At 39.0% G+C, this 71,212-nt stretch overlaps 5 protein-coding genes, 2 long non-coding RNA genes and 1 other non-coding gene across 11 annotated transcripts in view; 4 read left to right on the plus strand and 4 right to left on the minus strand.

The window, feature by feature from the left end:
* The window catches only part of LOC121804625, a 6,002-nt gene extending 4,608 nt beyond the window's left edge, over positions 1 to 1,394 (minus strand). Inside the window, exon 1 of the mRNA XM_042204233.1 lies at positions 438 to 1,394. Coding sequence (XP_042060167.1) covers positions 438 to 800 — 363 coding nt within the window. The 5' untranslated portion in view covers positions 801 to 1,394. The remainder of the gene's footprint in view (positions 1 to 437) is intronic.
* Positions 1,395 to 4,671: 3,277 nt separating this feature from the next.
* LOC121802376 lies at positions 4,672 to 6,737 on the minus strand. Of its 3 annotated transcripts, XR_006050770.1 has the most exons (5): positions 6,591 to 6,737; positions 6,382 to 6,503; positions 5,306 to 5,625; positions 5,135 to 5,233; positions 4,672 to 4,915 (listed from the first exon to the last, which is right to left on the minus strand). It is a non-coding gene; the product is annotated as an uncharacterized LOC121802376 (long non-coding RNA). The 3 variants fall into 3 exon arrangements; XR_006050771.1 differs by having other exon boundaries at positions 5,135 to 5,209; positions 5,306 to 6,503; XR_006050769.1 differs by having other exon boundaries at positions 5,306 to 6,503.
* A 9,286-nt stretch (positions 6,738 to 16,023) lies between these two features.
* On the plus strand, positions 16,024 to 18,655 carry LOC121802434 (probable tetraacyldisaccharide 4'-kinase, mitochondrial). Its single transcript, XM_042202109.1, has 8 exons — positions 16,024 to 16,240; positions 16,411 to 16,534; positions 16,630 to 16,857; positions 17,222 to 17,371; positions 17,460 to 17,669; positions 17,813 to 17,872; positions 18,187 to 18,267; positions 18,374 to 18,655. Exons 1-8 carry the CDS (start codon positions 16,068 to 16,070, stop codon positions 18,518 to 18,520), a joined length of 1,173 nt encoding a protein of 390 aa, XP_042058043.1. The 5' UTR covers positions 16,024 to 16,067; the 3' UTR covers positions 18,521 to 18,655.
* Positions 18,656 to 18,782: 127 nt separating this feature from the next.
* Positions 18,783 to 18,855, minus strand: TRNAF-GAA. Its single transcript has one exon. It is a non-coding gene; the product is annotated as a tRNA-Phe (tRNA).
* Positions 18,856 to 21,917: 3,062 nt separating this feature from the next.
* On the plus strand, positions 21,918 to 29,345 carry LOC121805957 (rab3 GTPase-activating protein catalytic subunit). Of its 2 annotated transcripts, XM_042206010.1 has the most exons (14): positions 21,918 to 22,147; positions 22,279 to 22,343; positions 22,900 to 23,100; positions 23,454 to 23,545; positions 23,848 to 24,041; positions 24,172 to 24,350; positions 25,305 to 25,643; positions 25,715 to 25,779; positions 26,285 to 26,333; positions 26,467 to 26,617; positions 28,223 to 28,307; positions 28,389 to 28,458; positions 28,644 to 28,784; positions 28,869 to 29,345. In XM_042206010.1, the coding sequence occupies exons 1-14, from the start codon at positions 22,039 to 22,041 to the stop codon at positions 29,100 to 29,102; spliced, it is 1,974 nt and encodes a 657-aa protein (XP_042061944.1). In that variant the 5' UTR covers positions 21,918 to 22,038; the 3' UTR covers positions 29,103 to 29,345. The 2 variants fall into 2 exon arrangements, with proteins under 2 accessions (XP_042061944.1, XP_042061945.1); XM_042206011.1 differs by lacking the exons at positions 21,918 to 22,147; positions 22,279 to 22,343 and adding an exon at positions 22,521 to 22,649.
* A 2,911-nt stretch (positions 29,346 to 32,256) lies between these two features.
* LOC121803796 (mitogen-activated protein kinase kinase kinase 18-like) lies at positions 32,257 to 33,780 on the minus strand. Its single transcript, XM_042203400.1, has 2 exons — positions 32,579 to 33,780; positions 32,257 to 32,295 (listed from the first exon to the last, which is right to left on the minus strand). Exons 1-2 carry the CDS (start codon positions 33,749 to 33,751, stop codon positions 32,257 to 32,259), a joined length of 1,212 nt encoding a protein of 403 aa, XP_042059334.1. The 5' UTR covers positions 33,752 to 33,780.
* Positions 33,781 to 61,597: 27,817 nt separating this feature from the next.
* On the plus strand, positions 61,598 to 62,329 carry LOC121803798. Its single transcript, XM_042203401.1, has one exon. It carries the CDS (start codon positions 61,598 to 61,600, stop codon positions 62,327 to 62,329), a length of 732 nt encoding a protein of 243 aa, XP_042059335.1.
* A 1,530-nt stretch (positions 62,330 to 63,859) lies between these two features.
* LOC121802612 lies at positions 63,860 to 70,009 on the plus strand. Its single transcript, XR_006050820.1, has 3 exons — positions 63,860 to 67,636; positions 69,161 to 69,428; positions 69,711 to 70,009. It is a non-coding gene; the product is annotated as an uncharacterized LOC121802612 (long non-coding RNA).
* Positions 70,010 to 71,212: the final 1,203 nt, after the last annotated feature.

The raw sequence follows: 71,212 nt of genomic DNA on the forward strand, positions 1-71,212 counted from the left end.
CCTCGAAAGTCGGCGTGCCTATCAGAAAACGAAGGCAGACAACATGCGTGACTAAGTGGGAACATGAGTGTGCGTACAACACAACACAATACAATACATTCTGCCTAGAGATAGAGAGAGGAGAGAGAAAGGGAGAGATCAGATTCTGTGGGGGTTAGATTTTTGACAGTTGACCCGACCGTTACATATACATATACATACACATACATCAACACAAACAACATCCCACCCGCCTATACATACAACAGAATCCCCTTCCTGCCCAATTAGAAAAATCTGAGCTGGATTCCCTCAACAATTAATAAATTAATAAATGCATCTATAAATGAATCCAATTCCGCTTCATTTGAATCCCCAATAACTTCGCCTACTCAAAATTTGCCATATTTCGCCCCACTTCACTTCCAGATCGAAACAATTATAAACTCATAAATCACCTCTTCTTCGTCTTCATCATCATATTCATTTCTGTCATCCACATCCTCGTCTATTTCTTCGCCGATTTTCCGCTTCTTCGACGGCTCCTCGTCGGAGGAGCACGACGCCTGCTGCACGCGCCGATTAGTCGGCTCCGGCTCTCCGCCACTTTGGAGCTTGAGCAGGTGCTTCAGCTTCTTCTCCCTCCGCCGCTGGTCCTCTTCGTCCGCGAACACTTCGTCCTCGTCGAAGTAGTCGTCTAGGTCGAAGACGTACTTCACACTGCGGCGGCGGTGGCTCCGGCGCAGGTCGCGTTCCGTCTGTTTGGGATCTGCCTTCGCCGGTCTCCCTTTCTTCTTCTTCTTCTTCACGACCGGCCCCATCTTTCCCGAGATTCCTTCAAGCTCCAGCTGTTTCTCTCTCTAGAGAAAAAAGACAATCACACACTCTCTATTTGTAAAATTATTTTGTTTACGGTCTTTCTCTCTCCTCCTTTATTTCAATATTAGGTTTTTGGTATTTTGGCTTTGGTGTCAGGCAGGCTCAGCTGTGTTTCTTTTTCAAAATATTGGTGGTATCCGAACCAAGCTGGCTCGGAGCTATTGGCGACAACTTGAACGAGACGGCGTTAGTGGCTTAGAATGACGGCGTTAGGGACTGCCCGCGTGGTGCGTGGGCGTGGCGCTGCCCGTGATTTAATTAATGGTCCCTGACTTTTTACTCAGCCCGTAAATCTTTTGTCGAATAGCCACGCGCGCGTCCACATCGTCTCTCTAGCGCGTCGTTTGCACTCGCGATTGTCCAGTCACTGTCGGGTGGGGACCACATTATTCATTACTCAAACTAGAATTGGTGTCTGTTCCCTGCTCCACTTTTGACATTTGTATCGAATTCTAATCTTTTTTTTAACCTTTCTTAAAACTTGTGCATGAATAGAACTCCTAATGGGGATGGGGGATTATTCGTAGTATTTGTATTTGTAAACTGATGGTGTATAGCAATTATTATCGTCATATAACTACAATAAAATTTTTTTTCTAACAACCTTTTATGAATGTAATCAATTTAAATTTATCTTTTTAGATTTAAAATTTTCAACATTCATTAATTAAATAAACATGTCATTGAATTTAATTAGTTAATGTATCTACCATGAGTACAGTCTGAAATTCTTATTTAATACTACTTTTTCCGTCCCAACTTAAGAGTCCGGTTTTATCATTTTCATTCATATCCAACTTAAGAGTCCTATTTGTCCAAAGCCATTGTCCTAGAGACAATGAGCTTAGACATTTTTGTAAGAGGTGCCGAGTTCGAGCTCTCTACACATCAGTTGTAATTTCCTCCTTTCTATAAGAGTTTATTTTAAAAAAAAAACTTAAGAGTCATATTTCACTTTTACCATGAATGGTAAGTACACCTCACGTTCCACCAACTTATCTTACTCACATTTTATTATAAGAGTGAACTACGCAAATTGTTCCTAAACTATACCTTTTGCACGCCAATGGTCCTTGAACTTTAAAAATATTGTGGATAGTCCATGTACTAAGGGATAATCACATTTTTTATACTTTTCCCTTTTCAGTCTAATTTTACACTAAAAATACCCTGAAAGCTTGGAGGGCGTTTTGTCCATACAAAAAAATATCGGTCATTATCACACTTTTGCTTTCCAGAATATGCATGTGGATATGATTGGGAGATACACTTATATATTTTTTGTCCAATTGTATATAGGAATGAAACAAATATGTAATGCTCCATATACCAAATTATATACTATAATATTTAGTGGTGAAATATTTTCAAAACTCACAAAACCCCTTTTGACTTCTGCACGCCAATTTCTAAAATGGACTTCTCTCTCATCTCACCTAACCTCTCGTCTCTCTTTCTCTATGAAATTCACCTCTCGTCCCTCCATTCCCACTCCCCTTCTTCCTCCTGAAACCAGCGGCCACTCTCCCTCACAAACGAAGTATAGCATTCCGTTTTATTCCTTTCTTGCATCGACAACGATTTTCAGAATCGTTCTTTCGCGACACCAACAAATATCGTATTGAAATCGAAGCCACCTACAATCATTTTGGAAAAAAAAAACATGAAGAGGGAAGAAGAAGAAGAAGAAGAAGAAGAAGAAGAAGAAGAAGAAGAAGAAGAAGAAGAAGAAGAAGAGGAATAAGAGGAATTGGGTATTTTGCCCGCACGGGCTTAACTCAGTTGGTTCCTGGGTGGTAGATTGTCCCTAAGCAGACAGGATCGAATGCTGGCAGCCGCAGTGTGGGAGTTTCACCACTGTGGTGGCTCCTTGTGTGCTGGTTACCAGTGTAAGTTCCTCCCACCTAATGGGCCGCTGAGGTACCGTGTTTGAACCCCTCCATAGCGATGTCGGGCCGGGTTATGGGGGCGCCTGGGGTGAGCGAATCACCTTTTGTCCCTAAGAGATAGAGGGAAGAGAGAGAAAGAGTACTTGGAATGGAAAAGTAAACATATTATGGGAAGCAAAAATGTGACGTTGACTGATTTTTTTTGTATGGACAAAAATGTCCTCCAAGCTTTGGGGATATTTTAGGTGTAAAATTAGACTGAAAAGTGAAAAAGTATAAAAAATGTGATTATTCCTTAAACGTGATTATTCCTTAGTTCAGAGTCTATCCACGATATTTTAAAAGTTTAGGGACTATTGGCGTGCAAAAGTCATAGTTTAGAGAGCATTTGCGTAGTTCACTCTTATTATAAAAATAATATAAAGTCACTACTAGAAAATTGGCATATCTTGACACTTGAAAATGTCAGCAGGAGATAGTTTACATTGCACTTTCTCTATAATGACATTTAAAGCAAGTGTGAGGTTAAAAAATGTGATAAGAGAGGAGACAATTCTACTTTTGTTATAGAGAATTAATGGAATTCCATTTTAATGAAGGAGATTAGATTTATTCCGGATGGGGGAGTGACGCACAAGGGTTATGCGTCGTTATTATTGAACGACGCACAACCCTTATGCGTCGTTGGTTAACGACGCATAATCGTTATGCGTCGTTTAAAGACGCATAAGTATTATGCGTCTTACCCTAATGACGCATAACCTTTATGCGTCACACTGGTAAGCATTCCCGCCTATCACCCGGGTGACCCGGGTTCGATCCCCGGCAACGGCGCATTTTTACTATTATTATTACTATTGCAGCAAGGACTTTTGGAAATTATTTTATAATAAGCATTATTTTATTTTCTTATAACATAAAGACTTGGATTATGTAATTAATAGTATATAATATTATGCCCATGTATTCTATATAAGCGTAATCTATAAGTGAATAAAGTTTTGATTTTTATATTATTATACAATTAACGGCATAAACAATAGTAATTTTTAAGATATTCGAAAATAAACTTAATATATAAAATAAAATAAACAGCGGTCATAGATAATAGAAGTATAAATTAATTTGTCAATGTACATCTATTCGTTTTGGGGGACCAATTAGATTGGGCATTTATTCTTAACTTCTTTAATTAAGTCTTTTATAAGAGTAATATCTATTTGCCAAAAACAAATGTTTAGAATAACTCATTTTTATCAAATACTTATCACTTAAAAAAATGCGTCGTTGCCGGGGATCGAACCCGGGTCACCCAGGTGATAGGCGGGAATGCTTACCAGTGTGACGCATAAGGGTTATGCGTCATTAGGGTAAGACGCATAATGCTTATGCGTCTTTAAACGACGCATAACGATTATGCGTCGTTAACCAACGACGCATAAGGGTTGTGCGTCGTTCAATAATAACGACGCATAACCCTTGTGCGTCACTCCCCCATCCGGAATAAATCTAATCTCCTTCATTAAAATGGAATTCCATTAGTTCTCTATAACAAAAATAGAATTGTTCCGATAAGAGAGTATGTGTGAGCATATATGCTTTATTTCCACACTCAAAAGTGTCATGAAGGAGGACGTGTAATGTCAGTAGAAGGTGCCACAAAACGGTTTCTTAGTCTACATTTCGTAATTTTGAACGAATATTTACAAATCACACACCCACAAATATTTAATATTACAATTTCATCCTGCATTTTATATAATTTACATTTTTCACCTAAAACTTTCTATGATTTATATTTTCAACTTTCAAATATACATAAATGTATGCAATCATTATAACACTTAAAATTTAAATCTTTCCTTTAATATAAAACCACATTTTCACTCATAGTTTACAAAATTATTAGTAATAATCCAACAAATTTCATTAAAAACTCATCAAATAAAATGCCAAAATTTGGCTAATAGATATCCAGTATCTAATGATTTTACATAAAACAATCTTATGTGTTTTGAACACATATAATAGTAATAGTAATAAAAATAGTAAAGTCCTAATCCCATATAGAAGTGTAAAACAAATTTCTAGTGCAAAACAAATTTATAGCTGCATTGCTTTTCTCTTTAGATATGCATCCAAAGGGCAAAGTCCCTATACAATGTGACCTGAAACATTAAAAGGAAAAAAATGAGTTTCTACTATCAGAGAAGAAAGATAAACCCGAAAAGTCATCAGCTATCAGAGAATAAAACTGAATATAAAGTAAATAACAACTGAAATATTAAAGTATATAACTGAAATTCACATGCTATTTTATACCACGATATAGAAAACAACAAAATAGGAAGATGCACACACAAATTAGAAATTTAATATCTAATTACCTTATCAATGCAAGGTTCATATTGACTTATAGTGTCTATCAATGGCAACATGAGTTATGTGAAGCACATCGAGAACTGCTACAACATAATATATTTGATCTGTAATATGTTGCTATAGTCATAAGATGCATGTAGTGGACAAAAATAATAGTAGCAAAGTGAAGATATTACCTTATTTGAGTTGTCAAGGATTATGTTGGACATGAAAGGTATAAATATTCACAATCGAAGTTCATAGCAAAATCACTTTCCCTTCTGAGCTGCCCTCTCCAAATGTGCATAGCCTCATACAAACATATTGCTATGTCAAGTAGAGCAATCACCTCGCCTTTTTCAACCGCGGGTAAAGTAAATATAATGAAGATCTAAACACTAACAAACAGGTAGGTGGAGCCAATATAAGCAATGAAACACCAAATATCGAATCAAACAATAAAACATACCCAAATGACCATTGAAACCAGTATCAACAAGTGAAGTGATCAGATAACCTGCAAGAGTAGAGCTTCAGGAAGTGTTATAATGTCGAAACTTCAAAATTATGATTGAAAGCTGTAAAAGATAAAATAGTTTTTGGACACTAACAGAGTACATATCAAATGAAGGAAAACTACCTTGTCACTGATGCTATTCATACCATTTGAATTACTGCACTTTAATAATGGAATCTTATCGAAGGACAGCTGGATTTTTTTCGTGTTCTTTTTCTTTCTATGATCAGAGATGGTTATAGCTAACAACAAGAGACTTTGGTCCAACAACAATTAATGCAACATAAGATTTCACATACTGATTGTCCAGTGCCAAATATCATCCAAAAAATCCTAAGTATTAGTCAATAGACTCAATACCTTTGTTTATATGTATGCAAAAGACACCCACAAGCAATTGTAATGATTTGGCATCTAAAAACATCCTACGGAGTAGAGTCAAGGACTTTGTTTATATATATTTACAAATTACAATAGACTACTGCTAGCAATCTTAGCACCAACAAAAGACACCACAATTACTTGCAATGTTGCATATCACAGGAGCTCGGTAATAAGATGTATTGGCATAATACTCAGATAAGTATCACAAACCTGAAGGAGTAATCACTACTCAAGATCCAAAAGGAAAACACGACACACAATTTTCAGTTTATGACAAATTTGACATATAAGATCTTTGGCCACATTAAATAAATCTCTACACACAAAACAATACACAAGCAAAGAAAATTCGACAACACATAATCATAATACCATTCGAACGTATGGACTGTCACCTAGGCAGGATTCACACATAATTGAAAAATCCCCCCACCACCTTCTGCGTCCCTCATCAGCCTGTGACTCATTCTCTCACGAACATGAAATTATTCATCCTGAACAGAAGCAATAGAAAATAAAATCAGTTAGAACCCTAATTACAAAATCAAATGGTGCACATGAAAGAATCAATCTCGACAAACCACAAAAACGCTAAAATTGGAGTTGGGTAGGGGAGAGTGATAGAGAGTGGAGGAGATTGTGCGGTTTCATCACACCCATGTTTGGCGCAGATTTTTAATATTTTTGCCGCTTATCCCTAAGATTCTAATTAATGGAGCTTATTTCTTTTCTTTTTGCCGCTGATTTTTCGCCAATTATTTCCTAATACTATAACCAATCCTTTTAACTTTAAAATACTACTACTGTGATAAAATATTGAAAATATATTGTATGTTTATTGCTATATTTTCTAGTAAAATCAAATCATCAAGCTGTATTGCCAAAATCTCATCGTTTATTTTATATAAGTAAATATCAATTTAAAAATAGTGATTTTGATTACTTTCTTAATTAATTCAACTTAATTACTAATGATTTTTAGAAAGATAAATTTAAACTTTTATATTTATTACTAATATATAGGAGTATATCACTATATTTATATATTAATTTTATATTTTTGGTTTGCATGTAAATGACACTAAATAAAAATGTCAAGCAACTAGTCATATTACTGCATTCATTTTAAAGCGTGGTATTAGGATTTGATATAAACGTGGTATAAGGTTGGTATATTGACTGAGGGACTATATTCACACTTTTTATGAAGTGCCATAAAGTAAATGTCATTTAACGTCAATTTTCTAGTAGTGAGTATAAGTGAGACTCATATTTCACCAACGTATTCAATCCACTTTTGTTTACATTTTTTAAAATTCGTGCCCTAACTAATTAGGACTTTTAAGTTGGGACACAGAGTTAGGACTCTTAAGTTGGGACGAAAATGGAGTGTATTGAAATAAATTTTAACTAATCAAATTTACATTATAATAACAGAAATTTCTCGGATAACTTATTGTTTCATGTTATCAATATGGCTCTTGACATGATAACATTGGCAACAGTAGAGTAGTTTCATTGACACTAACTTGTATGTTAATCATTAATACTCAAGATATCATACTTAGTTTTTAGGGTCTGGTACAAATGAAATCAATACAATATGCATAGTGAAGTACAGATATTGCGAAATAATAATCATTTAGTTTTGATTTGTCGTTTAAAATCTAATAAGAAATATGTTTTTTATTGTGAATTTTTTCAATCACCAACCAAAATGCGTAATTTTTTTACCCACTGCAAATGTTAATATAATGGAATGTCAATTGCCTGGTTGTGTTATTAAACTTTACTAGTATTTACACCTGTGCTATGCACGGGACATATAATTTTAAAATAATGAATATAAATTTTAATGAAATATAGAAACTAAGAATTAAAAACAATATAAAGATTTACAAAAACATAAATGTGATTATACATAAAATTGGATCATAACAAATCATTTTATCTTACTTAACCATTTTGATTTAAGCCCAGAAATAATTAAATTCGAAATCGGGCCCTCACATTCACCATGCACTGCAACCCCAATTTATTTAGAAGTAGTTGGGCTCGCATTTATATTTGCATAGCTCAAATAATTAAATCATGAGTCCAAATAAAGAAACCCACGTTCAAATACCCTAGGTCTTCTTCTTCCTCCCTCATTCACCAAAAAAAAAATGACTCTCCCTTCCTCCCTGCCTTGTCGCCGCCGTCCCACCGCTCTACCAGCACCGCCGTCTCCGGCAGGGTCCCCTTTCCCCACTCGTCTCTCTCTCCCTCCCTTCTCCGCCGCCCCCTCTTTCTCTCCCGATCTGCCGCCGCCGCCACTGTGTATGCACAGGCGGCGGCTTCGTTGTCCTCCTCCCGGCAGTCCGGCCGTATTCGGACAGCAGCAGTCTGCACTCTCTCTCTCTCGGTCGGTTTCTCTCCCCCTTCACCGTACCGCCGATGCCGCTGCGGATCCGCCTCCGCCGCCGATCTTTCCCCGCCGCCCAGCTTCCACTCCATCACCTCATTCCTCTCCCACTCCTTCTTTCTCTCCCTCGGCTCTGCCGCCGCCGCCACTGTGCATGCATAGGCGGCGGCCTCGGCCTCCTCCGCGCCTCGCACCGTCGGCCGCCGCCACTGCCGACATCCCTCCCCCACCGTACGTCGTTTTTCCGATAGGTATGTTGAGCAAATTTTATTTTTCCACTCTTCTCTTTGTTTTATTTTCTAAAGATTTAATCATTGATTTCAAGGTTTGGTGTTTAAAAGTGTTTCAAATCTTCTTCAAGAAGTTTGCATTTTGATGGACTATTTGAGAAGCCACTATTGCTCTATAGGGCTGCTTTTTTTCTATCCAATAGTTGTCATTTCTCAAAATGACCAAAAAGGCAAACAAAATAGCTTCATAATTTCCCGCTAAAAAGGGTAAATAAGTCTTTTCATTAAACTGACATTTTAGATTACGATAGATTCAGTTAAACTCAAGAATAATTAAAACTTTCGGTCATTCAATTGAATCGAATATAAAAGAATGTCTTTATTTTTATGAGGATGAAATATTAAATATTTTAATTAAATAAATATAGCATGAAAATTAAATTATATATTTGTGTTGCCATTTAGTTTATAGATTAATTCAGAGAAGAAATTATTACAATGATGAATAAAATTTTAATTTAAACCCAAATAGAAGGCAAATTAAACTATTTAGCACAATTCCAATTTTAAACTCTTTAGCACAATTCCAATTTTAACTCAAATAAAAGGCAAAATAACAATACATAAACTTAATTACAAAGATGAATTTAAATTAAAAAATATTTATACAAATAAATTAATAGTTCAAAATTAAAACCTAATTTTTAAAACATAAAAAATATAATGGTATATACGTAACACCCAATTTAAAACTATATTTTTATAATTTTTTTCAAAATCATAAAATCCAATACAAATAAAGCCCAAATAATACATTCCTTAGACTAAAATTTCAACACAAATAAACATAAATAACAGTATACTCCCAGCCAAACCTAATTAATTGGTGAGGAGGCCCAATTTATACTCTCTACTGTACGCGACTTCTCTTTCACTCTCATTCTTTTTGTTTCTTTTTTTTTATTAAAACTTCCCCAAATCGAAACCCTATTCTAAGAAATCAGCGGCACCTCTTCTTTTTCTTCGCTCACCCTCTCTTCTCTCTCGGCGAGTCGTCGTTCGCCTGGCTCGCCGGAGATTCACCAGCTCCGTCTCCCTCCATTTCCTCCGATCCTTCTTTCTCTCTTTCACAAAACCAAATTTCCCAGTCGAGCCCTCGATTGAGAGAGGACAGCAGCAGCGACTTCTCTCTCAAATTCGCCCGCCGTCGTTCCTCGCTTCCCCGATGAGTTCGCCGAAGTCGGCTTCTCCTATCTCCGTCGATTTCTCCGTCTTTATCCTATCTTTCCAAATTTTTTTGCCTGAACTCCCCAGATCGGAGAGCTGAGGTAACACTCACCGTGGCATTAATACGGTGTTTCTGTCAGCGCCGCACCTCACCGGAGCTTGGCGGATTCGCACCGTCGGAATAGAGGGGCGTCGCCTTCCTCATGGCTGCCTGCGCTTCCCCCGGCTCTCTTCATCACGTGAGGAGTCTACACCGCTAGTCTCAGCGAGCAGAGCGGCTGCTTGCTCCGCCTCCGTCTCGTCAATGCCCGCTGCCTGGTGGGCTAGCCGTTACATGCCTTGCGGGGTTCGTGTGGCGATCTTCGGGGCACCCTCGCTGCCTAAGCTAAGTCACACTCCCCTTTCCCGCTGTCTCATTGTCGTTGTTACTTGGTTACTATACTTCTCTTATTGTGAGCTGGGCAGTAACTATGTGAAGTTGAGATTTTTGGTGTTTGAATTCGATCACTGCAGTCGCCGCCTTCCCGCCACTGCCCCGCCTCCATCAGCCTTGCCGACGTCGCTGCTGCTCCAGGTCGAGACCGCCACTGACCTCTCGGCTCCCTCTTTCTTCTTCTCACCTTTCTCTATCTATGTTGAACCTTGCAGACTCAATGGTGCACTGCTTTATAATTATTTCAAAACTTACTTTGGAAGCTATCATTTCATTCGACCAACATTCCTCCAATTAAGCTCCGTTTGACAGCTTTGTAAAAATGCACATGCCTCTAGCCAGTCAGATATCTCTCACGTAATATATCTCATTTTCCCTCCAAAAATATGAAGAAAATATAATTGAATACATTTAGCCGAACCTACTATCCAATGGTTAGTCATTTCTCAAAATGACCAAAAGGGCAAACAAAACAGCTTTAAATTTTCCCGCCAAAAAGGGCAAAATTGACTTTTCATCAAACTGTCACTTTAGATTAGTATAGATTAACGTATCCCCGTAAAGTCCAATTAATGATCCTTTAATGACATAATCACTATTTCCCACTATACAAACTAGTTAGACAATTTGTTCGATAAACTCTTATGGACCAAATGTTTATTTGCACAATTATACCGATGATTCTCATGAGATTTCAAGTTGACAGAACACATTTGCTTTCGGTTGAAAACGTGTTTTCAATGCTAAACCTATTAATCTCACACTTTAATACTCAAAATATGCTTTCGAATATATTGTTAGAACTAACGTAGACGTAATAACTGCTAAGAGTGTCCACCATGGTGGCCCTTGAAGGCCACCAAAGTTGACCCGGCCACGAAACGTGGCTCTCCATGACCCTCCGCAATGGTAAATAAACAAAAACAACAAGGGCCACGAAATGTGGTCCTCTCCAAAAAAAAATTAATTTGTTTACTTTTTTTTTAAATTTAACTACAACAAATTTAATTAGCCTACTAATTTGGAAAATAAACATAATTTAATAAAAAAGCGAATTACAAACAAATTTTCGTCGTATTATAGATAGAGGAAAATTATACAACGAAATTTTTTAAAAAACACTACACAAAAAGACGCCACCCTTCCTACTCGGTGGCGTCATCGGAATCCGGCACGTCTTCATCACCACCCCCACTGCCCCCACTGCCGCTAGCTCCGCCCGTCTCCAACCCATCGCCCCCCACCGCCGCCGGTTCGGCCACCCCCGGTGGAGGCCTCCACCTCCACACTACCGGATGTCGGGGTCTCCGGTGTACCCATCAACTGTTCCCATGTGAATCTATCAGATTCAGACAAAGGAGACTGGGTGTATTGGAATTGGGAGGATTGGAAGTGCTGAGACGGGTTGTTGATCGCGTCCATATTCGGCCGGTAGTCACCGAACCCCATATGGTTGGCGAACCACGTTCCTCTACTGATGGGAGGACGACTGAACCCGGTATTGCAGAGATTGTGGACTCCACATCTGATTTGGGAAGTTGCCGTATCCCGAGTCTCCATACCCCCGGGAATCACCATCTCCACCTTGCATCTTTGGTAGGATTTTAATTGGGATTTTGTGGTGTTGAAGTGTAAAATGGAGTGGAAAAAATGGAAATGGAAATGGTAGTATTTATAAAAGAGTTTTCGAAAATTAAAAAAAAAAAATCACGGCCCATCCGCGTTTTGTGGCCCGCTGCAGTGGAGGGCCGCGGCTCCCTCGTGGCTCTCGGCCCTCAGCCGCGAATCGTGGCTCTCTGCAGTGGGGGCCGCGCACCCGAGCCACGGGCCGCGGCTCCCCCACTGTGGACACTCTAATACACTGTAATTTATATTTCATCCGTGCCACTTTAGTTTGAAGTATTTATTTTGACACATAAACTAAAATATGAGTATTTAGGGATTAAGTGAAGAAATAATAAGTAAAATGAAGTAGTAAAAGAGAACAGAGTAAGAGCATCACCAAAAAAATAGATAAATAAAAAGATATATTATCATTTGTTTACCTTAGAGCATCCACAGTGGGACGGATGTCCCGGCGCACATCCCGACGGACTTCCCAAAAACACCTCCTGCCACGTCATAATGACATCCCACTGCACTGTCACGTCATAAGGACATCCCACTGCACAATGGCGGACATCCCGACTGACTTCCCACAATAATAAAAATTCACAAATTCATCAAATTAAACAAGTTACGAAATTAAAATTTCGACACGAATACGGAGAAAATGCAACCACTTTATTTAAAACAAAAAACATACATAATTATTATAAAAAATACATAGTTAAAAAAAACAACCTACAACTTCGACAAATGCGGCCCCCGTCTCACTCCTCGTCGTCCCCCTCGCCAGTCCCGTCATAATTCTCGGGCAGGGGTGGCATCCCCAAATCGCACCGCATACTGTCGATGACATCCTTCTTGTATAAGGGATCAATCGCTGAAAGCCACTTCTCCATGGTGATTAAAAGTAAATCATGCTGTTGTATGAGGGCGAGTGCGGGGAGCTCGGGATTGATTTGGGAAGGAGCTGCGGAAGGAGTTGCCAATTGGACCTCGGGTCCGGACCCGCTGGCACTTCCACTAGCCATTTGCATCGCGGACTTTTGCCCAACCGAGCGACGGCGGCGGGATTGAGGGGTCGGGAATTCTGCATCGGCTTCAGAGAGTTCGTAGGAACCGGCACTGCTGCTGTACTCCCAGGAGGGGTTGATCTTCGTCCGCTTCGGCCAGCCAGCTTCAACACCCGAACTAAACTTGGCGGAAGTCTGCACCATAAGATAGACGTCCCAATATTTGAAATCCCCAAAACCCAATTCACTGTCGGGGTACTGCTGGTGAGACAGAAGCTTCACGTCATCGGCGGACATGCTGTTGGTTGCCATGCGGGGGTTGTTTTGGTAGATGTCGGCAAATCGGCTGAGTTGCCTCCTCAGCCGCTCTCACTGTTTTCGGCATTGCTCTCCATCATGAGGCTTCCCACCTGGCGGTTTGAATTGGAGGTAGCTTCGGCTAATGCGCCACCACATTCTGTCGATATGTTGGTTAGCCCCGACGTAGGGATCCTCGACTACACTGATCCAGGCCTTCGCAAGGGGCGACGCACTCCTCTATGCTCCAGATGGTCCTCTTTCTCCTGTCGGCTTCCTCCCCCCTTCCCCTCGGCCCCCGCCCCACCCTTGTTCCCTGCACGCGCAGACGAGGTAGTGGCCTTGCCCTTCCCTCTCCCTTGCCTCCGCGTCCTCCCTGCCCCGATGGCATCTCAGTGGGAGAATCCCTGACCGGAGATAGCCCCAACTCCTCAAAAGAGAAAGTCTCGATGCTGGTGAACTGAGTCTCCAGAGGAGTACTCTGGGGGGATCACCCGACAATAGATCCATGTAGGGGCAATAGACATTGTCCCCAGGTGATTGGGGGACATCGCGGCACTCATCCCGGGCATTTAGGGCAATAGACATTGTCCCCAGGCATGCCCTGCATCATCCCGGGCATCGCGGCACTCATCCCGGGCATTTGGGGCATCATCCCACACCAAGGGGGTACATATTGTAGTACCTAGGCATCATCCCCACCATTTGGGGTAGGGGCATCATCGGCACCATTCCGGGCATCACCCCGGACATCGGTGCACTTCCGCCAGCATTTTCCCCAACTCTAACTGGAAAAGTCGGCGTTTGTGACTCGCTCGTGGCGGGGGAAGCACTATTGAAGTGCTCCATTTATCTTCAAAAGAAATGAAAGTAGAGAGAGAGAGAAACTCGTTAAAACAAGTGGTGTGAATGAAATGAAGTTCAACGAGCCGTATATATAGAGTTTTTAATTAAAATAAATGAAAAATCGGGACGTCCGTCGTGTCGCCGCAAAGGCGGACGTTGAGACGGACGTCCCCGGAACGCCGCGGAACTCCGGTGTCCGCATCGCACGTCCGCGTCCGCCTCCCTGCTGCCTAATGGCGGACGTCTCGCGCGGACGTTTGCCGAAACGGCCGCCTTTGTGGATGCTCTTATAAAAAAGTACTAAGATATACATTTCTAGAAAATAAGCAATTCCAAAGAAAAAATGTACTCACATATATTTATTGCATGCAACTCGAGTAGAACCAGAAACTTGTTGGGCTAGCCCAATTAACATCTCTATAATTGGTTAAGAGCATCAACGGTGGTTATAGCCCAGCCATAGCCTAGCTACAAACTCCTCCTGCCACGTCATCAATACTAAAAATCCTCCTGCCACATCAGAAATAGCCCAGCCACAGCCTAGCCATATCATAAATAGCCCAGCCACATCACTAATAACACAATATACGGAATTCAATTTACGATACATATACGGGAAACATTAATAATACTATTTTAATTTTTTAAAAAAAGTACAATAAATTAAAAAAAAGTATAAATTTTTTTAAAAAGTACATTAATAAAAAAAATGACATTCAAAATCGCAAAAAGTACATTACTTTAAAAAAAATCACTCGCCGGCTCCCTCGCCTCCGTCGCCACTGTCACCGCCGCCTCCGCTGCCGCCTCCACGCAGATCGTCATTCATGCTCTCGAGCAATTGTGAAGAGAAATTTCTTCTCCTGGGCTATGCATATAATAAAAAATATTAAACTTATATTTATTCTTTTATCTACTATAATAAAAGTTATATTGAAATTAAAATTTATAAAGTATTCACAAATTTAATTTTTATTATAGGTAAATTTTTTTATTAATTTTAATTTTAATTAATTTTTTTAAAATATTTTATAAATTTTATTAAAGGTAAAAAATATCTTATAAATCTTAACATTTAAATAATTACATTAATCTGGTTAATTAGATTCATTATTAAATTATTAATTTGGCCAAAACATATTTGACCGAAGTATGCATGCCAAAATAATGAATTAAAATGAATTCGGCGGTTAAATAATTTATTAGACTCAACTTTAAATTTGATAATTTACATTTCTATAAAAGAATTTTTTGGTTATACACATTAAAAGTATGTTACATTTTTGTATCAAACAATATGTTTTTATCTAGAATTAATATTTCAGTAAAACTTATCGGTCAAATATGTTTTGGCCAAATTAATAATTTAATAATGAATCTAGTTAACCAGATTAATGTAATTATTTAAATGTTAAGATTTATAAGATATTTTTTACCTTTAATAAAATTTAATTAAATTAAAATTTATAAAATATTTTATAAAAATTAATTAAAATTAAAATTAATAAAAAAATTTACCTATAATAAAAATTAAATTTGTGAATACTTTATAAATTTTAATTTCAATATAACTTTTATTATAGTAGATAAAAGAATAAATATAAGTTTAATATTTTTATTATATGTATTATAGTTAAAAATATTTTACAAATTTTAATATTAAAATTAAAAATAAAAAATCCGCTGGGCTATGCGCTGGGCGATCCGAGCGCTGCAATGGAGCCGAGCGGATCGCCCAGCGCATAGCGCAGCGGATTTTGACCGCCTAGCGCTTGGCGAAATTGATTTCCGAAAAACCGCTCGGCTGTTTTCGGCTCCTCCAATGGTTCGCCTAGCGACCGCCTAGCGCCGGCACTCGGCTAGGCGGTGCGCTAGGCGCCATTGTGGATGCTCTAAGGGAACTAATTTTTAAGTTAGCCTATTAAAATCGCAGAGTGGAGTGTTTTGCGAGGCAAAGTGAAACGTGCTCATATTTGAAAAACTGAAACGAGTTGTGTTCTGCAATGGAAAAATTGAGAAGCGCTGTCAAGGTGATAGCTTACACCCCACAATCCAAATTCCTCTCCCCCTTTCACCTCTCTCTTATCCCACTTCTCTCTGTTGCTTCTTCCCTCTACTCCATCGCCCTCCGCCTCCGCCGCCACCTCTACCGCTTCAACATTCTCCACTCACACCGGTGCTTTCTCTGTCCCCCTCATCTTCATGCATTCAATCACCTAAACAAAACCCTCTTCTTTTCGGAAAAACTTGCTGATTATTTGATGCTACTGTTATTTTCTTTCTCTCAAAGAAAGTTTTCGCTTTTGCCGATCATGTGTTTGATTTTATGTCTCAATGATGTGCAAGGTTACCGGTACCGGTGATTAGCGTCGGGAATCTGACGTGGGGAGGCAATGGGAAAACTCCAATGGTGGAGCTCCTCGCGCGCTCATTTGCTGATGCTGGAATTTCACCTCTTATTCTAACTAGGGTATCTTGTGTTCCAATGTCGCAAACTATCTGATTTAATTCTGTCAGAGGATTTTGAATTGTATTGAAAATGCATAATTTTTGTGCTCAAACCAGGGCTATTGCGGTGCAGATGAAGCTAAAATGCTTAAGAGGCAGCTGCAGGGGACATGCGCCAAAATTGGTGTCGGTGCAAATCGAGTTGCCACTGCTGTTAGATTTCTGGACCAATATGGTTTCACATCTTCTCGTGCTAGTTTTGAGCTACTCTTTTCTGGAAACAAGATTGAAGTTCAACCTAGCAATAATAAAATTGGGGTTGCTATTCTAGATGATGGGATGCAGGTAATAATACTTAGTTCTTCTTGGGGCTTGTAGCTCAATCTGATGCAACTCTTATATTTCAATGAACATTCTTTTATGTTGAATGACTTTTATTTTTCTGAAATCATGCATCACGTATCATTTCACTCGTAATGTAAAATTCCTTTTATGCTTTTGTATGATTTCGGCCATTGAACCATTTTTAGGAAAAAAGAGATGTTTCTTCATTTTGTGTTTTATCGAGATTCATATAGGGGATCTAGTGAACCTTTGTTGCCATGTGCAATATGCTCCAAATTAGTGTTTGCTAGAATCTCATTTCTTGGAACTAATCAAAATATGTCTGGATTTGTGTGTTTGTGAACCGTAAACATTTGGAAGGCAGCATCTGAGTGTACAGCGGGATCTGGAGATTGTGATGGTGAATGCATTTATGCCGTGGGGGAATCATCGCCTACTTCCTCTTGGGCCGTTAAGGGAGCCTTTGACTGCACTATGCCGAGCTAATATTCTAGTCATCCATCATGCTGATTTGGTATTAATAGATTATGATCATACGATTCCCATGACAGATTAAGGAATGGCATAATGTCACTGATTCTGGAGTTACCTATGTCCTGCAGGTAAAGGAAAAGGATATTGATGCCTTAAGATCCACAATACGGAAAGGCAACAAATCTGCTCCAATTTTCTTCACTAAAATGACTCCAATTTACTTCTTCCGTTGTCAAGATTCATCCATTAAACTGTCAACTATGGCTGTTGAAAATGCTACTATATTATGTCTATCAGGCATTGGTCATGCAGATTCCTTCATTCAGAGGGTTGAAAGGGTATTCACTTTTTTCTCTGTAGGGTTTAATGATCTGTTTTCTTGTCTTACTGCAGACTATTAATATTGTAAAATTCGCCTCATTTGTCTTAAATGTTACCATCATATTGTTAATGCAATTGAGGAGGCCTGAACAATTTGCAGATGGGACCAACATTTGTGGATCACCTAGACTTCAGTGACCATCATTTATTCGAGTTGCAGGTACAAAAGTTAACTTTAAGTTTGTCTCTGTCATTCTAATTACCTAAGGTTGATGCTTTTTGACATGCCTTTGTGACTACTACTCACCCAAAATCCACCATAAGCATAGCTTATGGAGTATGATTAAGCTCTGTTTTTCGGAGCATAAAAATTTGCATTGAATGTAAGAAAGACGGGTACCTCTCTTACATCAGATGTAATCGACACATCAATGTGGCATTCATGTTCTTACTACTTCATTTATGTCTATTGAACTTTGTAATGTCTCTATTTGGGGCATGTTGATGTGGCTTTGACAATTTCTATAATTGTAGGATCTTCAAATTGTATGTACAAGACTAGAAGCACTTGAATTGAAGTTTGGTGCTAAACCAATTGTTGTTGTGACTGAAAAGGTGAGCAGACTCAGTCTTGGGTAATGTGGCTGGGATCAAATCACACAACCTTGATGTATGAATCTTTTGTCGTGTGCTGAATTTTGAGGAGTGGTTGTCTGTTCAGGACTATGACAGAGCCCCAGAGGTGCTACTACGTTTGAAACACTATGAGGTTTTGGTGCTGTGTAGTCGCTTGCAGTTTCTAGACTACATGGGGAGCACAGAAGAAAGATTCAGAAAGACTGTGGTGGAGTATTTGAGCCAAAGATAGAGTAAAAACATGTCTACGCTGTCATAGTATTTCCAAATTGTGCTTAAAACTTCATGAAAATGCACCTTTTCTTCTTCTAAAAAACCATACCCTCCTTTTGTTCTCGGCTATATATCATTTGGATTCGTCTTGCTATCGTAATACTGCTATTAACTTAAAGAAAACTATTTGCAGTGTATCTTTTCTCAAATTCAATAAGTATAACCAAAAGAAGGAAAGATTGATAAGGCAAAGAAAAAATAAATAACAAAATGGATAAAAATGCGGTGAACGTGGATCGAACACGTGACCTTCAGATCTTCAGTCTGACGCTCTCCCAACTGAGCTATCCCCGCTTTTGTTCAATTTACGGAATATTATTAATAAATCATCTTGTTGTTAGAAGTTTGTTAAGAAATACTACTAATTAATTCTAACACCTTGGTTTTAGAAGATTGTTGGCGTGTTTTGAGGTTGCAGTAATCTACAATATTTAATGATGAATCACATAAACATTGAGGCTGCCAAAGTTTGATGCTAAGATTCATTAGGATAGTTTAAGGGTAGTTGCTGACTTTGAACAAAGTCGATTTTTGAGGGGACAATTCGCAAATTCCAGCTTTAATGATTCTCACGGTGGCTTACATTGATTAAGAGTCAATATAGATAGCCCTACTATTAAGTTTCCCTACTCATTAATTATTAGTAACTGAATTGTAATAAATGAAAATGAGTCCTGATCTGATGTTGCACACTTTCAATTAACATAATACATTGATTGTAAATTTTGTGATAGAATAACTACGTGATACTATCTGCCTATGAAGATTGTAAAAGTTACTGAATTTATTTATCACCTGATTGAAGCCTTTAAAGAGTGCTTGAATATTCAACTATATTTATTACTCCCTCCGTCCGCGAATATGAGTCTAATTTATTTTCGACACATGTTTTAAGAAATGTTAAGAAAAGTGGATAGCAGAAAATTAGTGGAATACGAGTCTCACTTGTGTATATTAGTTTTAAATGAGAGTGTAATGAGTTAGTGGAATGTGGGGTATGTTTATTATTTATAGTAATTATTAATCGGGACTCCTATTCGCGGACGCACCAAAATGAAAAAACGAGACTCTTATTTGTGGACGGAGAGAACACTTGGTAAGTACTATGTACAAATGTCCAAGATAATAGACAAATAACGAGATGTGCCACTTTCATTCTAAAAAAATAAAAAATGCAGTTAAAATGATGAACAACAAGGAGTCTATATTATTGTTTTAAGTAAATAATAATTTAACGTCCACAAAAAAACATCCATAATGTTTAGTGCTACGAATTTAATAATTTTAATTAAATATTTTTGAAAGAAAGAAGAGTCTCTCATTATTTCATAGTGATGTGAGTGAAATAAAGGTTTAGTTGTATGTCGTGATAGTAATTCTATTTGTGTTAGTATTTGAATAAATTGAGATTGAAAATAAAGTAAATTCGTGCAAGTAATTAGATAGTAGTAGTAGGAATATATTTTTGATGGACAGAGAAAAATCTAAAATAGACAATTTTGTCATTGGAGAAAATATTAAATTTCATAACGTCTAAAATTTTCTTTGGATATAGATTTACCAAAGTAAGGATGTGATCAATTACTAATTCATCCCTTAATTGCTAACTATAACTAATTTAAAATCATAGGATTTTAGAAATCTAGTGATCTACAATTTGCCACGCTAACTATAACTAATTTAAAATTATAGTATTTTAGAAATCTAGTGATCTACAATTTGCCACGCGTAATTTTCATTTTTATTAATTAAATAAAAAAAGATAAAAAAACCTACCACATTAGGATTTTGCAATGTTTTAAAAATCGGACCGGACCGGCCGGTTCGACAGGCCGGACCGCGAACCGGTAGGTAGTCCGGTCCGGTTCACCCCTTTAAACCACCACTACATTGAACCGCCGTGAACCGGTGGAACCGGCCGGTCGGACCGGTTGGACCGTGAACCGGAAATCGGTTTTCTATTTTTTTCAAAATTTTTTAAAATTTATTGTTGATAGAGGTTGAACTCATGACTTCTCTTCTAGTTAAGAAGACCTCTACCACTCCACCACATGAGCTCATTCAACAATTTGAACATTAAATATTTTTATACATTAACCATTAATTTTATCTACAAAAACTAATAATTCATTTTACTTGTATTAATCTTTAATATAATTGTTAATTATAATATATATAATTATCATCATTTATATTTTAATGATGCTCTACTTACCACCTATATTATTATTAGTACCATATAAGATTCATTATTTACTATAAATAAATTTTTTATATTACATACTTAATTTATATACCCTAGCTATTGACATTATTGAATAATCTTTTCTAAACTAATTAATAAGTACTTAATTCGTATTTAATTATATATTATTTTACGAAATAAATTTTCTTAAATTAATATAAACATTATCTATTTTAATACATGAAATATTAAATTTTTTATCTAGACTAACTAATATTAAATATATATATATATATATATATGAATATATTTACTAAATTTTAATATTATTTATATTTATACATCACTAATTATCTATAAGGTTTAATGTTTTGTGATATATTATTAATTGTAAATCATTTACTAAATTTAATATATTTTTATATATATTTGCAACAATAAAACGGTTAGACCGGTGGTTCGAACGGTTGAACCGTGAACCAGTAACGTTGCCGGTTTGCTTGCCGGTCTGATTTTTAAAACATTGAGATTTTGGATGAAAATGTCAATATAGTGTTGAAAAACACAATGCTCTTTAAGAATGACATTTTACGTGTATTATATTGACATATTTTATATACTATGCTGACATTTGTTGCTGTACGAAAAAATGAAATTTTTTTGATTTTTTTTTCAAATTTTGTCATCGGAACATATGCAAGTGGGATCTCGTTAGAATCCTTATAAAATTATCTTTAATTTGATATATGTTGTGCGAAAAAATAATTTAAATCGAGAAAGTTATATGCATTTTAAAGTTATGAGATATTTTTAAAAAGTTAGTTACAACTAATTTGTTGTAAATTGACCTTAATACCATTAACGTTTTTATTGATCGACATTTCAGGATCTAGGCCCTTGATTTGAATATATCTAATAGTTATTATTTAATTATAATTAATAATTAAATATTGAGTTAACAATATAACCATTTCTACAAGAAATCCATATTTTTGTAGTTGTACGATGGCATAGAGATATGCCTAATAAAGATTGCCAATTTTTCCGATAAAAGTTGTAATAATAATAATAATAATAATAATAATAATAATAATAATAATAATAATAATAATAATAATAATAATAATAGTAGTAGTAGTAAAAAACAAGTCCTCAAATTGAACCGCGGCGTAGTTGTATCAACCAAGGTTCAATTATTCCGAATTCTTCTTCGACTCCGCCCTCCGCGGCTATGGCGTCGATTTCGTGATACGCCACTATATCATTGATTCAATTCCTCTTCCGCTGAAAAAATGGATGCCTCCTTTGTATCCAGAGCTCGAACAGCCATCAATTCCGCCGCAGCTAAAGCGGAGAAGGTCTTGACGGATATTAAAAAATCTGATTCCAACGCGCATCTCGGTATGTGCTAAATTTATGCACAATCTCCTGTTTGTTATTTCTCATTCCCTGGTTTGCTTTACTATTTTTAGGAATTCATTAAAACTATCCGTTTATTGTGTTTTCGTTTGGATTTTGTACAAAATCTTAAGATTTGGATAAACAATCGCGTGGCGCGTCAACGCCGGAATGCCTGAGGGATGCAGATGACCCCAAGGTAAACTTTCTTTGCGCTTCTATGTTGGATTCGCGCGCGAATTTCTGATCGTTTGACCACGCCCTCGAGTCTGGAGATATTTACAAAAAAGCCTGAGTCTTTTTGTAGTTAGTGACCAAGACTCACCTTTTATGGATCGTGAAATTAGGTGATGAAACTGGATTTGGAATCTGACCTCGATGTTTACTCAAGCTTGTTTGGCGATGATCTTAGAGTTGTATGCATTGTTGAGATTTCAATTTGGCTCATTTGTTGCTCATCTTTTATTATCATTTCACTTATCCGGCTATCTTTTCTTTTTTTGGGGTGAGTTTGTGAGTTTGTTCCATTTTGTTTTTGAGAAAAAGTTTGAGTTACTTTCATCATGGCCTTGTTATTTGTGTAGGCATTCAGGATTCCATGAAAATTCTGTATTTGTGATATAGTTGGATGCATGATAGATTTTTGTGAATTGAGACTATGAGGCTGCTTGATTTCCTGATTCCATGGTTGCTCTATCAATCACTTGCTGTGTCAGTAGATATTTGGATGGAAATCATTTATGTTTCTGGTGCAGGATTCTGAAGGAGCAAACAATAAGAGAGTGCGACCACAGCCAATTAAAACCAAACAGGATTGGCATGAGAAACTTAGGAATTTAAGATTAGGTAAAAAGGGGGCTGAGGACTCCGCGAAGCCCGATAATTCAACAATGGCTTACGCAATTTTTGATGATAATTTATACCTGGTGCACGAGAGAGGATTCTCTCAGCCAGATGTAAGTCAATTGTCAAATATTTCCCTAAATCTAATATATTTGGACAGTTGGATCTCTTTGAGGTTGTGGACCCACTGAATGCTAGTAATCTTCCTGGTAACACACAATTGCTTGTTGTAATTTTCTTTGTCTCAGAAGTTAAATGTTACTGAATTTAGCAAATTATTGCAAGATTGCTGTTACTTGTGTTTGAAATAATGGAGTCTTTACCCTTTCGTATTTGCATATAGTATATGATAGTAACTTTTTTGGGGTAAAGAAAAAATCACAAAAAGCTATAGGGTCCCTGTATGCTTTGACTGAACTGTTGAGTTTCTGCTCTTCAAATTACTGAAAGTGCCGGGTAATTACAGGATTTAGAAGAGGAGCTTGAGAGTCCAAAGGCTGCAAAGGCAGATATCATTCCATCATCAGCTATCTTAAAACAGTTAGCTGTAGCAGTCGAGTAAGCATTTATATTAGCTATTGAAAGGTCTGTTTTACTACATTATACTATATTTTCCTCAATTTGAGCAGCTCAGAAGTCTATTAATGTTGTCTGCCTTTTATTTAAAAAAACTGAAAAGACTAGTTTTTTCATGTCTTTCCAATTATTGATATTCAGTTTAAAACGTGGTTACCTGCAATATGTTTATTACTAGTTTCATCAATTTGATTGATGCGCATTGGTGCATTTTAATCTGTTATGGTATCCAAGTCTCTAAATGCTGATACTGCTATGATCTTTTTCACTATTGGCCTTTTCAGGGCTGGATCAGGATATAGCACCATGAAAGATCTCCTCGCCTCTTCTAAAACCTCTTCACCCATCAGGGAGAAAGCTAGCATGGGCATTTCGGTTATGAAATCACTAGTTCTGCGCGAAAAGGACGATAAGATGATACAAGAGTTTGGTTCTGATGACAAGGTTCTTGGACTGATGAATGCATTGTTAAATGCAGGTAGATAATTTGGTAGCCTTGCGAAAATGTGTACTCCCTCCACCCCCTCCCCATGATTGATCGTTTTCAAGTTTTTCATTATTCTGTGTTGATTTTCACTTCTGGTGTGATGTTGGCAAGGTACTTGCAGAAGGAGAATTTACAGGTAGGACTGTCCCTGGTCTGGAGACACAGATAAATTCCACTTCTCTGGTCAAGGATATCCATGGTGCACCTTTGAATAGTTTTGTAGTCAAGCTCTCTGAAGCAATTAGTTGCTTAAAAACCCTGCGGAAAATGGCATCATATTGGTCAAGGGTTGTTTCTGAAGTAAGTAGAGAGATGGAATTATATTTAAGTCCATGGGTAACTGCAGCAGCTCTGTGTGCAAAATTTATCTATTACTTTGCTTATAGTACCATTTTATAGACTCTTAGGCCTTCTCTACAATTTTAAGGTACTGATAAGTCACTTCATTATTTCAATTGGATTAGTTTAGATGTCTCTCTTGGCGAAGTCCTTCCATTTGAAACATACATAGTCTACGGTTCTTTCAAGTGACTAGGTGAAAAATAAACATGCATTATAGTACTCCCTCCGTCCCAAGATATTAGACTCGTATACAACTTTGGGGTGTCCCAACATACTTGAGCCATTTCTATTTATGGTAAAAATCTACTTTATTACCAACTCCACTTACACCACTAAACAATACCTCCTAAATTCTTGTGCCAAAAGAAATGAGTCTAATATCTTGGGACGGAGGGAGTAGTTTATATTGTAGGAGTACAAAATAAAAATATGAGGATTATCACCCCCGGGCTAGGTTTTATTGAATAGACTATAAGGAAAAGGAAATTCATTCATTTACTATCGGAGAGCTTTGAGGATGTCTTGAGGTTGACCTCCTATTAGCATATCCGAAATACAAAACCTGTGGAAGAGTTTTTAATAGACCATACTGTAAGATTATTCTTATCTTATGCATAATATAGGTTTTGAACTAGAACTTATTCAAAAGTTCTGAGCATATTCTGTAGTGTATGTGCAAAATAAATTACTGAATGTCATTGTCAGTGACTTCATTTCCTGTAGGCTCTATATGTCCGATTGATTAAGCATGAGATCACCGAGAACATTGCAAGATGACATCTTGCACTTGGGGCCTAATGATTTGTTTGACTCGAAATTTTTATCAGTCTCAAATCTTCTGATTTAGTACTATCATTCAGCTTCTTTATTATATCAGCCTATTATTTATTTACTCAATCCTTCACCTTGCAGATTAGAAGACTTTGGTATGAAGGGCAATATATCCCAGGAATTCCGCCAGGAGATTTACCTGACCTGAATTCATGTCTCTTATATCAGCACTTGCAGGTCATCAACTGTTGCATTTCCAGAAAAAGACGGCATGCTGCTGCACTTGAATCTCTGGAGTCTATTACAGCTCAAGCAGATGCTACAGGTTCTTCAGATTCTGAGAGCAGACCTCCGCTCGATCCTTGTTATTATGCCAAAACTAAGTCTGGAGAACTGGTGCTTAGATTAGGAGCTGATAAAAGGTTTGAGAACTTGACCATGCTTGAAACTGGTGAACCTATTTATTCACCTGTGATGCAGGTTGGTTTAAAATTTATCTTAATTGTAGGACATTATGTCAACAGATGCTTAGCTTATGATCATATTTCTAGGAACCGCCTCTGTTGACTGAAGACTTAATCAAGGAGACAGAGGAGTTTGTGTTAAGGACAGGAAGGTTGGTAAATTTGCACACGCCTTTTTAATACTATTGTCTATTGTGTTGTTTTGTTTTTTACCTCCAACTTCACTTGATTAAATCTTTCAATAAGCTATCTCTCGTACCATGGTGATTTTTCCTGTTTCAGCCGCCTACTTGTGTCCATTCTAGTGTTTGTGCATGTATGTGTGTTATATATAGTCAGTAATCCTCTCAAACTTGAAGCAACACATATGAAATTATATAGTACTTAGTATTCAAATATATTAGTTGCATTATCATGGCCTTAATTTAGTTCCAGTTGATATTATATTGAAGTTGTCAGTTGAAAATTCCATGTCTCATAAAAAATCCAGTTTAAGAGTTGGAAACCTCTATTATAATTTTGGCTAACCAATATGGTTTTTACGCAAACTAGTTGCTAGAGGATCCTGTTGTACCAATGTATTTCTGGGGCCCACACATATGCCCAAGTGTTACAAAAAGTGATTTTCTGACATAAACTACCTGTTTTATTGTTCAGTGTTGGCGCAGGATGCTCCCAACTGCTTTCAGACATGCAGGCCTTCAAGGTGAAGCTCCAATACAAGCATGCACAATAGTGCCACCCTCTCATTTCTTATTCATGAAGGGCTTTTAGTTTGTGGTAGGATAATCTCCGAGGACACTACAATTGATACCTAGTTTGACATGCTGTTTTGTCAGGCAGCAAATCCAGGTTGTACATTAGAAGATTTTGTAAGATGGCACTCTCCTCCTGATTGGATGGAAGATGAAACTAACAGTGATTTGGATGATACCTCTGAGGGTGGTGATTCCGTCAGAGGTCAACTAAGTATGCGAATGCAAAAAGAAGGTAATACTTATTTGCTGGAAAAAGGGCATAGCGAAAAATTTGCTTGTAGCAACATTGGTTTCAGTTGTACATTTTGAGTTTCTCTTTTCCCACTCAGAGAATTATCTACGCAAGCTCAATACTGAATGCAGCTTTTAAAGAAAAGTGGTTTTTGAGCTTCCTGAAGTTAACAAAAAGGATATATTTTTTATTCATTTCTTCTAATGACACCTAGAAGAGCTGGTACTTAACCACTTTTTATGCGTCAAAAGGGCTAGAGTTTATCTTCCCTTTACTTGATGTCTGGATTAGTATCAGACGCAACACTGAATTCCTGAGTTTTTGAATATGAAAAACTAACGTGTCTACGTTGCACTAGAAATGACGAAATTGGGTGGTATGAGATAGGCTATGGAGACAAAATTGTTTAAATAGAATGGTGACAACTGGGTTCTTCTCTTCCTGATAAGGATGAAAACACTTAGTCTGCTAGAACTAATGAATGCCAAGAGGGTGTTGAGTATGTGCTTATTTTGAGGAGCTTAAAGCTTCTATGCTTATAAGATTTTCTATAACTTATAAGATGTTATATCTTATTTTAAAATTTGGATGTTAAGTTATTGAACTTGTTAGATATGTGGTAATATTGTAACTAAATCGCTTATTACTTTTAGATAAAAGCTTATAAGCTCCTTATTTCTTATATTGGGAGAAATATTACTGTTTTGTATGACTGCCGACCATTTCCATTGAACTCTTATGCATTAAGCACTAAAGCTTATCTGCACACCATCTAAATCTATAAACAAATGGACTGAATCTTTCTTTTTCACATAGAATAGCTCCCAGAACTTGAATATGCTTACTGAACGAGTCAAGCTTCTTTTCTGTTGTTTCACTTGATCTCAAGCCATTTGAAATGAAAAAAAGTCGAACTCTTTATTTTAGCATAGTGCATATTAGATTAGATCCTAAGCTCAGCTATCAGGTTTTTCTTGCATGGGAAACATAGTTGTTGTACTATTAAGTGGCATTTGCTGGTAAGACTTTATTGTATGTTAATACTCCCTCCGTATTAAAAAAATAGAAACATTTGAAACGGCACGAGTTTTAATGAACAACTGGTAAAGTAAGTGAGAAAAATTGGTAAAGTAAGAGAGAGGAAAAGAAAAATGAGTAAAGTAAGAGAGAGGAAGAGAAAAAGTAGTGAAAGTAGAGGTAGTGGATTGTGGGGTCCATGTTCTAAAATAGAAAGATTCTAAAGTTTCTATTTTTAAGGAACGACCAAAAATGGAAATAGTTGCTATTTTGAAAAACGGAGGGAGTATTATGATTAGAATTATATTTCTGCGTGAATATTCAGTAAATTATGTCCGAGGCATTTCTTAGCTACTGCAATTATCTGAGTATTTTTATGAACATGGAAAAAGATGGGAAAGTGTTTAATGTTAAAGGATTAAACAAGAGAGAAGTATCTTAATTCAGTTCACTGCGGCACTGCCATGATTGAAAAACCTTTTCATGCCAACAAACGGTGCAATGAGCTTATTTATCTTCCCATTTGGCAACAAAGAGGGTTTGTTACTTCTATCCTAACCTACAGACTATTTTACAACTGGTTGTTAGGCAATTTATGGCGTGAACTGTGGGAAACATCAAAACCAGTGCCAGCCGTCAGACAAGCTCCTCTTTACGATGAGGACCTGGCTGTGTAAGCAAGATAAAATTCATGATATTGTAATCTTAACTTGTCACTACTGGCAAATGAGAAAAAACTGCAATTTCAATGTAGGGAAGGTATTCTGGACTTTCTGGAGGTAATCCCACCTTCTGATCTTTTGAAGCAGCTCTTCTTGGTTGTTGTAAGTACTCCCTCGATTTCTCTGCGTGCTCTTTGACAGATATATTGTCTTAGTATGGTAGAAATGTATGCCTGCTGAATATGTATGCAAGAGATACATAGAGTTGTGTGCCTGCTAAATTGTTAGTCTAGGGAGCACAGAATTTGTTCTTTCCGACCCTCAAATCTTATTTCCGGAATTTCCAGTTAGGCGCAGGGTTAATGATTGCTGAGGCCATGTTCTCAACAAATCCAAATTTGTCAAATATTTTCGACAACTGTAAGAACTACATCGTTGTCACCTGTCAGAGCAGCACCTGGGTCGAGAAGCTTGACGACATATGCCAGGTGAGTTTTATGCAGCTGAGGCTTGTGTTGGCATCGTAGTTATTACTTACAATATGATGTCATGCATGTATATATCTATAACAGGTATATGAAACAGTAGAGACAATGGTCCACAATCAAGATGAAGCGATAAACATGTCACCTCAACAAGAAGAAACCACGACAACAGGCGAAGTGAAGAACCGCTTCCCGAAGCTTAGCCTAATCTTCGGAGGCAAGTCGAAGGGCGCCCCCAAAGACTCGCCAAAGACGGCGGAAGAGAATTCTGATCGACAAGCATTCTCAATATTCTCGAAGAAGCCTCCGAAACCCATCTAGTCTCCATCCGAGAAACCACCGCCGGGTTCAGCTGAAAGTGAATGGACAGTTGTATAAGTATGCAGAGTTGTATTTTGCTCCACAAGGAAGCTCAAGGATATGTGCAACTGATTTCCTAGGGCTTCGTTGTGGAACCATCATACATTAGATAGCGCTATACATACCTTTATTTAATTCTCAACCCTATGGTTGAGATCAATTGTGACTATATATCCTAAACTTAGTGAAGTTTTCATTTACTCATTGTATACAAGAAAAAGAAAATGAAAAAAAAGAAGATATATTTTGACAAACATTCACATTTGTTAAGTTCTGTATCGTAATAGAGTATATTTATGTTTGAGAGTTGGAAATTTATACTACTCCTTCCTTCCGTTTTTTAAAAATAGCAACTATTTACATTTTTGGTCGTTCCTTAAAAATAGAAGCTTTAGAATCTTTCTATTGTAGGACATAGACCCCACAATCCACTAACTCGACTTTCACTACTTTTTCTCTTCCTCTCTCTTACTTTACTCATTTTTCTTTTCCTCTCTCTTACTTTACTAATGTTTCTCACTTACTTTACCAATTGTGCATTAAAATTCGTGTTGTTTCAAATGTTTCTATTTTTTTAATACGGAGGGAGTACTGCTAAACGAAGCTTTAATTAGATCTATCCATCTAAGGGTTTGTGTAGTTTGCTTGATATGATATGACAACTTAAAGAGATTGTGCACATTTTATAAATATATCTTCAGGTTATAAGAATTTTTTTCTTGACAAAACAAGAAAACTAGTGGCTGAAGGCACCTAGGTCCAACATAGTAGCTAGAAGGGCAAAACATTATTGGCCAATGCTTTTGCATTTGTTCGTCTTTCATAAATCCAAAAATCTATTGAAACTGGAATTACTGTGGCTATTGGCACCATACTTGCCTTTCAATGAATCATCATTAAGGGATCCAGATTGTACTCATTCCAATTATCGAACTCTAGGCGCTTGACTTAATGCCCCTGCGATAGGTATTCAACATAGGATAAACGACTTTGGTCGAGCACATGCTAGTGCCAACAATTGAAGAGGCATGGAGGATATGAGTAGGAGGGCGTGAGCCCGGACGGAGCGACCGTCTGTGCGGATATCGGGCCAAACAATGAAGCCCAATAAGGCCAAACAACAAACTTTTCGAAACTTTGATTATTTTGTGGACTGGTTCGCAATTTCATCCAAGTTCAAAACTTGGATTTCTTATTTCAATTAGATATATTCTACTATACTGCTACCTTTTTTTTTATATCAAAACATCCTATGGGTGAGGGTAAGCGGACCCCCTATTTGTAAATATAACCAAAATCAATAGTTCCAAACATAGTCGAGTTCAAAAGTAACTTGAACCCAATAACAGAAACTTATCCATATATGTATAATTTATTTAACTTATTTTTAGTATCTACATTTATATCTCTATAAAATCTGATTAATCATATTTAAAAAAAAATTAAAATTAATATTGTATAATTATTTAATTTAATTATGCTAAAAATAAAAGTAAACAATTTGAAACAACTGATAATATAAAATTAAAATTGCTACAACATAATATTTATTTTAAATACGAAAAAAACACATAAAATACACACAAGATTTTAATTTTAATTCGAAACAAAAATACACATAAACCGTAAATTTTTCTCACTAACCACCACAGAATCGAGCCCACACATGGTCAACCAAATTGGATTGAAGTTGATGTATTTTCTTGTCATGTAGTCTAGCGCCTCTTTGGATATACTTGATGAATCCTCTATTCTCTTCATCCCCAACTATCATAATGTAAAAACTATGTAAGCAAAAAATAATATCGACAATAAGATGCAAGTGAGCAAACAAGATTGAATATTGTCCGTGGCAGTTCATGAGAGTTAGGTTTGACCTAAATAATTAAGTCTATGAAAATAAGATGGAAATGAAAATGGAGACAAAGCGTGCCCAAGCAAAAGTGGGGCGACTCACCAACTTTATACCTTATATCAATCAACTACCAACTATATACTATATAAAGTTGCAAGTAACATGACAAGAAAAAAAAAAAAATTGGGGCACCAATTGTGGTTGTGTTTAGGAGTCAACCAAGTATATAAATGAAATGGAGCAAGTGGAATTCCAAATGTTTTGTGCTTTCAATATTCTTTAACAATTTAGAGAGCCTCCAGATTCATGCTCCACTACTACTTTGTTTTATATACTATAGTATTCTATTGGAATATCTGTAATTGTATATACGTATCATCACCGGATGCTAAAGGTACTCATCATTCATTCAATAATTCATGCATGTAATCTCATTATTCATATATTCTTACTATAGTATTAATTTATTTTCTGATTTGATACAATAGTGACATGCATTATCTGTCGAATTAGATCTAGCTAGTTCAAGTCTCGGATTTAATATATCGACATGAGCCCACCAACTTAACTGAGTATAATCTTTTATTTTCTTGAGCAATTAATATTAGCAAATATGACCATCTTTTATTTATAACATTCCAATGAATGAAAAATAGTACGGTCCAGTACTCTCACACACACATAGTCTAGTAATTTTGTCTTGAAATATGATGCTGAACAAAGACTTGCTTTAGAATGAATTATTTAATGCTCCACAAATAATTGTTATCTCGTGCACTCACATAAATTATTGATTTAAAAAATTACAACCCACACACACATCCACAATCACTATTTTCTATGGGTTGTAAAAAAACGTCTTATTTAATATAAGTTGTATTTTTTCGGTAACAAAATTCTGTTAGAAAGTAAAAAAATTTGAAACTGAAGATATGTTCGGACCTATATCTTTAATTTTTCTTTTACTTTGGGATTAAGATAGTTTCGTACCTAATCTTGATATGCAAAAAAGCATGAACAAAAACGAATTCTAGTGCATTTGTCATGCATCATTCTTTTTTTTATTATTATTAAATAAAGTACTAAAATCCAAATTCTGAAAGGACCATTATCCATCACAGCACAATTAAAGATGGGCAGCGTAGTTGAGTTCCACACTTCAACTTGCATTATTGACCTAACTTTCTATTTCTCTAATAAAATAATAGTTGACTCTTTAATGATGAGATATTTTGCGACCTCGAATTTGCCTTTTTGATGCTACAAGTCTTTCATGTTCACACCAAAATGCCTAATTATCTGAACAAACAGAGTTGACTTTATGTAATAATAGTACTCATAAATTAAAGTAACAAAATTCAAAGACAATTGTACAACTACCATCTTTCATGCTACAAAAAGGCACCCCAACGTTTCATTAAAAAGTCAACTTTAAACCGGCCTCATCCTTTCAAGCGTTTCTATTCTTGCTTGTCTCATTCAATTTCAATAGCTATTGTATACTTAATCAATTAAAAATACTTAAATGGAGTAAAAACACTAACTTCTTATGAAGCATGAGTACTAAAAATGAAGAATATACATAATAAGGTGAAAAGAAAACTTGATCTTGATGAAGAAATAATTCCATTAACATAATCTGAATACACAAATAATTTACACTCTGTTTTTGTGCAAATGAAGAAGATGTTACAAAATCACAATCTCCACTGCAAAAATCAAACCTAGAATAATCCTCCATCACCACCAAATCACAATATGAAATTTCTTCTTCCTCAATCAAATCTTCAACTTCATTAGCCCTAACCGTCACCCACTCTCGATCCTCATCAAAACTCGGATTGCCACCGCCGATCAACGCTCCGATCCTATCAACCGGAGAATCCATTTCTGACGACGACGCTGTCTCCGTCGCAATTTCCAAACATTCCGACGCCTCGACCGCATCCCAAAATCCTTGATCCGTAACTCTCGTCGGAGACGCTTCCTCCTCCGCCGCATCCAAAAACGGATGCTGCAGCAGCTCCGCCGCCGTCCACCGCCTCCTCGCGTCCCTCACCAAACACTTCCCCACGAAATCCCTCGCCTCTCCGGATAACCACCCCGGCAGCTCCGGCACGTCGTCAGAGTACGCGATCCGGTAAATCGCCACCGCCGGATCCTTCATCTCCGGCCAGGGGTGGCGCCCGGTGGCCATTTCGATCACCGTGCATCCGACAGACCACACATCCGCCGCAAAACTCTGCTCCACGCCGCGAGCGACCTCCGGCGCCATGTACGCCGGCGTTCCGGCGAAACACCCGCCGGATCCCGCCAATTTCGCGCACCCGAAGTCGGCGATCTTCACCGCAGCGCCGGCGACGAGGACGTTCTGGCCTTTGATGTCGCAGTGCACCAATCCGCTCAGGTGGAGATAATCCAATCCGGTGAGGAGCTGCTTCGAGTAAAATCGGATCGTTTTCTCGTCCAAGGCACCTCCGCGCTTGCCGATCAGATCGGAAAGCGAACCGCCGCTGGAATATTCTAGAAACAGATTGTAGATGGGTTTGTGATCGTCGATTGTGACATCGGAGCCTAAGCAGCGGATGACGTAGGGAGAGGAGAGTTGTGAGATGAATGATTCCTCCTTCTTCAGCAAGGCGGAGGAAGCGAGATCGGTGGACTTCACGGCGAAGATGTCGCCGGCGGGGGTGGCGGCGATGGAAACCGTCGCGGTGGATCCTCGGCCGATGGTGGGGCCTCTAGTCCACGTCATTGGAGAATTGAATTAAATTGGTGAGGGGTTTTCAATTTCAAAATTTGTGGTTTGGTTTGTTGGAGGCGGTATTTATAGGTGGGGAGGGGAGTTTTATGTGTGTGTGTGTGTGACACGCGGCGGGAGGAGAGAGGTGGATGGAGACTGTGGGCGGCGGGGAAAGTTGTGAACACGTGGCTGTTGTAATCGGCGTCGTTGATTAGCCAACCAATTAAGGATTAACCCAACTCGGCATGCGCTTTTAAGTCATGGAGATGGCGCCGACTCTTCTACATTATTAACTGATGGGGTACGAACTAAACCCTAATGGCAAGCCCAATAACAGCGACGGCCCATCAGCCCAGAGCCCAAGAAAGAGTATCTGTTCGGCACCAAAGAGTTCGGCACGACCAAAGAGTTCGGACTCAGCCTACAGCTCGGTAAAAGCCGACCAGTCAAGCTCTCCTCTCAGATCGGCAAGAGCTGATCGGTCAAGTCCAGCAGTTCGGTCTCAGCATTCGACCGAACTAGGAGTTAGTGGACTCATGAAAGGCCTCCACGACCTCCGCTATACCCACGATCTATTTAGTGGTACAAAGCAGTTATTGAGCAGTTATTGCTCACCCACGATCTTGTTAGTGGGGCTGCAAACCACGACCTTAGTTCAATGTATAAATAGAACTTAGATCAGATAGAAAAGGGTTAAGCTCTCTAGAGATAAAATACCATATAGCAAGTCTGTGTTGTAAGCTGTAATCCCAGATCAAGCAATACAATCTTGCCCTCCCTTCTTCCCGTGGACGTAGATTTACTTCAGTAAATCGAACCACGTAAATTCTTTGTGTCGTAGTTTTCATTCTCTACCAGCATTTACTAACATCAGAAATTCGCGGATCCATCACTGGCGTCGTCTGTGGGAAACAGAGAACAAAATTTGTGATAAAGCGAATTTTTGATCCATTTTTTCCACCCAAAAAATGCATACCAGATCGCAGAGTACCCGTATTCCTGCCCGTGAGAACCAGGAGGAAGCCAATCCATCCCACAGGTCTGGAAAACAGCCTAGGGATAAATCCACCACCAGTTCTCATGGCGAAGGAACAAGCCGCTCCAAAAATCGTCCCACTGAGTCTTCCCAGCAGCCCGATTTGAATGAGGCTGTCAAGCAGTTTTTGGAGGCGAAGCAGGAGGAATTCTTAACCTTCCTGCGAAAAAGCCAAAAGCAGCCGGAGACGAAAACGGCGGATTCTCCTCCCCCCTCCGCACAAGAAAGTCACTACCGCAGTAGTGCCGTGTCTTCCAGGAAGAAGAATCCTCAACCCCGACATATTCCTGTTCCTCCTCGGTACCGGAATCACAGGAGAACTCAATCTCCTCCATACCGACGAGATATCGGATTCGCCGTGTACGGAGCACTGAAGACTCCGTTCTCGGACGACATCACCCGAACTCCCCTACCACAGAACTACCGAACTCCGTCGATGACTTACGACGGGCTCGTGGACCCTCACGATTTCTTGGGGCGCTATCAATATAACATGGCGAACCAGGGTCTCAACGAGGTCCACATGTGCAAGCTGTTTCCCGAGCTGCTCGTCGGGAACGCGAGAAGGTGGTTCGATAGCCTCCCCCAGGGCAGCATCAGATCTTACCGAGATCTAATGGATGCCTTCCACAGGAGGTTCTTTCAGAAAGCGGAAGCCCGAATCACTTCGGCTCAGCTGCTTTCCATTCGTCAAGGTCGCGATGAAAAAATCAGCGACTTTATGACAAGATTCCACAAGGAATGCCTGCAAGTAGACGATCTCAACGATCTGCTTGTCATCTCGGCATTCCAAAATGGAATCCTGCCCGGAGCTCTCTACAGGAAGCTCGTTGAGTGCGGTCCGCAGACAGCTCAGGAAATGTGGGACATTGCGGACCAGTACTCCCGGGCCGATGAGGCAGACCGTCGCAAACGGTCGTTAGACAGCTCATCGACCCGAGGAGACAGAAGGAAGCCCGATCATAGCGATCAGGGGCATCCTCGCCGGACTCCATTTGAAAGAATTCAAAGGGCTCCGGTGCAAGACAGATTGGGACCTCGTCTCAATCCCGAGAAGCCGCCCGCCCAGTTCGTACCGCTGAACAAGCCGAGAGCGGAAATTTTCGAACTGCACTCTGACCTGTTCGAAAAGCCAAAGCGGATGACGAAATCAGCCGCGCGCCGACCACAGGATAGCTACTGCTCCTACCATCAAGACCACGGTCACGATACTGAGGAGTGCAGAAACTTGGCTGCAGGTATCGATGTTCTTGTGAAGGCAGGGACATTGAAAAAATACCGAAGCAAGCAGCCAAAGAAGAATAAAAAGCAGAGTGGTGCGAACTGCGCTCCTCAGGATCCGAAAAGGCAGCCGGATCCCGAAGACGATGACGAGCCGCAATATGATGGAGTAATCCAGACTATTGACGCGCTCCCTGCCGGGAAGACCAAGTCGTCCCTAAAGTCAGAACGCAGAGGCTCCAATCGAGAGGAGCCAACGCATAAAAGGCTGAAGCAGGACGAAGTGATTACGTTCTCGGCTGCTGATCCCGTCCCGGCCATCTCTCCTCACCAAGACGCCATTGTCATCCAAGCCGGAGTGGCAAACAAACTGATCCACAGGGTGTTTGTGGATACATGAGCGTCGGTTAGCATTCTTTTTAAAGAGTGCTTCGACAAACTAGAAGTGGACCCAGCTCGGCTCAGTCCGGCTCCGCTTCCCCTGAAGAGCTTCACCCAGGAGGACACCCGCCCTGAAGGTATTATCAGCCTTCCGATCACGGTGGGGAAAGCGCCTACTAGCTCCAGTACGATGATTGAGTTTTTCGTGGTGAAAGCTCGGTCCCCGTACAACGTCATCCTGGGAAGAGACTGGCTCAACACAGTTCGGGCCGTTTGCTCCACCTATCACCTCACCATCAAGATCCCTACTAAAGGAGGGATAGCGGTCATCCGAGGTGACCAAAAGAGAGCAAAGGAATGTCTGCAAATTGCGCTTAGAAGTGCCGAGCAGTCAGATCGGCACCACCAAGCATAGCAATCACAGCAGCCGGAGTCAGAGGCGATGACCGAAGTCATACCGGAGCCGAACTCGATGACAGTTCAGCTGTACGAAGACGATCCATCCAGAACGGTCAAGATCGGCTTCGCGGGAACGCCCCTACTTCGGGAAAAAACCATCCAGCTCCTCAAGGAGTATAAAGACGTCTTTGCATGGTCTCCGTTGGACATGACCGGAGTGCCCCCGAGGTAATCACTCATCGGTTAAATATTGATCCTTCAGTCCGGCCGATAAAACAGAAGCAAAGACTCTTTGCGGCAGAACGAAGTCAAGTCATCCATGACGAAGTCCGTCAATTATTGAAGGCGGATGTGTTATTCGAAGTGAAGTATCCTTCGTGGGTGGCCAATCCTGTCATGATCAAGAAAAAGGAAGGAGGATGGCGGATGTGCATAGATTTCACCGATCTAAATAAGCACTGTCCCAAAGATTGCTATCCCCTTCCGAACATAGATAAAAAAGTAGAAGCTTTGATAGGCTTTGAAATTTTTTGTTTTCTTGATCTGTACAAAGGATACCATCAAGTTTTAATGGATGAGATTGACGCTTCAAAAACGGCCTTCATTACTGATTTCGGCATTTTCGCTTATAAAAAGATGCCATTCGGTTTAAAGAATGCCGGAGCCACTTATCAAAGGATGGTAGACAAGCTTTTTCGGCACCTGATTGGAAAGGAGGTCGAAGTGTATGTTGACGATATAGTCGTCAAAAGCAAAAGCACTTCGGAGTACGAGCACAACCTCAAGTCCACTCTCAACGTGCTCAGGAAAGCCAACCTCAAACTTAATCCCCAAAAGTGTACCTTTTTGGTAGATTCGGGAAAGTTTCTGGGTTGTTGGGTTTCAAAGGACGGACTCAAGGCAAACCCCTCAAAAGTTCAAGTCGTTCAGAACATGGCAATGCCGAAGTCCATACATGACGTGCAAAGGCTAACCGGATGTCTAGCCGCACTGAATCGATTCCTTTCCCAAGCAGCCGAAAAGCAACTGCCGTTCTTCAAGGTGTTGAAAAAGGCACCAAAGTTCGAGTGGGGAGCCGAGCAGAAAAAGGCCTTTGACGAGCTCAAAAGTTATCTAGCCGAGCTTCCTATTCTCTCTGCTCCAACCGAAGCCGAAGTAATATTCTTATACTTAGCGGCATCGGATCAAACCATCAGCGCGGTGCTTGTACGAGAAGAAGGCCTAAAGCAGCTTCCCATCTATTTTACAAGCCGAGCATTAAGAGGTCCAGAAACCAGGTATCAACCACTGGAAAAGATTGCTCTGGCATTAGTAAATGCAGCAAGGAGACTGCGGCCATACTTCTATGCTCACAAGGTATGCGTCTTAACTGATCTGCCACTTCGGCAAGTGTTGACCAAACCAGAAGCATCAGGCAGAATCGCCAAGTGGGCTATAGAGTTGGGAGAGCACACAATTGAATATCTACCTCGGAAAGCCATCAAGGGACAAGCCTTGGCAGATTTTCTTGCGGAAGCAAAGTTCGATCAAGCAATTCCTGTTATTGCCGAACAGAAGAATTCTGCCAATGCCGAACTAGCACAGCCCTTGGAATCCGAAGTAGAGCCGCCGGACTGCTGGAGCGGATTCGTAGATGGAGCTTCAAACAAGATGGGAAGTGGAGCTGGTATTCTACTTGTCGCTCCCGACGGACACGAGGTAACCTACTCACTTCGGTTCCTATTCCCCACTACTAATAATGAAGCCGAGTACGAAGCCCTCCTGGCCGGACTCCAGCTAGCGCAAAGTCTGCTCGTCAAATCTCTCAAAGTCCATTGTGATTCACAAGTCATAGTAAATCACATGTTGGGTACAAGTGAAGCTCGTGACGAGAGAATGAAGAAGTATTTGGACAAAGCGCAAAGCATCAGCAGAAGTTTCTCCTATTTTCGGATAATCCGCATTCCCAGAGCGGAAAATAGCCGAGCAGATACCTTAAGTAAGTTGGCCTCAGATCCGAGCTCAAAGGCGGAAGAATTAATGCATCGAAGCATTGATGAAGCCGAGGTACATTCAGTATCCAGCTCGCCGAACTGGATGACGCCGATCTTGCAGTATCTGGATCAAGGACAATTGCCCGAGGATAAGAGAGAAGCTCGGAAGATCACGTGCCGAGCACTTCGGTACGAACTTCATGAAGGAGTCCTCTTTAGAAAGTCTTACCTCCAGCCGTTATTGCGGTGTGTAGGACCAGAAGAGACGGACTACATCCTCAGAGAAGTCCATGAAGGATCGTGCGGTAGCCACATCGGAGCCAGAGCTTTAGCTAAAAAAGTTCTGAGATGGGGATATTATTGGCCAACCATGGTACAAGAGGCAGTGCAGCTCGTCAAGAAGTGTACGAAGTGCCAAATTCATGCAAATGTCCCAAGGATGCCGCAGACCGATCTATACACTATGCAAAGCCCTTGGCCTTTCATGCAATGGGGCATAGACATAGTGGGACCACTTCCTCAAGCTCCTCGGCAAATGAAATTCCTTATTGTTGCCGTGGACTACTTCACGAAGTGGGTGGAGGCTGAACCATTAGCTACGATAACGAGCTCAAAGGCATTGGACTTCGTCTGGAAGAACATAGTGTGCCGATTTGGCATACCCCACATCCTCATCTCGGATAATGGGACTCAGTTCACCGACAAGACGTTCAAGAATTGGTGCCAAGAGCTGAACATTCAACAGCGGTTCACTTCGGTCTCCCATCCCCAAGCAAACGGACAAACGGAAGTAACGAACCGGATTCTGGTGAAAGGGTTAAAAGCTCGGTTAGAACAAGCCAAAGGACAATGGGTAGAAAATCTCCCTCAAGTCCTATGGTCCTACCGAACTACGCCCAAAACCTCCAACGGTGAAACTCCGTACAGTCTGGTGTACGGCACTGAAGCCGTAATTCCGGTGGAGATCGGCGTACCCAGCCCCCGAACTCTAAATTTCTCCTCAGAAATGAATGACGACGGACTGAGAGCAGAACTAGATCTCGCCGAAGAAAGAAGAGAATTGGCGTGCATAAAAGCAGCCAAGTATAAGGAGCAAGTAGCCCGGTATTATAACCAAAGGGTGAAAAAGCTTCAATTTCAAGTGGGAGATCTCGTCTTGAGAAACAACGAAGTAAGCCGAGCAGAAAAGCTGGGCAAACTCGAACCCACATGGGAGGGTCCGTATCGGGTGTCAGAAGTCCTCGGCAAAGGGTCTTATAAATTGACTCACATGTCAGGAGAACAAGTACCCCGAACATGGCACGTCTCCAACCTCAAGAAGTTCCACTTGTAAGAGACAAAGTCCGGTCAGTCTGTCTTGTGTCTAGTTCGGTCATAGGGGTACATGTTTTTATTTGTTTGTTTTTACTTGTACCTTTTGCTTGTCGTTTTATAAAAAGTTTAAAGTTTTTTCTTTCGTCTTTTTCTTTTTTTTCTCTATGTGTTTTGTCTCTATGTGCTTGTCGTCTCTTACAAATGGTACCAAGGTATATCGTTCTTTAAAGACTGATCCCCTTTTTAGATCGATTATTAAAGACTATTGTGAGTCCAAGCTTCTAAGGAGGATATAAGACCACAATTCAGCTTAACAAGCAGTCCGTCTGAAACGAACTGCAATAAGCCAACGATTGTGAGTCCAAGCTTCCAAGGAGGATACAAGACCGCAATTCAGCTTAACAAGCACTTCGTCTGAAACGAACTGCAATAAGCCAACGATTGTGAGTCCAAGCTTCTCAGGAAGATACAAGACCACAATTCGGCTTACGAAATAAGCACTTCGTCTGAAACGAACTGCAATAAGGGAAAGTCCGATCCACGCGATAAACCTCGCCGAATTAGGACGACCAAGTTCGGTCAAAGAAGTTTACCTCATAAGACCGATGACGACCATGTCTAGTCAAAGAGGTTTACTGCATAAGACCACTTCGGTTAACTGGGAAAGTCCGATCCACGCGATAAAACTCGCCGAATTAGGACAAGGGAAAGTTCGATCCCGGCGACAAAAATCGCCAAATTAGAACACAAAGACGAGTCCGGTCAAAGATGTTTATTTCATCAGACCAAAGACGAGTCCGGTCAAAGATGTTTATTTCATCAGACTAAAGACGAGTCCGGTCAAAGATGTTTATTTCATCAGACCAAAGACGAGTCCGGTCAAAGATGTTTATTTCATCAGACCAAAGACGAGTCCGGTCAAAGATGTTTATTTCATCAGACCAAAGACGAGTCCGGTCAAAGATGTTTACTTCATAAGACCAAGGACCAAGTCCGGTCAAAGAAGTTTACTTCATAAGACCGAGAACAAGTACGATGAAATTTTTTCGCTAAGCTGTAAATACAGTGTTAGAAGCGAAAACAAAATTTCGTTTTTCAAATCTTGTTCGGCATACAACTCCGCTACCCTACAAAATGGCGTTACGCTATTACAAAGGACTATTCTACTGTCCAGGGTTGCTGAAGTTAAGCCACCTATCTGCAAAATCCTCTGGAAGCCGAGTTCGGTTGTTCCGAGCAGATGAAGAATAAGCAGGTCGACGAGATGCTATCCTCGACCCAACGCCTCTTCCCCGAGCCCGAGAAGTCCTAACACCTCGGCGATGAAGAGTCTCTGCAATAAGCATCTGCTGATCTTGCTCGCTCATAGTCACAACTCCTCGGCGAATTTCAGTCCGTCCCTGTCTTGACGATTCCGGTTGCTCCTGAGCCCGTTCTCGTCTTGACGTTTCCGGCTGATCCGGAGTTCGTTGTTGACTTGGAGTAGGATTTTGAACAAGGGAACCAGAGGCTTGATCTGGAGTGCGAGCATCTGTTGGCGGGAAATGCCTAAGGAATCTCTTGATTGCGGGACGCCGGGAAAGAATGATGTCGTACCGAGAAGCCCAGCGCCGTAATGATTTCACAACTTGTTGGCAAGCCGAGCTCTCCAGCGCATTGTTCCTCCGGAGTACATGATATTCCTCCCACAGTTCGTCAACTCGACTCTGAACATCTGATAGGGTCAATCCCCCGCGCACACGGATGTAATCCTCGTACGCAGTCCTCTCAGCAATGGTCGTATTCAGCTCGGCCTCCAGATCCTTCTTATCGGACTCTAAGTCCTTATTATCGGCCTCCAGCTTCACTAAACGAGCCAGAAGCTCGTCATTCTTCGTCTGATCGGCTATAGCTCTTTTCTCAGCTTCGTCTAAAGCCGAAGAGTACAGCCGTTTCCAGTGAAGTATCTCCATCTCCTTGAGTACAAAGCAGCTATATTAGTTCGGCAGCTGTACCGAGCAGATAGTAAAATACAACAGGAATAAAGGCGAGTACGAAAAGCTGTACGAAGACAAGTGTAGAGAATTTTTCATTCACAAGGAAAATTTTTTACACTAGGAGGGCTTCAAGGCCATTTTACAAAGAAGAAACTAGACTAAGAGAAGGGAGACGAAATCATACTCCGCCAGCTTCGTCTCCGGCTCCTTGGTCTGGTTCAGCTTCTTTCTCCTGAGCTACCTCAGCCTCGGCCTCGCCTCCTGCCGGCCTCGCCTCCGCCTCCTGATCGGCTTCCTTCTCCGGATGCCCGGCCCGCTCGACTTCGGCCTCCAGCTCCAGCGGCTCGGCCTCACCCTCTCCGTTGTAAGTCGAAGCGGGTGAAACGGGTCCCACGGAGGCAAAGATAGCCTCCAGGTTCTCGTCCCGATCAGCTCGACAACTCCGGACTCGGTCTGCAGAAAGCAGGACCGAGGAGGAAGCGAGCTCCTCAAGGAGCGGCAGATTCTGAAGCCGAGCTGCTATCTCTCGGCTGTACAGAGGCAGCACGACGTCGGCCCCCTGCTCGCCCTTATCGGCAATTAGCCTTACCAGACTACCGACAAAGGCCGAGAACTGGCTGCTCAAAAAGAGTTTCTCCGTGTAAACACGGAGAGCCTCCCCTTGGGCAACCACGGCAGCAGCATCCCTCCGTTTCGTCTGCTCCCGCTGGATGACGAGCTGGTTTTTGGCAAACTGAGCTTCATCCTGGGCCGAAATCCTAGCAGCTCTGGCCTTCTCAAAGTTAGCCTCAGCCTGTTCGGCCCGATGACAAGCAGCCGCCAACTTCCTCTGCATCTCAGCATAGTCATTGGACGCTTTGGAGAGTTCGACGGCGACGAGCTTGGAGAGCATATCGTTCCTCTGAAAATGAATAAAGAAAAAAGTCAACAAGGGGGCCACAAAAAATACATGAAAAAAGCAAGGCCAGAAAATCAAGAAGAGAATTCACCTCGGCGAAGTCCGTGGGCCATAAAAACGGCTCACAGATATGTTCCGAAGGAGGCGCCAAGACCACATCTTTCTCTGGCGCTCTCGGGGGCTTCTGGGCCCTCCCCTTCCCCTTTGCCGAAGTCGACTCCGGCTTCTTCGGATCCGAAGAGGTTTTTTGCCTTTTCGGAGTCCTCTCGGCATCAGACGCCGAGCTGGTGGTTTTCGGCCTCTCCGGCTCCTTGGACTCCGAAGATTTGCGGCTAGCCTTACTCAGCATGTACACTGCCAAAAAGCAAGAAAGCAAAGTCAGATTTTCTTCGTTAAAGCAGTAGAGCATAAAGATAAAGAGAAATCCTCACCCTCGGCCTCTTCGTCCGAAGACGAGATGTCGAACACGACGTCGCCCTTGACGAGCTCAGACTCCGTGTATTGTTTCCTAACTATGGGAATCTTGTTGAGCTCGCCATCGAGCTCGTCCAACGGTTCAGGCCGAGGATGACGGATAACGGACTCCGGCCCTCTCCAGGGAAAACTAGGAGCCGCGGTCCTATCATAGTAGAAGAAGCGATTTTGCCACTTCGGCCACTTCGTTTTACAAAAGGCCCTAAAGGGCTGTAAAGGGATCAAGTAAAACCAAGACCCCTTCCTCTTAAATTGAAAGAATTTAAGGATCGCCTTCAAAGACAAATCCCTTCCTAACCTACGGAGTTCGGCAGCGAAGGCCGACAAGTGCCTCCAAGAGTTCGGAGTCACTTGGCCTAAAGGAAGCTGAAAAAAATCTAGTAAATCTATAAAGGCAGAAGGGAGGGGGAAACGAAGCCCGCATTCTAAGCAGGCCTCGTACACGGTGGCGTACCCCTCCGGCGGGGAGTCAGCCCTATGATCACCGTCAGGTACCACCGCTTTCCCCCCAGGAAAAAAGTATTTTTCGGGTAGGGATATCACAGTATCCTTACTCAAAATACTATGGAAATACTCTACGGTCTTCTCCCCGGACTCTTTCCGGCTAGAAGACCCCTTACCCCCTTTCCTACCGCTACCCGACTCCGAAGAAGAAATAGAAGCCATTTTTCTTACTTTTTGAAGGTGAAGAAAGTCTGAAGAAGCTATTGAAAGCGGAAGAAAATTTCTCGAGAAAGAGAGAGTATAGAAGACGCAACAGCAAAAGTGTTCAAATGAGGAAGAAAGAGCATATTTATCAGATTCGGGAAAGATTTCGAGATCGTTGCGCCGTTTCGAATCCCACCTTTTCAGGATTCAACGGCCGGATTTTACTGTCGCATTTAATGCAGGCACGCGCAAGGCACGTCCCCTGACGTCAGCCTCCCCCTTACCATTATCCAGAATGCCGAAGTGACTCACCTCGCCTAAGTGATTCACTTCGCTTTTCGGGGGGGGTAGTGATGGGGTACGAACTAAACCCTAATGGCAAGCCCAATAACAGCGACGGCCCATCAGCCCAGAGCCCAAGAAAGAGTATCTGTTCGGCACCAAAGAGTTCGGCACGACCAAAGAGTTCGGACTCAGCCTACAGCTCGGTAAAAGCCGACCAGTCAAGCTCTCCTCTCAGATCGGCAAGAGCTGATCGGTCAAGTCCAGCAGTTCGGTCTCAGCATTCGACCGAACTAGGAGTTAGTGGACTCATGAAAGGCCTCCACGACCTCCGCTATACCCACGATCTATTTAGTGGTACAAAGCAGTTATTGAGCAGTTATTGCTCACCCACGATCTTGTTAGTGGGGCTGCAAACCACGACCTTAGTTCAATGTATAAATAGAACTTAGATCAGATAGAAAAGGGTTAAGCTCTCTAGAGATAAAATACCATATAGCAAGTCTGTGTTGTAAGCTGTAATCCCAGATCAAGCAATACAATCTTGCCCTCCCTTCTTCCCGTGGACGTAGATTTACTTCAGTAAATCGAACCACGTAAATTCTTTGTGTCGTAGTTTTCATTCTCTACCAGCATTTACTAACATCAGAAATTCGCGGATCCATCATTAACAGTTGTGATTGAACACAACACTGAATAAGTACAATGAAAATACGAAATTAAATATGCAGTACGTTCCTAAAAAATGAAAACTCGACACACAAGCATATGGTTGGTCTAAATGGATTCACTCTTTTTTAACTGTTTTATTTTGCTTAGGTGGATTTCGTACTATTTATGTATGACAAGAAAAACCTTTAGATGGTGTAATTTTAATTATATTTTTAGTATATTGTGTAAAGAATGATGTTTACTATTATCATTATTCTGCGTTGAATCATTTTGTATTTTTTTTATTCATTTAACACGTATGCTATGGAGTCAAAATTCATATATTATACTAGTATATAATAATAATAATAATAATAATATTGAAATGTATACAAATAAAATAAATAAAAATAAGTTTCAGGCCCCTAACAAAAATACCCGAATTTCTTGACATGGGAGCAATTAATATACTCTGATTTATCAAATGAATCTAAGTCATTTTGTTTTGGTCAAATTAACTTTTTCTTATCTTTTGAGAAAAAATAAGGAAAAGAAAAATAAATCTTTTTTTCTACTTTATTTTAATGGCCAGAAAAGATGTAGAATAGTGACTTTAATTAACTATGCTAGTAGATTGGATTTGTCCACTATGCTCTCGTTTTCCTTTTGTTTCTTTAGTAATGTCGCATTAAATGTGTGTATACAACGTTATGTATCATGATATTCGTAGAAGGTTTTCATGTAACTACACAATTTATGTAAAACACCCCAATTATAAACAAGACAAAAGTAAGAAATAATTAGAATTTTCAGTTCAACGTTTTCAGGAGTTTTAAAATAAATGTGAAGAAACGACAAAATCACAAGCTTTGATGTTTGCGATATTGTTGAATTTGGCAAGGTATTGCTATGCAACATTGTTTGCCGCCAACACCAATGCCAAATTAGCTGGAATATGCCAACTGCCAATACCTAATATACTTGTTTAATTAAATTCCTTGTATAATGAATTAGAGTAATTATACGTACACGTACACTGTACACATGCATGTTTCTAACATTTTCTTGGTTATATTAATGGAGTATTCATTACGTGGCTCATAATTTTAAAAGTGATTCGGATCACACAACCATAATAATGTGAATACCATATTTTATTTGAATGTAATATCTTTATAAATGAACATTTCAGATAAAATTTGCTCAATCGTAATTTTTCAATAACATTTAATAGAACCGTTTGACCAATTAAAAGATAAGTAGTTATTCAAATACTTGTATGAAACTTATATCCACTTGGACATAAATGTCCAATAAATTACTATTTGACATGTACTACTACTATATACTCCCCCGTCCCAAGATATTTGACTCGCTTCTTTTTCGCATTCGTTTTAGAAAAATAATAGTATAAAATAGTTGAAGTGGAGAAAAAGTAAAATAAGAGAAAGAATTATGTAGAGAAGACTCTTCTCTACATAATTCTCTCTCTTACTTTACTCTCTCTCCACTCTAACTATTTTATATTATTTTTTCAAAACGAGTACGAAAAAGAAGCGAGTCAAATATCTTGGGACGGAGGGAGTATTAATGAACAAGGACTAGGCCGCCTATGTAATTTCTTCTCGAGGGCGGGCTACTTCACAATTGGCTATTAGAGTGTCCACTAGCGGACACGCCATTCTCCCACCGCCGGCGGCAAAAAAAAAACGTTTTCGGGCGCCGTGCAATAAGGCGCCGCGGTCAGCGCCCCCCTTCTCCCTCAGCCCCGTCCCCGCCGAGTGCGCAGCGGCTGACACTCTTACTAACACATAGTACTATATTAGTAGTACATAATACTAGCAGTATTATGGTGTCAACAAATTGTTTCATTATTTTTCTTGTAAATTTCACTTACCCTCCATCTCACCCAAAGAAAAAGAAAATGAAAAGTTGTACTAGTAAGTTGGTAGTGGAAATAGCGTTCACATTCATAAAACTCATATACATGCTAGTATTATACTCCCTCCGTCCCGCACTACTTGCACTTATTTCCTTTCTGGGTGTCCCAAGTTATTTGCATTCTTTCCATTTTTAGTAACAATTTATACCTACAGCCGTAATTGTTGACTTTGTCTATCACTCATTCCTTAATCTCCGTGCCCAAAAGGAAATGTGCGAGTAGTGCGGGACGGAGGGAGTATAAAATGAGTAAAAAGTAAAGAATAGAAGGGTTATAAGGTAGCCTATGCGTACCCATTCACAAAAAGCAGATTCTCATGCGCGATGCGAAAGCTCAAGAAATACTCAACCGCCATAAAATAAAATACATTATCAATACAAAGAATGACACCCACGCTTATGCTTAAAGTAATGGAATGCCTACCAAGATCCAATTTTTTCAATGTGTAGTCCACAAGCAACACCAATTCATATCTCTTTTTTTTTAAAATGAGAAAATAAAAAAGAAATGAAAAAGGTTGAGTAGCTTCCAAATTCGACGCGAGCTAAGCTCAAAGGGCATCTATTGATCGCTTGGATCCATATACGAATGTGGGAATCAAGAAATCGAATCTTGATACACTTGGTTGGAAAGAAAAAGCAGACTTATTATTGGTCATGACTTTACCTCTGTGGATTCTTTTGCCCACTTCTTCCCCTTTCGGTTTCTGCAGCTGCTGACTTGGAAGGAAATAAAGGAAAAGGTTGCCATCTCATAAATCCCAACTTTCCATGTCAGATTCATTCTTTTCTCATCTTTGAACACATCTTTGCCAAATTATCTGATCAGCAACAACAAGCAAGAATCTGCAAATGATTAAGTGTTGGGAGATTAATTAAAAAAGTCGACCTAATGATTAAAAAATACGAATGAAAAAGCATTTGTGTCTACCAAAACATAGAAATTGGACAAGGTGAAAAGGGTGCCTATAAAAAATGTTACTGTCTTAGCGACAGAAATGCGCAGTGTGGAGTGAAAAGAAAGACAACTGAAAATCAGTGCCTTAATATTTTATGAGATAGATAGAGGGATAGAGCAGACTACTCATTCACAACCAATTACCTTTGTAATCTTTTTCATTATTTTGTGGTATTTTTGGGTGATTAGGATGAGACATGGTCATGTGATATTAATTTTTCTTGTGTCCTCAAATGTAGAAACTTGCAGTAATAAGAATCTTGAAAGTAGAATTTGAAAGTGGATTTAACAAAGAGAATATAATTGAATTGAATATTTTCTTAGAGCATCTCCAAGGGAAAAAGGTAAATTGAGAAGGAATATTTCTCATTTACCTTCTCAAAAAGGTAATTATACTTTCTCAAAAAGTAAGGGCACCCGCAACGCGTGCCGCCGGCGTTCCGCGTGCCGTTCCGCCGGAACGGTTTCGCCGCGGAACGCGTTGCGGCGCACCGTTCCGCTCCTCCGTTCCCATTCCGTTCCGCGTGCCGACGGCACGGAACGCGGCACGGCTTGTGCCGCCACGCGCTCGGGCGACGTGGCGCTCCCCGCTTCGTGCGTGCTTCCCACTCGCCGGCCCGCGAGTGGGACACGTCAGCGATGGCGCAATAATTAAATTTTTTTTTAAAAATATATTTTTATAAAATTTTTTATTTTTTTAAACGGTCATATTACCGTTTTTTTAACTTTTTTTAAATTTTTTTATTTTTATTTTTATTTTCTTATTCTATAAATACACCTAATTTATTACATTTCACACACAACTACACATCTACTCTTCCTAAACCAACATCAATTCCTCTCCAATTTTCTATTTCAATCTCCTTCACAAAATGTCCGGCGACGGGAATTACGGCGGTGGTGGCTCCGGTGGGTGGGATCTCAACGCGTTCGGCGATTGGGAGACCATGTACAACACACTAGGTGGTTCCGGGTCGTCGACGCCGGGCACCCAGGGGTCGGCGACGCCGGGTGGGTACCAACCACCCACTTTCGATGTGGATGCCTACGCTCGACCACCCGGCTCGCGGCTTTCTCAGGGTTTGTCCCAGATTCGGGAGGATATCCCCGTAGAACCCACCCAGGGAGGAAGCCGAGGCGGTGGAAGCTCTAGGGCTGCGTCTGAGGCACCCGAGGAGGAGGAGGAGGAGGAGGAGGATCTGGGCCGGCATCCGTACAACAACGAAGAAACTAAGGCGGTGTACACCGCCTGGCTCACCGTCTCGTACGATCCCATCGTCGGGAACCAACAAGCCGCCAAGTGCTTCTGGGAAAAGGTCCGTGATGTCTACCACCAGACTAAGCCGAAAGGGGCCCGGAAGCGCAAATATACAATGCTCCGTGCTCACTTTGGCTGAGTCGACGCACAGGTCAAAAAATTTTGCGGCATCTACTCGGCCGAAGCGGCGAACTACCAAAGCGGAGCTGCGGGCGCCGACATTCTGAGGGCGGCTTTGCGCGTCTTCTACCAGGACACCGGTCTACAGTTCAAATATGTTGATATTTGGCAGCTCGTCAAGGACGAGGAAAGGTGGGCCGGCGGTGTCCGCTCGAGCTCGGGCTCAACCTCAAAGCGCACGAAGCACACGGCGAGCGGCCACTACTCGTCTGGTGACACCGGTGAGGCCAGCGAGGGTACACCGCAGGTGTTTGGGGGTACTGGGGATCCAACGCCCGACGAATACGGGGGATCCAGCCGTGGGCGCCGTCGGCCGCAAGGGACGAAGGCGGCGAAGACGGCTAGAGCGAGGAAGGGCCGAGGCGAATCAAGCCAGTCGGCCTCGGGATCGGGCTCGCGGGGAGGCTCGGACACACTTACGGTGGCGTACATGACCGCCACAATGGCGGACACTTCCCGCTTCTCGTACGCCCAATTCACGGCCTGGTGGAACGGAATTGTGTATATGGCAGCACAACTTGGCCTTCCGACTCCCCCTCAACCTCGACCGCCTCCGGAGGATGATTCGCCGGCGGAGTAGTTTTTTTATTTTCCCACGTTTAATTGTGTGTTTTTTATTTTGTGTTTTTTATGTTTTTAGGATTTTAATTGTGTGCTTTTTTTATTTTTTTTAAGTTTAAGTTTAATTTTTTTTAATGTTGTGTGTTTTTTAATAAAGTGTGTTTGTTTTTTATTAAAGTGTGTTTATTTAAATTGAATTGGGTTGGAAATAAAAAAAATGAAATTGAATGAATAGTAATTTAAGGAACGGTTAAGGAACGAAGGGTTGCCGGTTCCGTTCCTTAGTTAAGGAATGGAGTAAAAAAGTACAGTGGGGCCCTCAAATAGTGGTTTAAGGAACGGTATAGGAACGGTATAGGAACAACGTTGTGGATGGCCTAATAAACTCTAAGAGAAGAAGGTAAATAAAAAGGCAAATAAAAATAATTAACTTTTTACTTTTTCTTCCAAGAAGAGGTAAAGATACCTTCTCAAATTGAAAGAAGGTATAATCCCTTCTCAAATACCCTTTCCCTTAGATAATGGAATTTTATATAGAAGAGGTAAATATGGTAGTTATTTCTCTTTACCTCTTCATTTACCTCTTCCCTTGAAGATGCTGTTAGAGATAATTCTGAGTGATAATGTCAACTACAATATCATCTCATATAAGACACAAATTGTGTAGATTTAATTTGAATGTTGGTTTCCATCACAATTCACAATTACATTTTTCAGCCAATGCAATGCAACCATCTACATATGGTTGATGAGGCAAACAACAACCGGAATTCAAGAAGCACGAAATAATTAACTAATTAGATCTGCTTTACTTTCTATAGTAAGAGCAGCACACAAAATAAATAATCAACTTATTAGATCTGCTTTACTTTCTATCAGTGTACATGTCGTTTAGCTATTAATTTGGTTTTTGTGTGATTAATTCTGTATTATATTGTGTAGTAACTGATTTTCTTTCATATAAATTAATGTATTTGATGATTTTTAATTTTGTCTCTTGCATTTTTTTATTCTGGCTGATATTAAGCTAGGGGAACATGGGCATATAGAATTATTGAAGATTTAGGGTTATTAGGTCCATTAACAATCATCAGGTGTATATTACATGAAAATGTATATGGGCTCATCTTCCATTTTTATTTCATATGGGCTCTATTTTATTAAATCTGTTGGGCTGAAAGAAAAGAAAGCAATTAACGATCCAAATTTCGAATTCAATAGTTCGGCTGAAGAAGATATGGAATTATTGTAAGCCTAATTCCTAACTAAAATTAATTTGCCTTGGTTTTAAGTTGCTAATAATCCTACTAATTCCTAGGAATAGTTTTGAATTAATTGTTGGGCCAGATAAATTAAATCTTTTAACCTTATGATTTTTTTTAAAGATTGGGTATTTGGATTAATTAAGAAATTAACATTCCGAATAATTTAAAAAGATAAGCATGTGTGAATATTCAAGTTGTGATGTTATATTTATTCGATTTTCTAGCTAATTTTAAATACATGGAAATTTATTAATCAATGTTAATTAGTTTAATATTCTTTTCTCCACCCTTTAGAATTTTCTTTACATATACAAAGACTTGATGCACTATTTATTAGCACTAAAAATACCTGCAAGTTTACAGGGTAGATCTAGTATAGCTAAAGGTCAGTACCGGGATATCGAACACATGGAATAAGATTGCAACTGAGTATCATATACTAAGCGTCATATACTATTTAAAGACACAGATGTTTTTTTTTTGGTTTGATTTTATTAAACTAGACTGAAAAATAAATAAACAAATAAAAAGAAAGCATATAAACAATGATACAAAGCAGGCATAGGAATGTAGAATATTAGGATCCAAAACACAATCGACTTTCTTGAATTACGGTCTCTAGAGTTATTAAGTCGGTCACTTAACTGGATTAAACCCTCTCCCGAGGTGAGAAATCCGTAGATTAGGTGTTGAAATCAAAGTCCCCTTTAAATCTCTAACATCTAACTCCTAAAAGATCGTTAAGACCAATGACCTCACGTGAAACCTCAACTCTCCCGAGTTCTATTGAATTAAAGTGGGAATTATCCATTTTCCAAGTTAACTATTTCGTCTCCCGAGTACTCTAATCAACTCTAACATGTATTCAAGAGGTACCTAATCAATTGAATATAGAAAGCGCAAGGATAAATCAAATAACTACAAGAGCTAACAAGGAAAATCAATCGAATATCTTCACCAAAAATTCCACAATTGATGTTTAACTCATAGACAAGTAAAAACTACAAATAAAGTACGAGACATGAAAGAAATTGATAAAACCTAAGGTTGAATCTTCAATCTTCAGCAAGGCGTTCATCCACCCATATCAAGTTTTCCGCCCGTTCTCCTAGATTATTTGTTGTTCTTTTGGTGGATGAATGACGCAATAAACGGGATGAATGAACAGTCTAATGAGTCGTTAGATGGAATGAATGGCGCCAAAAACGATTGTGAAAGGTCATTTGATAAAAAAAGAACTCAATGGATTGAAAATTCAAAAGAGAACTCAACTCTATCATATAATCTATCAATATATAAAGGGGCAGTTTTTTGGAAGCCCATGTGGCATAATTTTGAGCGGAAAACTATCCATTGGACAAACAAAAGGGCAAATACTATTGGATAAAAATTGGTCAAATGAAATGCAGAAAAAATGACTTCTCCAAGAATTTAAGACATTTATATAGACACAACATTAATTGAATTTGCATTTTTATGGACTGATTTTCTGATTTTTGATTGCAGAATAGCAGGGTGCTTGGAATCCGGCGACAGCTCCGACGAGAGGGCATCATGCTGAGGGCGGAAAGGCGGCGGCTGGCCGAGAGGATACTAGGGATCCGAAACGAGAGAGATGGGAGAAAAGTTGAGAAGACGAAAAAGAAGAGGAAGGAGAGAGAAGTACGGCGGCGGCGGCGACGGCAGATTCATTCAAAGATTCGATCTTTACCCACTGGAGAATAAGAAAAAGGAGAGGAAAAGAGAAAAGTGTCGGGGTCGGGAAATGAGGGAGCTGACGGGTAAGGATGCCAGAAGCTGGTGTTCAGCACGACGGCGAGCTCGGCGGCGGCTGAGGCACAACTGGGTGTTGAAGGGGCACAAGCTGGAGGTACTACTGCGGCTGCGTCGAGACTGTTTTCACTGGGCCAGCGGACAAGAGGAGGTGCCCGGCGGTGGCGGGAAGCTGGTGTTCAGTGGGTTCCACCGATTAGAGGAAGAGAAAAGAAAATGAGGGAATGGAGGAAGGCGTTGGCGTTGCTCGCTGGCGAGGCGGCAAGGTGGGTGAGAAGAGATATATAGGCGCTGCTTTAGAGCATTAGCTGTAGAAGAAAATTGTATCATTGTATGTGTACGCAATATTAGTTTGGGCTTTTAGTGTATTAAATTTTAGAATTTGGGCTTATAATAATACATAATTTATAATTGAATTTTTTTTAATTAGTTATAATTTTTATTGAGTTTTATATATTTTTAATATGTTCCATGTAATTGTGTACATTTTTTTAAATTAATTGTTTTTATTTAAGTATTTAATTTAAGTAAATATGTTGAAATTATGTATATTCTTAATTAAATTATTTATATAGTTTTGATTTATAAATACAAATTTATAGGGGAAAAGTTGAAAGAGGTATAAAATATTAATGGCATTAATGTGTGCTAGAAAATGAGCTTAGAATTTACTTAATAATTATGAAATATCTGAATAAAACCAAGTATTAATTTTAATGTTTAAAATTATTTATATTCATAAATAATTTTTATATATATTTAATATTTAAGATAGTGTAATTCATAAATACAAATTTATAGAGGGAAAAGAAGTTGAAAGAGGTATAAAATATTAATGGCATTAATGTGTGCTGGAACATAAAGCTTAGAATTTAATTAATTATGAAAGATCTCTCAATTATAGATTTTTTGAAAAGCCATAATAGTGCTTCAATGGTGAAAGAGTACAAGAGTAGGGAGAGAGACATTAATATGAAGGGAATTGGGAAATGTAAGAAGTGAAGTGTCGTGTGGAAAGTGGAATTGGAATACGGAGTATGTAGAATTGGTAATAGGAAAAACTAGAGGAAATAGAAAGAATTGAAAAGTTTTCGATATCTGTGTCCATTTAGTATTTGTGGAGTAATTCATTTTAATGTTCAATCGGCCAATTTTGTTAGTTTAGTGATTATGCATTTTGTATTAATCCATCACTCATTTTTTATGGGATGGATCCTCTTCAGTTTCAAAAAACACAACACCTCAGTGTTTAAAATGCAGCTCAAATTGAATGGAACGCAGGAGATGTAATAATGGGCCATCCTTTTCTTGATTTTTAATTTTTACACTTCTTTATTAAATTATAGACTTACTGAATGAAACGCAGATATGAAATGTAGTGTTACTTTTTCTTTTTCTTTACACTATTTTATGGAGGCGTTTTTTTCGGACATGGAGGCGTTTTTTTGGTTATGGAGATTAGGAAAAAGATGTGTAATATATTAAATAAAAGATAATAAAGTAGAAAAAAAGGTAGAGATAATAAAGTAAGAGAAAGAGAAGAATAAGAGTGAAAAATGTGTTACTTTTTAAAAAAAAAAGAAAATGACTTTTCTAATATGTAAATGGAACAATGATTATGATGCTATAGAAAGAGTATTAAATTGTATGCATGCAATCTTAATGGAGATTCTAATTAAACCATAATCTAATTTGTAAATGAGTTTTTTTTGTGAACTTATGTTTTTGAAAAGAGTTATCAATAAAAAATACTTTATCCGTCCCACGATAGGAGTCACCTTTAGTGTGGTCATGAGTTTTAAGAAAGGTAAATAATAGTGAGTTGGAAAAATTAGTGGAATATATGGCCGACTTTTTATATTGATTTTATAATAGAATGTGAGTGAAGTGAGTTGGTGAAATGTGAGACCTACTTATTATCTATGGCAAAGTGAAATGTGACTATTATTGTGGAATAGACCGAAATGACAAAATATAACTCTTATTATGGAATAGAGGGTTATTATGGAATGGAGGGAGTACTATTTATTTTGATGTAGTTTGATTACAATGGCAAATTTTAAACAAAATTCAATATAATATATAGTTATTTAAAAATATTTTAAGATTCAATCAAATTATAAGCTAAAGTACTTACAAATTCAAAATACTGATATTACATATATAATTTTATAAGCTAAAGTACTTACAAATTCAAAATACTGATATCAAATATATAATTTACTACTCCTATTAAATTTTTTTAAAAATTGGATAATTTGGGTATACCCGATCGGGTATCGGGTCCAAAAATTCCATACCCGAACCTGACCCCGAAACTCGAAAAATCGGGTATCCAATTAACCGAGTTTTTTGGTTTGGATATCGGGTATCCATTTTGAGTCTTGACAACCCTAATTCAAACTATACTACCACCGTCTTGACCACCCTAATTCAACTTATTTTGGGCACGAGATTTAAGAAATTGATATTTAAATAGTTAATATAGAGAGAGTAAAGTATGAGAGAGAGAAAAATAGAGAAGTAAATAGAGAATAAAGCAGGTGGAAAATAATAAAGTAAGAGATGAAACTTTTTGCTAAAAAAGGAAATGACTTACTTATAGTAGGACATCCCAAAAAAGAATATGACCCGCTTATCTTGGAACGGGGAGAGTGTGATTTTTTACTCTTTAATCTTTAGTCGCATAGAATCCTTTATTTGTTTATCTTATTCTAACTATCCCGTACTCTTTGGTCGTTAGTCGCACATCTCCTTTTTTAAATGTTTGTTATGGTATGAATACTTATTGTAATTAACACATATTCTTAACTATAAACTTCATTCTTTTCATCTTTTTTTTATAATATGCTTCGCTTAGAATTTATCTTCACTATTTGAAAATCTTATGTCCCGTGTATAGCACGGGTGATAACATTAGTATGTAAAATGTGTGTCTTTTTAGTTTAATAATGAGGTATTTGTATAGGCAAAGAAAATCCTAAACTTATGGAAAAATAAACATAAAGAAAATAAACTAGAAACGAGATAAACTAGAAACAAAATCCTAAATGGTAGAAGGAAAGAATATCAAAATCAATTAATATGGAGTAGTTAATAACATTTCATCTGTTTATTTAAATTTACTAGGAAAGCAAAATAAATATAAAATCTCAACTTGAGCAGTCTTCAAGTCACGTATGGATGAGTTGTGATACCATGGACTTGCAATCATAACACGTTTAGTTAAGTTATTATCTTGTAAAAAAAAGAATAAGAATCAAATCGGAATAATTCTCAAATTCATAATCTATTAGCAAAGTGAGAGGCTATAACACGTTTGGTGCTATTTTGTAAAATAAAACGAATAATAACCAAATTCTCAAATTCTCAATTTTATGTGATTCATGTTGGTCTCATTCTCTAGCAAAGGTGTTCACCTTGGCAGATACATCCAGTTTTGAGTCCAAATCTGTGCAAATTCTTGTGTTCATTTCTGAGATTTGTTTCTATCAAGCCCAAGACATGGGGCATCGGCCTGCACTGTTCATGTGATAATAATCCAGAATTAAAACTAGAGAAAGACGTGGTTTTCAATTCTGGGGCTCCCATTTTAGAGATAATTGGACAGCGAAAAGACAAATTTGCCCCCAATTTTTTGGATTCCCCCAAATCTACAGTTGCAGCTCTCACTTTCCCACCCTCTCTCTCGTCTCGCTTGTCCCCTAATCGGTTGACGCCGCTCAACCGACTTTACCACTCTCCCGACGCGTAGTCAAACATCTAAAGCGGTGGATAACACCGACTACTGTTCAGTGATTTGTATGTGGATGCAATTGTGTGAATTCTGTTTGAACTCTAGAATAGTAGCTGAGATCTGGGCTTCAACTTTATTGTTGGTCATTTTTTTGATAGTTGGCTTGGTCGTAGCACTTGCCTAGTGTTGGAAGAGATAGCCAAGCTGATCAAGCTGCAATGCATGATCTCAAGTCATTAGATCGTCAAGCTAATCAAGCTGCAATGCATCTCAAGTCACTGGACCGTCGAGTTGATCGAGCTGTTGATCAAGCCGTTGCAATGCATCTCAAGTCACTGGACCGTCAAGTTGATCAAGCTGTTGATCAAGCCATTGCATGCCAAGTTGATCAAGCTGCTACATGCAATACTGAGATTACTAATCATGTTGATCAGTGTATGGTAACAAAGCAAGATGCACGTGATAAACAAGTGATCAACTCCACACGAGCCAAGGTGATAGATAAGACAAAAGAGAGGACAAAGGCTGGTACACCAAAAGAACCAATCAGAGAGCTCACACGAGCTACAACTGTGAATGAGCCAGGCAGGCCAGCTAAGGTGGAGGACCGCTGTTGTACTTGGAGAGACGTGTTGCTCAATGGAATGAAGAAGAGATAGAGTTTGCAGAGTTAGTTTTGATTAATGTTGATAAAGTATGATTAGTCTTGTACTGTGGAGATCAAGGAGAGATTCTAGATCATTCCAATATGGAGTATATGTAATAGGGTCTTGCCGTAAGTTTACCATCAATGAAAAATGCAGAATTGAAAGCTTTCTCCAAATACATCTCTAGCATGTCTACTTTATTCTTCTTCATAGCTTCCGCAACTTCTTTTCATGGTATCAGAGCAGGATTCTTTTGATCTTGGCTCTCTTACTCTTGTCTTCTGTTTTAATCTTCACTACCGAAAATGGCAGAAGCCAATGAAACTATTCCAGTGGCAACACTGCCACCAATCTTTTCTCAACTACCTCCAATCTCAGTGAAGCTAACAGATGGAAACTTTCTTATGTGACAGCAACAAGTTGATGTTGCGGTGTATGGCTACGGCCTTGAAGGATTTATCACATGGGACACTGATCCCCCTCCACAATTGATTCCAGACCAAGATGGAGAGTCTATGGTTTCAAATCCAGCTTTCATAAGTTGGCAAAGACAAGATAGGAGAGTGGCTGGATGGCTGTCATCTTCTTTATCAGAGAATGATCTAACCTTGGTGGTTGGACTCAGATCTGCCAGAGACATATGGAGTGCTCTAGAGACTAATTTTGCAAGCCGCTCAACAGCAAAGGTCATGCAATATCGCCAGCAGATGCAGAATTTGAAGAAAGATGGAATGTCAATGACTAATTATTTGGGAAAGATGAGAACCTACTTTGACTTGCTAGGATCAGTTGGCTGCAGAATCTTAGAGGGAGAACAAGTTCTTCACATTATAGGAGGACTTGCACAAGACTATGATCCTGCTGTTTGTGCAGTTACCTCCAGATCAGATCCATGGAGCATTGGAGATGTTAGTACCTTTCTGCTAAGTTTGAATCAAGAATGAAGTCTACCAGAACTCATTCTGTAAGCTCAGATGGATCTCAGCCTTCACTCAATCTTGTCCAGCATCAACCTGGACAAAAAATGGAGCAGTAAAATTTCAATAATAGCAGATTTGAGTATGGAGGTGGAAGAGGTTTTGGAGGAAGACACAACAGAGGAGGCAGAGGTGGAAGAAGCTATGGCAGGGGTAACAACAAAATCATCTGCCAATTGTGTGAGAAACCAGACCACACTGCTGCAAAGTGCTGGCACAAATTTGAGCATAACTACACGCCTCCACAAGTCCAGTTTAGAGGCAATTCTTCACAGCACGAGAATCAAGGATTCTTCAATCCATCAGCTAATCTGGTCCAGTCAGTGCCTAGATCTCCATCAGCTTCTTTCTCAGTTGGAACACCATCAGAGTTCAGCTATGCTTCTAATCCTTCTTCAAGCTGGTATCCTGACTCAGGGGCAACACATCATGTCTCTAATGACTTGAGCAATCTCAACATAAGCACTGAGTATACAGGAGGTAAATATCTCTTGCTTAGAAATGGTACTGCTGTTAATATTCATAACATTGGAGAAAGTGCTTTTAAATCTCACTCAACTAATTTTTCCAGACAACTTCACCTAAAAAATCTTTTACATGTCCCTAACATAATCAAGAATCTTCTCATTGTGTCTAAGTTTGCTCAAGATAATTCTGTGTTTTTTGAATTTCACCGGAGTTTCTGTTTTGTCAAGGACCTGAGCACCAAGGAAATTGTGCTCAAAGGAACTCTTGAGAGAGGCCTATACCACTTCCTAGTAGATCATACCCCAATCAAGCGTGGCTCGGTCCCCATTTCTTCTTCCAGACCAGAGAATCCAGCTCCTCATTCCCTGACCGTGGGCACTTCACAGTATAGTCCTAGTTCTTTTTCCTGTCCAGATTTATCTGTGTGGCATAGTAAGTAGACTAGGGCATCTCACTTTAGATGTTGTGAAAAGTGCTCTTAACAGCTGTAATGTCTCCTTTCAAGTAATGAAAACTCCTTCACTCTGCTATCCTTGTTGTGTATCTAAATCTCATAAATTGCCTTTTCCTCAGTAGGTTTCTCAGCATAATTCACCCCTTGAACTTGTCCATAGTGATCATTGGGGACCATCACCAGTGAAATCTAGGAATGGCTATTCATATTATGTGTCTTTCATAGAACATTACTCTAGATTCACCTAGCTTTATCTCCTTAAACACAAAAATGACTTGTTCACTGTCTTTAAACAATTCAAAGTCATGAGTGAAAACCTGTTGGGATCAAGAATTAAAATACTTCAATCTGACTGGGGAGGTGAATTTCAGGGTCTAGTTCCTTTTCTTAAAGAGTGTGGGATCATCCATCATGTCTCCTGCCCATACACTCCACAGCAAAATGGATTAGCAGAAAGAAAACACAGACACATTGTTGAAACAGGCCTAGCTTTATTAGCTCAGTCTTTTCTTCCTCAAAGATTTTGGGATGATGCATTTGTCACTGCTGTTTACTTGATTAATCTCATGCCATCTAAGGTCATCAATAATTTCTGCCCACATGAAAAACTCTTCCTCAACAAACCTGACTATTCAGCCTTGAGAATTTTTGGTTGTCTATGTTTTCCCTACACCTGGCCATATAACAAACACAAGCTTCAGTTTAGATCAGTTAGAGAAACCTTTTTAGGGTACAGTTTGTCTCATAAGGGCTATAAAGTGCTCCTGCCTGATGGGAAAGTAATTGTCTCTAGGGATGTCATTTTTGATTAATCTACCTTTCCCTTCCAGACTTCTGTTTCTGTTCCACCTTCTCCATCAGCCATCACTCTCTTTCTCTTCCCATATTTCCTTCTCTTGTTACAGATAATCCATCACCACCTACTTCACCTCCATCTCCTTCCTCAATGCCTTCCACAGATTCTGCTGCAAACTCTCCCACTCAAGTTCAACATCATCCACATACTCATTCTCAAGATTCCCCTGGATCTTCTCAATCTGATCCTGCTCATGTCTTAGCTTCATCCACCACTCAAGTCACTCATTCCATGACTACTAGATCAAAGTCTGGTATCTTCACGCCTAAGATCTACACTATTTCTGTGTCAACTCCTCATTTGCCTAAATCTGCTCTAGAAGCTCTTCTAATTCCTAACTGGAAAGCTGCTATGTTGAGTGAGTTTAATGCACTTCTTCGCAATAAAACATGGATATTAACAACACTTCCTCCAGGCAAGAATCTTATTGGTTGTATTTGGATTTTTAAACTTAAATTACATCTGTCTGGTGCTATTGCAAGATATAAAGCTAGATTGGTTGCTCAGGGCTTTTCTCAACAACCTGGCTTTGATTTTAATGAAACTTTCAGTCCTGTTGTGAAACCTACTATTATCAGAATAATTCTCAGCCTAGCAGTCTCACTTGGTTGGTTAGTCACTCATCTTGATGTGAATAATGCCTTCTTGAATGGTGAACTCAAAGAAGATATATATATGAAACAGCCTATGGGTTTTGAGCAAGGTGGACCTCATTTGGTATGTAAACTGAACAAGGCCATCTATGGTTTAAAGCAAGCTTCTAGAGCTTGGTTCTTCACAGTGCATTCTGTTTATTCGTTTGAGTTTCACCCAATCAAAGGCTGATGCTTCAATGTTCATTAGACAGAAGGGTGGAGACATTATCTATCTTCTCATCTATGTTGATTATATGCTCATTATTGGCACCTCTCAAGCTTCTATACAGAAGGTCATCTCTCAATTGAATTCATGCTTTTCTTTAAAAGATCTTGGGGAGATGAGTTTGTTTCTAGGAGTTGAAGTAGTGAAGACCATCAATGGATGCCTTCACCTCTGTCAATCTAACTACATCAAAGATCTCTTAAAGAAAGCTAACATGACAGGTGCAAAAGGGTGTCCAACGCCAATGATCTCAAGTTCAGAGTTGAGCAAGCATTCTGGGGAACCTATATCTGATCCAAAATTTTACAGGAGCACAGTTGGAGCCTTGCAATATGCTACAATCACTAGGCCAGACATCAACTTTGCTGTGAACAAAGTGAGTCAGTATATGGCAGTACCATTGGACACACATTGGAGGGCAGTTAAAAGGATGTTGAGATATCTCTCATGAACTTTAGATCATGGAATTCAGATTAGCAAATCAACTGGTGACATTTCTGCTTTTTCAGACTCAGACTGGGCATCAGATTTGGATGATAGGAGGTCTACTACGGGTGTTTGTGCTTATCATGGAAGAAATCTTGTGTCATGGTGTGTGAAGAAGCAAACTGTGGTTGCTAGATCTAGCACAGAGGCTGAATACAGAAGTCTAGCTTAAGCTGCTGCAGAGATGAGCTGGTTATCTTCAATGCTTGGTGAGTTGAAGATAAAGAAGAAGAGAAGTCCAGTGATTTGGGTAGATAACATGAGTGCTATAACTTTAGCATCGAACCCAGTGCTTCATGCAAGGACCAAACATATTGAGCTGGACATACATTTTGTTAGAGACAAAGTACTGGGTAAAGAAATTGAGTTGAGACATGTTCCTACGGCTGATCAGGTAGCAGACATTTTCACTAAGCCATTGAGTCATCAACCCTTCGTGAAGATGAGGGAAAGATTAGGAGTGGTGTCCTTAGCCTCGCTCGGGTTGAGGGGGTGTGTTGGAAGAGATAGCCAAGCTGATCAAGCTGCAATGCATGATCTCAAGTCACTGGACCGTCAAGCTGATCAAGCTGCAATGCATCTCAAGTCACTGGACCGTCGAGTTGATCAAGCCGCTGCAATGCATCTCAAGTCACTGGACCGTCAAGTAGATCAAGCTGTTGATCAAGCCGCTGCATGCCAAGCTGATCAAGCTGTTGATCAAGCCGATGCATGCCAAGTTGATCAAGCTGTTGCATGCAATACTAAGATTACTAATCATGTTGATCAGTGTATGGCAACAAAGCAAGATGCACGTGATAAACAAGTGATCAACTCCACACGAGCCAAGGTGATAGATAAGACAAAAGAGAGGACAAAGGCTGGTACACCAAAAGAACCAATCAGAAGGGCTCACACAAGCTACAGCTGTGAATGAGCCAAGTAGGCCAGCTAAGGTGGATGACCACTGTTGTACTTGGAGAGACGTGTTGCTCAATGGAATGAAGAAGAGAGAGAGTTTGCAGAGTTAGTTTTGATTAATGTTGATAAAGTATGATTAGTCTTGTACTGTGGAGATCAAGGAGAGATTCTAGATCATTCCAATATGGAGTATATGTAATAGGGTCTTGCTGTAAGTTTACCATCAATGAAAAATGCAGAATTGAAAGCTTTCTCCAAATACATCTCTAGCATGTCTACTTTCTTCTTCTTCTTCTTCTTCTTCTTCTTCATAGCTTCCGCAACTTCTTTTCACCTAGAGCCACCGTCGGAGAATTTAAGGGTCATTTGTTACAATCAGACAACATGGTTTAGAGGAGCCCACAGTTCTGGAACCGTCGGTTATGTTTCGGAACCACCGATTCCGGTTTCGAAAATTGCTTAACCGAAACCGAATCGCGAGGGTGTTTCGCGGTTATGGTTCCGGTTCCAAAACCGATGGTTTCGGTTTCAGTTCTGAACCGACAGTTTTCCGGCGTTTTTTTTTATGGTTTTTCACAGTTCTGAACCGTCGGGTTTTTGCGGTTTCGGCTTGGTTTCACGGTTTTCCGGTGGTTTTTCGCGGTTCCGGCATGGTTTTGGTTATAAAATTTTTAAACCTGAACCAAACCACGGTTCAAAAATAGACGGTTTCGGTTTTAACCGCCGATTCGTAAACCTTGGGCAGGTCTAAATAGGTTGAATTGAATCTTCCAAATGTTAATGTAAAATCCTACCCTAGTACTTGCTTCGTATTAAGTATTTAAACCTCGTTAGCATGTAGTTTACTCGTTGTCGATCTCAGTTAGTGAGCTTGCGTGGATATCTCTTGCTTGCGATGTGTTTTTTTATTAATATTGTGTTGTAGTTATTCTTTTGGGATATATTGTTGCGTTGGTTTTGAACTGAAAGTTTGGAAATTGATAAGGGGTATTTTTGTCAACGCACTTAACACAACAACTGAAATGGACCAAAAACTCGGCCAAATCTAATTCAAATCATATTCAATTCATATGGTGGGCCACCCCTTCCCCAATTCTCGACCAGTTTCAATTCAGGGGCAACACAATTCTGTTTAACTGAACAGGGCTCCGATGAACATTATTTTAATCTATTTACTTTTATCTTTAGTTTTAAATAAATTATCCCCTAATACATTTCAAAAAAACAACAAAATAATGTGTAAAACGTTTACATTTGAAAAATAAAAGTAGGATGATCATTTAGACTTTCACTTTATTTTTACTTTTGACCATTGAAATTTTTAATTGATAAAGAAATGCAGAAGTAGACCCGCTTAGAATGTCAAAAAGTGCGGTCAATGAAGGCTGGCTGAGTCAGCAGCAACACAGTGGGCGGGCGGATATGCATCATTTATAACCCTAGGATCAACTTAATCTCATCCGTCTATTTCCTCCAGAATTCTTATATATACACCTCCTCTCTCAATCAAATTTCCATCTTTTTCCTTTATTTGATATGATCATATCATTATTCTTTATTCGTTCCTCTAGGTCTAGCTAATTTCGTCAGGCTTCTCCGTTTCAATTCTTGTTCCTGCGATTATTGATTCTCTCTATTATATTCTACTTTATCGCTGTGAAATCCGATTGCTGTCCCGAAAATTGTGTGGCTGCGTTTGATGTTCCGTTTTTCTGTTTTGATTTCTGATCGCGTTTTTCTTCGTCCTTCATCTGAAAAAGGACGGTACTTGTTTCTAAGAATCTCGCGTAAGTGTAGAAGAAGGGATTGCATATGATAATTTCCTGCCAGTCTTCGTCTCCCTGGTTTTCCTTATGTGCGGATGTTAGTTATTTTTTTTTCTCAGAACGGTTGGATTATCTTTGATGTGGAGGTTTTGGTTTGACCACGTTATTTCATTCTGAACGAGATTGGCATTGTTATGACAAGTTTCAAGCGCAATTTACTTTCGTCTGCACTTTATAGCCTAGTTTTACGAGTTTCAACCTATCTGCTTTTTGCGTGCGATATTCACTAGGATTTAACAGTTTGATTATGGAGGTGATTGCTATGAGAAGTTTCAAGCGCAATTTACTATCCTTCAGGAAATCAGGCTGCAGATGTTAGACTCGGCTGCCAATATATGGATTCATCATTCATAGTTTTTTCACTCTTTATTCTGTCATCATGTTCATCTCTCTGAGGCACCTATCCAACAATTATGCCTTCCCTATTTGCAGAAGCTGCTCAACAATTACTCATTCAGATTTACCAATTGCCGTCTTGTTTTCAAGTCAACTGCTGTTTGGTTTTTCTGATTGAACGTCTTTATGTCTTATTTTGCGTTTAAAGGTTCTTTACCATATTTTGTTTGATCTTCTATTAGATCTGTCATCCGTTTTATGTCTTCTCGCAGATTGGTCATACATATCCACTTGAGGTGTTGTCTCTGTGCAGTATGTTCCTATATTTTTTTCTTTTTATGTGTTCTTATTATGTAGCCTGTAGTTTCAGGGGATTTAAACATGAACTAGTTGATTTTAAGTTATGATCTTATGTTACAATCAATATATCTTATTTTATCTATGTAAAGCTTTAAGCTTTTTGTGATTTTCATTTCACTTTTAGAGGTCGTTTATAGGGATTCTTTCTAACTAGGTATAATCATCTCTAACTGTCTACAATGATCTTATTGCTCCTTGGAATATATACATATATGTATCAAATCTTTTGAAAGGAGTGAATCTTGATTTATGTTATCTATTTTGTCACCGTCACTAACAGTCTTTTGTCTCTTTTTCAATTTATAATCTTGTTTTGAGAAAATCTGTGAGTCTTCTTCTATTATTCCTTTTAATTTCAGCATTGAATTCATATAGGACCTCAGTGTACTATTGTTCCTCTAGTACTGAGTGATTACTGTAAGGATAGATGAAGGCTGGGTACCTCGGGGTTTGGTGATCTGACTAATTTTCGATCTCTTTACAGCTATCTGACTATTTTTTTTTATCTCCACTGAAATATCTGCATATTGGTTTCGTTGACTTGGTCTTTTCTTGCCAAACTTCCTTTTGGAGGCTTTCTTGGTTTTCTCCCGACTTCCTGTGCTGATCCTGCACAAGCTTTCATCTCTTTGGAGTTTGCATATGCATTAAGTTTATTTGGGGGTCTTAATCTCGGTTGTTTGAAATCCCATGTTTCATCGTAGCTCTGCTGCCAGCATGTTGTTGTAGTCTGTGACGGTCCAATTATGTCAAGTCTACATATTATGCTCTGCTTCAGGATAAAAAATTATTGTTGTTGCTCATTGGGATTTATGTTGGTGGTTTTATTGTGGTTAGGAACATCTCAAGTTCACGGAAAGGATTGTTACTCTCACAGTTGCTATTTATATTTGGATTAATTGCTATTTCATCTATAGATTGCCAGTTGCAGTCAAAAGTTTGGTGATATAAGAGCTAGTTGATCAGCAAAATACGTGTTGGTAGTCTTGTCACTGTAGATTAATGACACTGAATCTTGTGCATACTGGTCTTTTGATTGTCTTCTTGCTCACGCATGGATGTTTTGGATGTTGAAAACTACCTGGAAGATCGAATAAAGCAAAATCTTAGTCTCTGTTTTTGTTCAAACTTATGAGTAAGGGGGGGGGGGGGGGGGTTGTGTGATGTAAAATGCTTCAGTTTAAAACTCTTATGATGATAAAGTGAACTTGTAAATGTGGACGTAGAAGACAAATTCTCTCTCTCTCTGACCCACCATCTCATCTATTAGGGAATTCCTTGAAGTCTTAATATTTTTCTCCTCAAGTCTCACTTATTTATTTATGAAAAGGATAGTACCCCAAAGTATTTGATGCTGTTGTCCGCAATATCTGATCCAACCTGTCCTAGTTTTGTTTCTATTTTTTATGGCATTTCTGGTGGGGGCCCACTCATTCAAATAAGAACTGTTAGTTCGAGTAGGTCCTTGGAACATTTTTGTTTATCAGGTTTATATTTCTCTGTTTAACCTTTAGACTTGTGGTAATTCATTTCTACCTAACAAAAGTAACTTCACAATCTTTGTTACAGTGTGGTCCTGTTATTACTTCTTGGATTTAATTTAATCAATGTCACAGATGTTACTGACTGAAGGAAGTCAATACTCAATAGGTGAAACATTGATGGGTAGGGGAAACCCCACAGTGTTAATACTTGTTCTGGTGTTATCTCCTTCCTGCCAGCTTTTGATTATTTTCAAGGTTAATGATATGTCTTTTAGCCTTCTTTTCTGTTACTTGTCTTTATATTTTTTCCTTTGCTAATTTAGTTTGATTTATTGTCAAAGAAACATGTCATACGTGTTAATTTGTGCTGATTTAAATTAAGCTGTTTATTTTTTTAAATCTGTCTTGTTTTTAGTTGATTTTAATTTTAATGTGGTGGACTGGACTATGGCTCCTTCTTGCACGGGTAGAAATAAAGATTTCCTCAAGGTTTGGTGCATTGTCTTCTCATTCCAAATACTGCTACCTGCTCTTCCTTTTGAACTTGTCTGTGGTTCTACCTTTGGCTGATGATCCTAAAAAAATTGATCACTCTTCATCTTTGGCCATCTGAATCATTTTGGTCCATCATTGCTTTGTTCCCAACATGGTGTTATACTCAGAGAAGTCTTATTTATTAGTAGCTCTTAATTCTTGATATGACCAATTGGGCTGTTCCCAACATGGTGCATCTGTTTGGAATATGAATTATTGTCACAATATGTCTTCATGGTTAAATTGAATGTAGTGTCATCCTGGTCTTTTTGCATAGGACAGAAGCTGCTACTGGAGTACTAGTTTTGGTCAAGGCATTTCTTTTTCTGGGTTTATAGCATTCTCAAGGTTTTTTCAGCTAAGTTGTTCTTTGTCAGATCTTATTTGGGAGGCAGTGGATTTGTCACTGTTGATTATCTCTCCGGTGTTTCTGGTCGTCTAACCTTCTCAGATTACATTGGTTCAATATCTTTATTTGACGTTCTGGTTTTGCAAGCTGAAATTTTTTGCTGGAAGTTAGTATTTCGACCGGTCGAGGACATCACACAGTTGGTTTTTTTGTGCGGTTTTATCCTTTCCTTTCAGCTTTTGATTTGCAGTCCGATTCAAGCTTTAAGTTCTTATGCTGTCTTCACTTCCAATGCCTTTTGAATTTGGAACTACTGCTGCTTATGAAATGAGTATATGTGTGTTGAGAGGCCGGATGCAAGGCCATTTTGTGGAGTAAATAGTTTTGATTTACAGGACTTCTATTCCAGTTAATTTTGCTGTATTAGTTTAAAGGTATATCAACTTCTCTTTACTGCTACTATCTTGTTATTGGTTATCTATGTAGTTCCAATATGTGTACTGGCTTCTGATTGGAAATATGTGCTTACCAACTGTGACATGTTCTAAACAATTTGTTTTGTGAAGCAGTTGGATAATTATTATTCTTGTTAAGTGTCATCCTTTCCTGTATAGTAGTACGTAGTATATTTGTTTACCAATCTGCAAATGGAGTTGATTTCATAATGCTTTCTTTGACATTTGTTCTTTGATTTCTCAACTATCGTCCAAAAAAAAAGTTTTCGATAGGATAGGGGGTTGATAGTCTTTGTATAGGATGCTATCTTGATAAATTGTTCTTCTGTCTGTGCCGTGTCTTGATTAGGTCTAACTTTTTGGGGTGTGATTTTCACCAGTCTTGTTTTCATATAAAGGTTGTAGTGGATATATTACCCTATTTGCGGACTTCATGCTTGGTATTTTGCTAAAATAATGCAATTCTGTGCAGGGCCTATGTTTTTATTGACGTTTGAGTTGCCTTCTATCCCCTGACTACATCTGTGTGTCATTTTTTTTTATCTCACTAGGTGTATCCTTTGTTTTTAGATTTCAGATGTTTGAATCTTCTTGGGTCTTAAAATTAGCAATGGGTTGTAAAACATTGGAATACTAGCTATTATGTGCTTCATTTCAAGTGATTCTGCTCAGATGTTTGAATGGCATTCTGGATTTATTAGGATTAATACTTGACCTGTTGTCTTGATGACTTACTTTGCAGCTTATCGTTGTGTATTTCCGCGTTATGTGTAGTGTTACTTTCCGTGTAACTGTTTCAAATTATTTGATTGTAAGATGATTAACTGAGTACTGCTTTTCTTTTTTCATACTTCATTAGCTATATAGCCAATTTCTACAAAATGACTTCAGATGGCGTATGATTAACATATCTTTTGAATAATTTTCAGAGTGATCCTTGCTTGTTGGAATATGGAATTCTCATTTTGCATTAGCTGACTGTATAAGAAAAGGAGGTGCATCAGAGAACCTAGTGTATTATAGAAGCCTGCCCTTTTCCAACTTCATTAAGTGTGTTCTAATCTTCTTGAAAATGATCTCCATTCCTACTTCCTTAGTTCCTCAAGTATCATGTGGCATATGACTAACATCTTTTGCATTACTTTTTTATAAATGATTCGTGTATGTCACTCATGGAATTCTTATTTTGAATTGGCAAACCATAGTATAAGGAAATGATTATGTTGCATCTGAGAACTTAGGTTATCATAGGGAAGCCTGATTTTGCATTTAGCTGACCATATAAGGATGAGGTTTTACATGGGAACTCTATAGTGGACTCTTCTTGCTTGTATGAACTTGTCTTGATTCTGGATTTCCTTTGCTCTAACAAATAAGTTTACTGGGTTATGTGTCTGCGTGTGTCTATTTACCTTTTGTCTTTTCTTGTAAAATGTAAGAAGAAAGACAGACATAAGTCCTAGTAATGAGGATTCTCTAAAATTGTGGAGCATGTTGTTGCAGGTACTTGTGAACTTTAGTTTACCTTCCCTAAATGAAGAATCATCTCATGCTTGAAATCATCCTTGATATGTAGCTATGGTGGAGTGTGCAATATAGCATAAGGCCGAGTTTGCTAATTTGATCTACATATGTCGAGTGCTCTGGATATGACGCATGTTTGATTAGTTGAGATCACAGTTCATCTGGCTGGATAGTTGACATTTACTATTAGAGAGGCTGTCTTTGAAATCCTGATCTAGAGATGCACGTTTCTTCCCCTTGGTAGCAGGTGTGTTATGTCTGTTGTTTCTTGATTTTTCGCTATCATTGCTTCACATTAGTAGGGTGTGTTGATTGATCCTACTTTGTGGTTTTTTTACTTACCTTCTTTGGTTTACATGCATAGGTTAGTAACTTGTGTAACTTCGCCTGTGGTGCATAAGTTGCCCACAGCCGGTCCCAAGCCCGGGTAAAAGGAGGAGGGGCAAGTTCTTAGGTTTGGGTCAATCAATGCTTGGTCGGGTTGAGGCAGTGTGTATAATGATATTATCTGATGTATAATTTGATGCAGTTGAGTAGTGAGGTTTATCATCTGGAGCTCAGTGATCGTCCTAGCATAAATGGTGTCTCTTGCCCGAAGATCATTTTGAGTCTATTAATCGACACCCAATTCAAAATGGAGCATCTCGAGGCGCCATCCTCTGGTCCTTCAAAATATTTGGTTTTGATTTATCATGTTAAATAAATGAAAATTAACTATTAATTCCTTGAATCTGAATTTTATTGACAGTTAGTTCCATACCATGAGTTTTTATCAACCTGGCCTTTGATTTCTATTGCCATGAAATTGAGAATAATGAATGGCGTCAATTTCACTGTTTCACTTTCATTTGATAACAAAGAGGGAAGACTACTAAGATCATATAGAAAGAAGTGAAACGGAGGGGAAGAGCTTTGAGTATTGTCTTTTGTTTCTTAGTAATTTGTTTATAATCCCAATTTTATATATTAATTTTATAATAAAATATAAGTAGAATGAGTTTGTTAGTAGAATGTGGGGTTTATTTATCATTTATAATTAAAAAAGAAAGTAGACAATTAATGGGGGACAAATGAAAATGGTAAAAGTAGACAATTAATGAGGGACAGAGAGAGTATTTTTTATTAAATTAAATAAATAATATTTTTTAATTTTTGTGCTGAAAAGAAATTTAATCACGTACTGAATTAGCATAGTGGTGGCAGAAGTGTGAATCGAAGAAAACTATTGCGATATCTGGTAGTAAATGATAATCCCTAGAAGCAGAATTCATCATGATATCTTAACAAATTTATCTGCATTTATAATAATAATAATAATAATAATAATAATAATAATAATAATAATAATAATAATAATAATAATAATCTGCTAAGCATATAATAAATTAAAGTACAAGTAATTATACTACCTCGTCCGCATCCGGAATTAAAAGTTCTAGTAAGTTCAATACAGATTCTATGTGAGTTGAAAATGTGTAACGTGGGTACTCTTTTATAATTTTATAACAAAATGTGAATCAAATGAGTTTGAACGTGAGATACTGAGACTTATTTACCATTACACTGAATAAAAATAGAACGAGACTATTATTTATGGACGAACTGAAATGCAAAAATGAAACTTTTATTTACGGACAGGAAAGAGTATTATTTATGTGTAGTACTATTATTATTATATAAAAGCATTTCCAAGTCTTCAAGATGAGAGGTAAATGTAGAGGTAAAGTCATATAACTACCATATTTATCTCTTTTTTTTCACAAAAAAATATTCTCTAAGAGGAGAGGTATTTAAGAAGGTATTATACTTTTTCTCATTTTGAAGGGTTATCTTTACCTCTCCATCAATGAAGAGGTTAACCACCATATTTGTCTTCTTTTCATGAAAAAATTATTCTCCAATGGGGAAGGTATTTGAGAATGTATTACACTTTATGTTTTTTTTAATGCATTTTGTACTATTATTTTACTCACTTCGTCCCAAGATAAGCGACTCACATTCCTTTTTGGGACGTTCCAAGATAAGTGAGCC

The sequence above is a fragment of the Salvia splendens genome, chromosome 5 (genome assembly GCF_004379255.2).
Source record: "Salvia splendens isolate huo1 chromosome 5, SspV2, whole genome shotgun sequence".
NCBI lineage: Eukaryota > Viridiplantae > Streptophyta > Magnoliopsida > Lamiales > Lamiaceae > Salvia > Salvia splendens.

What these genes read in the sequence shown, in the direction of transcription:
- LOC121803796 (XM_042203400.1), bottom strand. Translation starts at nt 33,751, where the DNA reads ATGACGTGGACTAGAGGCCCCACCATCGGCCGAGGATCCACCGCGACG. An exon ending in TTTTCTTTTCACCTTATTAT is followed by an intron (nt 32,296 to 32,578) that starts GTATATTCTTCA and finishes CTGTTTGTTCAG; the next exon opens with ATAATTAGGCATTTTGGTGT.
- LOC121805957 (XM_042206010.1), top strand. Translation starts at nt 22,039, where the DNA reads ATGGATGCCTCCTTTGTATCCAGAGCTCGAACAGCCATCAATTCCGCC. An exon ending in TTTATTCACCTGTGATGCAG is followed by an intron (nt 25,644 to 25,714) that starts GTTGGTTTAAAA and finishes TCATATTTCTAG; the next exon opens with GAACCGCCTCTGTTGACTGA. An exon ending in TTTGTGTTAAGGACAGGAAG is followed by an intron (nt 25,780 to 26,284) that starts GTTGGTAAATTT and finishes TTTATTGTTCAG; the next exon opens with TGTTGGCGCAGGATGCTCCC.
- LOC121803798 (XM_042203401.1), top strand. Translation starts at nt 61,598, where the DNA reads ATGAGCTGGTTATCTTCAATGCTTGGTGAGTTGAAGATAAAGAAGAAG.
- LOC121802434 (XM_042202109.1), top strand. Translation starts at nt 16,068, where the DNA reads ATGGAAAAATTGAGAAGCGCTGTCAAGGTGATAGCTTACACCCCACAA. An exon ending in AACATTCTCCACTCACACCG is followed by an intron (nt 16,241 to 16,410) that starts GTGCTTTCTCTG and finishes ATGATGTGCAAG; the next exon opens with GTTACCGGTACCGGTGATTA. An exon ending in ATCATTTATTCGAGTTGCAG is followed by an intron (nt 17,873 to 18,186) that starts GTACAAAAGTTA and finishes CTATAATTGTAG; the next exon opens with GATCTTCAAATTGTATGTAC.